General features: G+C 38.3%; 4 protein-coding genes across 4 annotated transcripts; 3 read left to right on the forward strand and 1 right to left on the reverse strand.

The window, feature by feature from the left end:
- Window positions 1-6,579: 6,579 nt before the first annotated feature.
- On the reverse strand, window positions 6,580-11,893 carry LOC122010936. Its single transcript, XM_042567399.1, has 5 exons — window positions 11,635-11,893; window positions 11,319-11,451; window positions 10,256-10,352; window positions 9,762-9,848; window positions 6,580-6,899 (listed from the first exon to the last, which is right to left on the reverse strand). The coding sequence occupies exons 1-5, from the start codon at window positions 11,891-11,893 to the stop codon at window positions 6,765-6,767; spliced, it is 711 nt and encodes a 236-aa protein (XP_042423333.1). The 3' UTR covers window positions 6,580-6,764.
- A 5,815-nt stretch (window positions 11,894-17,708) lies between these two features.
- LOC122010937 lies at window positions 17,709-19,623 on the forward strand. Its single transcript, XM_042567400.1, has 2 exons — window positions 17,709-19,413; window positions 19,610-19,623. The coding sequence occupies exons 1-2, from the start codon at window positions 17,709-17,711 to the stop codon at window positions 19,621-19,623; spliced, it is 1,719 nt and encodes a 572-aa protein (XP_042423334.1).
- A 3-nt stretch (window positions 19,624-19,626) lies between these two features.
- LOC122012587 lies at window positions 19,627-20,847 on the forward strand. The gene is made up of 2 exons (XM_042569180.1): window positions 19,627-19,775; window positions 20,055-20,847. The coding sequence occupies exons 1-2, from the start codon at window positions 19,715-19,717 to the stop codon at window positions 20,696-20,698; spliced, it is 705 nt and encodes a 234-aa protein (XP_042425114.1). The 5' UTR covers window positions 19,627-19,714; the 3' UTR covers window positions 20,699-20,847.
- A 14,026-nt stretch (window positions 20,848-34,873) lies between these two features.
- LOC122009350 (pentatricopeptide repeat-containing protein At2g01860-like) lies at window positions 34,874-36,558 on the forward strand. The gene has a single exon (XM_042565468.1). It carries the CDS (start codon window positions 34,889-34,891, stop codon window positions 36,365-36,367), a length of 1,479 nt encoding a protein of 492 aa, XP_042421402.1. The 5' UTR covers window positions 34,874-34,888; the 3' UTR covers window positions 36,368-36,558.
- Window positions 36,559-72,089: the final 35,531 nt, after the last annotated feature.

The following is a 72,089-nucleotide window of genomic DNA, read 5'->3' on the forward strand; positions in this document are numbered from 1 at the left end:
CTGCGCTCCGAACCCAACAGTGGTATCAGAGCAAGGTTCGTGGTTGGATTATATAGTATGAAGCCGATTCTTCAAAATTTATTTGAAGAATCAGTGTTTCAAGAGATTTCAAAGAAATCTTAATTTCTTTATTGCGAGTTATATACCGTAACATTTCATGATAGAAATGAATTTTGTCTAAAACCTATAAAGTAATACGTGTTATAATTTAGATATAAATTCCTTATGACATAAGTAGATTAACATGTTAATATCTTGGAGATCTATTTGTCTTAAAAGACTAAGAGGACTAATGGAGATAAATCTCGTAATGAGATTGTGCAAATGCACAAGAAGTTAATTATGGTGAGACATTTTAATAATTATAAAATCCCTAAAATATATTAAAGTCAAGATATGTTAAAAGCCCTCCACTAATAACTATGATGATAGTTAGAGTTTTTACATAAGTCGGTACAGCTCAGCTGTGGGCTTGTGTCAAAATATCTATAATTTATCATAATTATTAGTGGGTCAACTTAACTCAAATTCGTTGACTTGTTTAGTTCAGCTAAGGTTAACTGATTTGAGGAGCAAGTGTTGAGAATATAAGGCTCAACAAGAATATACCGAAAGTCGCATAGATTTGTGATTGGCAATTTTAGGCCTACTTGATGAATGTAACATGTAGGTACAACTCAGCTGTGTGCATTCTATATGATTCAGGGTTTCGACCCTATTATGAATTGTTACCAACCAATTTCCGATTCTAACAGTGAGGGTTGTTGGACTTGAATAAAATAATAGGAGTTATGAAAGACCTTTATTAAATATATTCCACAAATACTAAAACTCTGCTTTAAATTTTAGATGACAAACACAAGTACCTTATCACTACGAAGTATTCTCGAGAAAGAGAATATCCTCCTTGGTTCCAACTACTTGGATTGGTATAGGAAACTGAAAATCGTCTTAAGACACGAGAGAAAAAATTACGTACTCGAAGATGAACCACTGAAAGAGCCTACACCCAATGCTTCAAAGGAAGATCAGTCATATTATTCTCAGTATATGGAAGATGCACTAGATGTGCAATGTATCATGCGGTCTTCTATGTCTCCCGAGTTACAGTGACAACATGAGAACATGAGTGTTAGGGAGATTGATCAGCACTTGCATAAGCTCTTCCAAGAGAGTGCGAGAGTAGAGAGGTATGAAACCTCTCGAGCACTATTTTGTACCATGCTGGAGGAAGGAAACCAAGTTGGGTCTCATGCACTCAAGATGATCGGGTACATAGAGAGGCTCGAGAGCTTAGGTTCTAAGTTAGACCAGGACTTGGCTGTTGACCTAATCCTGTCATCATTACCTCCATCATTTTCTCAGTTTGTGTTGAACTTCAACATGAACAGCATGGATAAGAGTTTGACTGATCTGATGGTAATGCTGAAAACTGCTGAGAAGGATATGAAGGTGAGTCCTTCACTGCATGCAATGATGGTCAGAAAGACCAACAAGCGTCCTAGCACCGGGAAGTTCAATCGCAAGGCTAATGTAGTGAAGAATCCTAAATATCAAGCTCAGAAAAAACTTAAGAAAGGGATGCAGGTACCCCAATCTGATGAGAAAGAGGCCATGTGCTTTCATTGTGGCAAGAAAGGTCACTGGAAGAAAACTGCTATATTTTCATGAAGAAGAATGTCAGTGGAGCGGATGCTTCAGGTATCTTTATGATAGAGTGCAATCTTTCTATTTTTTCATCATGAGTCATAGATTCTGGAAGTAGTTCTCACATTTGTGCGAACATGCAGGGTCTAAGTGACCTCAGACGGTTGTCCAAGGGCGAAATGGACCTACGAGTAGCTAATGGAGCGAGAGTTGCTGTGTTAGATGTAGGAACCTATTCAATAAATTTTTCTAGTGGACTTGTTTTGAATTTAGAAAATGTTATTTTGTTTCTAGTTTCTCAAAGAATATCATTTCGGTGTCAAGTTTAGACACCAAGGGATTTGTATTTCAATTCAAGGACAAGTTATGTTCCTTTTATTTGAATAATATATTCTATGGGAATGATTCATTGAATAATGGTCTTTATATTCTTAACTTAGATGAACCGATCTATTGTATTGAAAGTAAGAAACAGAAATTACATAACTCATACTTAACATATCTCTGCACTGTAGACTTGGTCATATAACCCAGAAACGCATCGCTAGATTACTTAGTAATGGGTATTTGGACTCTTTTGAATTAGAGCCCATAGATATATGTGAAGCATGTTTACAAGGCAAAATGACCAAGAAGCCATTCACCAAGATAGGTGAACGGGCAAGGAACCACTAGAACTCATACATAGTGATGTTTGTGGGACATTGCAAGTTCAGGCTAGAGGAGCGTATACCTACTTCGTGACTTTTACTGACGATTTAAGTAGATATGAATATGTCTACTTAATGAGACATAAGTTTGAAACTCTAGACAAGTTTAAGGAGTTCAAGAATGAGGTAGAAAATCAACATGGCAAGAAGATTAAGGGCCTTCGGAGTGATCGAGGTGGCGAGTATCTAAGCCAAGAATTCATTGATTACCTAAAAGAGTGTGGGATAATTTCTCAACTTACACCTCCTAGAACGCCGGAGTGGAATGGTGTTTCAGAAAGGAGAAATCGTACACTCATGGATATGATTAAATCAATGATGAGTCACGCAAGTCTTCCAATGTTATTTTGGGGTTATGCCTTAGAAACAGCAGCACACACACTTAACCGAGTTCCAACCAAGACTGTAGATAAGACTCCTTATGAATTATGGTTTGGAAAGAAACTAAATTTGTCTTATCTTAAGATATGGGGTTGTGATGCTTATGTGAAGAATGAAAATTCTAATAAGCTTGCAGCAAGATCCATAAATATACATTTGTAGGTTATCCCAAATCTACAATGGGATATTATTTTTATCTCCCAAGTGAGCACAAAGTTATTGTTGCTTGATAGCCACTTTCTTGGAAAAGGAATTCATTTCTAAAGAAAGTAGTGGGAGTAAAGTAAATCTTGAAGAAATTATAGACTCTACAAATAGGTTGGAAGATGAACAGTTGGATAATGAGACAGTGCCACAAGTACAAGTGTCTCCTTTATCCGAAACTGCTCAAGAAACGCGAGATCAACGTAAGTCTACAAGAATACACCGAGAGCCAAACAGATATGGTTGGCTAGTAACCCAAGATGAGGAAGTGTTACTCATCGAAGATGATGAACCATCGACTTACGAAGAAGCAGTTGCTTCAAATGATTCTGAGAAATGGCTGGAAGCCATGAAATCTGAAATGGACTCCATGTACACCAACCAAGTTTGGGAGTTGGTTGATGTGTCAGTTTGGGTAAAACCCATAGGGTGCAAATGGATCTTCAAGAAAAAGATTGACATGGATGGGAACATCAGTACCTATAAAGCTAGGTTTGTGGCAAAGGGTTTCAATCAACGTCATGGAATTGACTATGATGAAACATTTTCGCCCGTTGCAATGCTTAAGTCCATTATAATTTTGCTAGCTATAGCGGCTTACAAGGATTACGAGATTTGACAAATGGATGTTAAACCTGCTTTCCTAAATGGAAGGTTAAAGGAGGAAGTATATATAGTACAACCTCCCGATTTTATAAAATCTGAGAATGCCAATAAGTTATGTAGGCTCAAGAAGTCCATTTATGGACTAAAACAAGCATCTCGGAGTTGGAATCTGCGATTTGACGAAGCCATTAAAGATTTTTCTTTTGTCAAAAATCCAGAAGAACCTTGTGTTTACAAGAAGGTTAATGGGAGCAAGATTACGTTCCTAGTGTTGTATGTTGATGATATACTTCTTATAGGCAATGACATCCCTAGCCTAGAATCTACCAAGACTTGGTTGGGAGAGTGTTTCTCAATGAAAGATCTTGGAGATGCAACCTATGTCTTAGGTATTAGAATATACCGAGATAGACAAAGTAGGTTACTAGGGTTGAGTCAAGGTGTATACATTGATAAAATACTGAATAGATTCGGTATGCAGGACTCCAAGAGAGGATATTTACCAGTGTCACATGGTGTGGATCTTTCCAAGGCTATGTGTCCAAGAACACAAGAGGAAAGAAGTAGAATGGACAAGATACCTTATGCTTCGGCTATAGGGTTCATAATGTATGTTATGAAATACACTCGACCAGATGCCTCGCATGCATTAAGCATGACGAGTAGATATCAGTCAGATCCTGGAGAGGGTCATTGGACTGCGGTAAAAACTATCCTCAAATATCTTAGAAGAACAAAGAACATGTTCTTAGTTTTTGGAGGAAACGAGGAATTAGTCGTCAGTGGATATACTGACGCAAGTTTTCAAATAGATTAGGATGATCTAAAATCGTAGCAAGGATATGTGTTTTGTCTGAATGATGCATCTATTTGCTGGAGGAGTTCCAAGCAGGAGGCAGTTGTAGATTCAACAGCTGAGTCCGAGTACATAGCATCTTCAGAGGCAGCAAAGGAAGCTGTGTGGATCAAGAACTTCATAGCGGAGCTTGAAGTGATTCCTAACATTGTTGACCCAGTTGTGCTATACTGTGATAATAATGCGACCATAGCGCAGGCAAAGGAGCCAAGATCTCACCAATAATCCAAGCATGTACTAAGGAAGTATCACCTCCTTAGAGAGATTGTTCAGAGAGGTGATGTGTTGGTTAGCATAGTAGATACCAACGAGAATATCGCAGACCCACTCACAAAGGCCTTACCTCTACAGAAACATGAGACTCATGTGAGGAGCCTAGGACTGAGAGTCCGTAGTGTTTGACAATAGTGCAAGTGGGAGATTGTTAGTGTGTGCACTTATGTGTCAAGACACTCCTTACGTATTTTGTGGATAATTATTTAATAAAGGCAAGAATTTATCATTAATTATTTACTTTTCTGTACGTATATGATTAATGATAAAGTCCCACAGATTAATCGGTATATTAATATGAAAATAGTCCTTGATCGGATAGATATCTAGAGGGGACATGGATATCTAGATCAACGCTAAGTATGACTAGGTCGAGATAGACCGGAGGGATGGATATCCAAGTTGTACTTGGGGTGCCTTGAGTTTAGAGGTACACTGGACACGACCCGCTCAAGAGGAGACCACATATTAAGCATCATTGGTTATTCCTCTTATGAACGAGTATAACTGATCTTTTGACTTGAGACCTTCATTTATTCTATCCATGGAGTTATGTGCTTTGATGTCGTTAAAAGTCGTCTTTAATCAGATTGTGATTAATACGGTAGTTGGTGTTTGACAAAGCGTAGAGAGAATAGTGTTGAGTCAATAGAGGATTCATCGCTCTCTTGGATTAGGAGTTAAAATCATGACCGCTTGATAGAGATATTAGTGACTGAAAATCCATGGTCATGGGAGGAATGATTTATCATTCAAGAGGAGTCTATTATATCTTGGAAATCAAGTAAAACAATTAATTTGGTAATGATGCATAATGTATCGAATTTATTGAGATGTAGGCTTAGATGAAGAGATTGAATTACACAGTAATCGGTTCATAGTGGTGTACAGTTTATGACTGATATTAATTTTATCGCGTTGGGTGGCTAAAAACTGTTGTTAGACGGTTACCTTAGTCTATGTATGGATTTACACTGCCTTCGTGTATAAAACCTAGAGGGTCGCACGTATAGCACGTAGACATGAACAATGGTATCAGAAGCTAGTCGAGATAAAGATCAAATAAGGATTTATTTGATACAAAGAAGAGAGAATTCGAATAACCATAATCATGATGATTAATGGAAAATTCAAAGAGTCATCATAATGATAATTAATGAAGAATTTGAATAGTTATAATAATGAAGATTATAAATGGAGAATTTATGAAGCCTATAATTCTTCATTTTCCTAATTAATGAAGATCATAAATGATGAATTTATTGAGAACTTAACTTTTCATATTCCTTGGAGGCTATAAGTAGTCATCCTCGGAAAGATGCGAGAGTAGAATTGATTCTCTCCGAGTTTCATTCGTCAACTTCTTCTTCGTTCGGAAGAGATTGTAGTGCTTCCAAGGCTTTGTCGATCCAAGAGGCTAGCACCTAACGGATCGTGTCAAGTTCGTGATTTAGTGCGCGTGAATACCACTAGAGGAGTCACACATGAGACTTTTATCTGTCTGTGATATTATTCACACCTATCGAGAACTCGAGATATGTTTTATATTATTTTATGTAAAACTATATGTACCGCAAAAGATGCATGATTCAATATATATCTTCCGCTGTGCTCCGAACCCAACAGTTCGGAACTTAATTTTGGTATTATGATTGGTCTAATTTCTATCCTTGGGCATATTCTAACAAGCATAGCATTTAACAATAACTCACTAATTTGGAGTTTTGCTTTGCTCTTTCAAAAATACATATTTCTTATACAATTAAACAAAGTAAAACATAAATACCATTTGAAGAATGAAATAAAACAAAAAATAGGTAAAAAAAAAATACAACGGCAATTTCATGAGGAATTAATATTTTCAATTTATTTTTGCAACTAATTTTTTTTTAAAAAGAAAAAGAAAAAAATAGTTGCCCCTATTTAGAGAACCATGTTTACATGCATGAACATAACACTTGAGAACACCATATCCTTCATCACTGACCAAAAAAGGGGGAAAAACGGAGAACAATTCTAATAATGCAAAACTAAATGGCATTAGGAGAAAGAGAGCAATAGCAACAGATGATCCCAAAGTTGGTGTTTTATATAGCAGCTTCAATCTCATTAGGAGACACGGTCACTCCATTTGGCTTGTCATTCCCGTGGATTTCAGAAGAAACCTGGTCGATCGCTGAGTTAAGTTCTTCAATCTTTTGCGTCAGCACCTTCCTGGTTTTCTGCGGTCACCGATTTGCTATTGTTAGTGTACCGAAACCAGGTTCAACACTAACAAAAGGCATGAAAGCATAGATGGCTTTGTAAGTCATCGCGAGTGATATGAAGTTGTTGTTTCAGTATGGAATTAGAATTAAATTGCTAGAAAAACCATCTGCTGTTTAATTAGGAGGCATCAAACTGGAAAAAGAAAAAGAACATTTAACCATGAAATTGAAGTTCCATCAGCTAAACACTAGTGAGCAAATCAAATCAGAAGAAAAATTCAAAGCAGAGCTGCAATTTTGAAGACTCCTGAGTGTGTGTCAACCATTCAATACAGAACAGATTAAAGTTTTGAAATGTGATCATTCAATTCAGCTTTTCCACCAAGGATTGAAATTTTCCAGTGGCACTGATAAGGAGAATGAAACAGGAGGAGGAGCAGAAGAAAGGCTGTGTCAACTTATCACTTGTAGAATATGCCCTAGCTTGCAGTCAATGACCTGCGGAAGAGCAAATAACAACCTCTGCCTACCTGCACTTGCAGATCGACCCACCCACCTTCACTCACAGCCTGAACTGTTGAATACTCTCCCAATTGAAGAGGCTCACAAATAGACCTGCCCACTTCCATTCCCAGCTGGAACTACAGAAGGTGCCTGCAGAAGATACTCACAACTTGCGGGTCTAAATAAGAGGTTTGTGAATTGGGTGCATTTAAGTGTTCCACGTCAGCAATCGACCAGAAGAACATTAAATTTTTAGCATGGAACTGCAGAAGGTGCTGGCAGCTCAGATAGATGCTTGCCCGAACCTGCAGAAGATGCTCACAACTTGTGGGACTAAATAAGAGGCTTGTGTATCAGGTGCATTTAAGTGTTCCACATGACAGTCGACCGGCAGGACAATAACTTTTACCCATGTCAATCGGCATGGAACTAAATCTAAAACTTTGTTTCCCACCACATCAAGGGCAGACAACTGTTTGAGGTTAGGCTGCGTGGATCAGTTTTGTGATTGTGCAAGGACTAGTTAAATCAATCATTCAATACAGAACTGACCAAACTTTTGAAATGTGATCAATCCAATTTCACCTTCCCACCTGGGTTTCGGTCTCCAGCTGTAACGAAACTGTTGTGCTGGTATGCCAACATGTGGTGTTGATGACACCGATGAGAAGGTCACCTTGTCAAATCTATCCTAGCTAAGGTTGTAAATAAACCAAATGTTTATGAACAAGCTTGGTGTTCGGTTTGATAAGAGCTTATTTCTGTTCGTTCAATATACACAAGATTAATTAAATAAACAAGCTTGAACAGCTCGTTAAACTAAACAAATAAGCTGGAACACATGTGTTTAGCTCATTAATGTTCGTGAACAACATTCGTGAACAATGTTCGTGAATAGTGTTCACGAATCATGTTCATTAATAAAACTCTTATCAATATGCTAAATAAACAAAAAAATAAAATAAAATAAACAAATAAGTGTGAATTATCAAGCGTAATAACCAATCAAATAAGTAAAAGTTTCAAACAATCAAACGAGCTTGAATTAAGAGCTCGATAAAAGCTAAACAAACCAAGCTCGAACCAATCTAAAATCAAGCTTGAATTGAGAGTTCGATAACATCTAAACGAACCAAGTTCAAGCCAAATTTCAAACAAGTTCAGGCTCATAAAAAATAATCCAAGCCAAGCTTGAATAATCATGTCAAAGGCTTGGTTCTTTTTAAGCGCAACTCGACGTAGCTCGGTTACCTTATCAAACAAGCTTGAACATTCCAAAGCTCGGCTCGCCTTGGCTCGTTTACAACCTTGCCCCTAGCTGGCGGTTGCAGCTCGTAGAAGATCCAACAACAACGACCCGCCCACCTTTGCTTGCAAATTGACAGACCACCCCACTTGTAAATCAACCCATCCATCTCTACTTGCAGCCAAAACTACGAAGAAACTCATGGTTGAGAAAGATGCCTGCCTGACACTATGGAAGACTCACAAAACAACCGGCTCACTTCAACTCACAAACAAAACTGCATAAATCATGGAACTGTGGCATTGCTTGCACATCAGGTGTATTGAAGTGTTCCCGGTGCAGGTCAGATGACAAAATGATAAATTTCTCCTACTGAGAAAGAACGAAATTCTAAAACCTTTTTCCCATCACATAATTGAACAACAACTAATTGATTTTGCTATGTTGATCAATTCTGTGATTCTTCTTTAAGTAAAATCAATTCTTATTATTATTGGCACTTTGTATGATCCAATTATATTGGTTGCAAGAATCACGTTCTGGCATTGAGTAAGCTTGGTGAATATTGGCCAATGCAAAATTCTTTTATGTGACTCGTATATTGTGAATCTGTAATCTCCTATCTGGAATGGGTTCCATAATGTTCAGGAACTGTGATTGATAGAATATTTTTTGTTTGTGTACAGTTCAGAATATAATCTAGGAATCTGATTCTAATATTTTGAAGGGGGGCCTTGGCGCAACGGTAAAGTTGTTACTTTGTGACCAAAAGGTCACGTGTTCGAATCCTAGAAACAGCCTCTTGCAAAAAGCAGGGTAAGACTGCGTACAATGGATCGTTCCTCGGGACCCGGCATAGCGGGAGCTTCGTGCACCGGGTTGCCCTTTCTTTTTTTAATCTGATTCTAATATTTTGTATATATTGTCTGATCTTTAACATAGAACAAATTGATTCCAAACATTTTCATTTAAGCTGTTGTTCTTCAATTTTTATATCGCTAGAGAAATAATGCCATTCTCTCGGCATGAGTGATCAGTGAGTCAAATAATAGGGAGACAGATAGAATTGTTTGGTTGTAACATGATTATTCTGCCATGCAAGTTAAAACTACAATGACAATGTGTACCTCCAAAGCTTTCTCCTCATCGTAGATGAACTTTGGCAACTTCCTCATTAATTCTTTTTTGTCTGTGCCAGCTAGTGCTTTGCTGATCTGGAACAACAATCATTTATCAGAAAGAATACTAAAATGACAATCATGTCTGAACTTTGTGAATGTCATCAACAAAATTTGCATCAGCTTAAAATGAAAGTTCTAACTTATTTATCATTAGTTATGACTAAATCAAAATGCATGCACAAAAGCCACAGGCATGGATTGATGCATATGCCAAGTACTCTTGCAATCATACAAGAGCAGCTGTTCAAGATTTTTTTCCTTCGCTGTACAGTTTATTGTATCAGGACTGAAGTTCTAGTTTAACTTCAACTGGAAAGTGATGCAAAAGATGCAAAAGGTGAAGCTTTAATTTGCTAATCGTGCAGAAATTGAGTCATCCACGTATAGAACATATTGAAATGACGAAGTTATCTAAATAATCATGAAAGATCACTCCATACCTTAGGTGCATAGACACAAGCAAGTGTCCCAACCATCATTCCTCCCAGCAAAAAACCACCAATGAATGTGCTTGCAGTGTTTGGCCTTCCACCCTCTCTGTGTCCATTGCACAAAGCACAAAAAATCACCACTCATCAGTTAGGAACAAAGTCGTATCAAGTCCAATCTCTTCATAGTATATTATTATAAGCCTTGGTGCATAAAATTGATATAGCAGTTCTCTTTTCTGGATTTTGTTGCAGGCTTCAAATTTAAATTTAATTCTAATTCTAGTGGAATCCAGTAGACTTAAAATAGCGGGGCCAGTAGACTTAAATAGTGGCATCAAATTTGGTATCATCTAAGAAATTAATGATAGGCTTCTTAAGTAAATGTCCATGTCTAAGAGAACATGAGATTTTCTTTTATTTGTTACATTTGGAGTAGCCCAGCAATTTCTTTCTGCATATTGTTGGATATTGTTAAGTCAAATCTGTAGCTCCTGGCAAGTTTGATTCTGCACATAGTACTTAGGATTTCCCCGTATTGAATTAGCTCACTGGAAGGTAACTTGAAACCATTTTTCATGATCCATTTAGAAAAAACCACTCTACAGCCTTTCTTGGGAAAAAATTATTATAAAACTCAGATGCATAATAGTAACTGTTGGCATATATGCTAATTGGTATAAGAGAGAGCTTATAGCGATATCTACCATTTCATCTGGCAAGCAAGGAGTTCTGAGTTTCAGATTTAAAAACAATTAAACATGTTTGCTGATTCAAGAATTTCTAGTTTAGTACAGTATTATTGTACACTTTGATAGAACTGATTAAGAAAGTCCCAACAAACTATAACAATTATGTAAATCGTTATTCAATTTGCACCTGAATCTAAGCCCTGGTTTGGTTTATCATAATACTAAATTCAACTTATTTTTAATCATAATTCTAACTGGACTGAACTCTTTCTTAATTTATCAGGATATCTTGGATAAACAACCATAACTAAATACGAGAAAATCAACAAACGGTTTCAGAACTCAAAGAAAAGTAAGAGCTTTTTAGAGAACAACTATATCACCTATAGGCAGATCGAAGGATTAATTGACGCTTGGGAGTTATAACTCTAGCCCTCATTTGGCGAAGAGGAGCAGAAGACAAGCCCAAAGGATGGCAAGTAACAAAAGATTTCTCCAATGTCTTCAACGTATTTCCTGGAATGAAAAAAAAATAGATCAAAAAAAAGATCCTGGGCGATTAGAAATCCAATAGATGCACGAAATCAGGAGGGACACACACACACAAAAACACGAAAACGAGACGCGGCAGATCTCACAATTTGTTTACCACCAACAGAAATTAACACGGGAAACCAACGCCAGTAGTAGGAAGAATACCGGGGTGCGCTTGGAAGGAAGGATCTCTGACGCAGACGAGGAAGCTCGAGATTGCAGCCATGGCGAGCGATTCGGACGAAGAGGAAGCACGGAGCTGCCGCTCATCATCAATATCTCTGAAGCCTCCCTGGTTGAACCCGGTCAAATCGGATCCGAACCAGACCGCATCAGCAGTGGTCTTTGAGATCAGATCGCGGATCAGTTTGAACCGGCTCAGGCTGGCGGTTTGAGAGAACCGGTTCAAGGGCTTCCAGCACATCACGGGCTGGGCTCAATCATCAACATGATAAATCTTGGGGGCGTTTGTTTAGGGGAATAAGAGTGAGGAATGAGAATGAGAATCATTAATTGTCATTGTTAATATTTGGATTATAGGAATAGGAATACAAATAAGGGAATGAATCCTTAAAATTGGGTAATGACTCATTCCCATGTACCTCCCCTTCGATGAGTCATTACCCTATTTTCATCAATCAAAATATTTCCTTATTCCAAAAATACCCTTGACCTAAAACTAAATTTTCTCCCTTAATATCAAATATCAAAATATACTTATTTATTTTTTCTTTCATATCACTTCTCTCTCCTTGTTCTCTCTCATCATATTTTCTCTCTCATCATTTTATCACACACATTCCTCTCCTTAATCTCTCCTATCACACTCTCCTTCCTCTTTTTTTCTCATTACACTTTCTCTCTCATCATATTTTCTCTCTCCTCAATCTTTCTGATCACACTTTTTTTTCTTTTTTTCTCATCACACTTTCGCTCTCATCACACTTTCTCTCTCCTCAATCTCTCTTGTCACACTCTCTCCTTTTTTTCCTCAACACACTTTCTCTTTCATCATACTTTCTCTCTCCTCAATCTCTCCCATCATACTCACTGTTCAATTTTTTCTCATCACACTTTCTCTCTCATCATACTTTCTCTCTCACCATACTTTCTTTCTCACCGTACTTTCTCTCTCCTCAATCTCTCTCATCATACACTCTCTTCTCTTTTTTTCTCATTACATTTTCTCTTTCTTCATCCTCTCTCATCATACTTTCTCTCACATCATATTTTCTCTCTCATCTTCTCTTATTATGCTCTCTCCTATCACACTTTCTTTTCTATTTTTCTCTCATCACACTTTCTCTCTCTTCATTCTTTCTCATCACACTTTCTCTCTCATCATACTTTCTCTCTCATCATTCTCTTTCATCATATTTTTCTCTCACATTCATCTTTCTCTCACATATAATTTTTTCTCTTATTTTCCTTTAAGGGTAAAAAAGGACATTTTGATTTATTCCGATAGAAAATATGCAACTAACCAAACATTGCTTTTAAGAGTGGTATCCATGCTCATACCCATTCCCATTCCACAATACAATGATTCTCATTCCGATTCCTATTCCTAGGAAAGAACCAAACGCCCCCTTATATAACATATAATTAATTAATTAAGTCCCTACGAGGTGACTAAAGGATGAGTCAATTTGCTGAGGATCTCTCACATTTTATAATAATTTCAGATCAATTATAAATTTATTCCATCATTTATCTTCTTTCATATAAAATAATACGAAGGTAAATCAAGAAATAGGAATTCTTTAATCCAGGATCTCTTAATCCGTCCTTATTTATTTATTAATTAGATGGATCTCTTAATCAGTCCTTATTTATTTATTAATTAGATGGACTGGATTCTACCTATTAAATAAATAGAATCCAGTCCATCCAATCAATAAATGAACAGGGCCTCTACTAGTCCAGAAAATTTTAAACCAAAAGATCTGACCTCTAAAATATGAGGAGCGTCTGAAATGAGTATAATTATCTTTTACTATAATTAATAAATCATCATGAGAAAAATTTGAGATATTGGCTACTGAGCAAAGAACTGCGTACAATAACAAAGTCAAGAAATTCATATCGGAAGGATGTGTGTTTACACCACCATTGTCCCCGCTCCCTCTCTAGATCTGTTCCTAGCTATGCAAACTTTTGAATTTACTATAGTAATTGGTGGGAGCTTTTCATAGGTCAGGTTGGTCAACTAAGTCGGTTTAAAAAATTAGATACCGACTGTCGGTCATCCTTTAATTTATCATTCTAATTAAGGGTGATAAAAAAAGGAAAAGGAGAAATCCATATAGAATGTCAAGCACATTATCAGTGCACAACACATGCCATCATCATGACTACTATACAACTAAAGATAGAAACACCCTTTAGAGTTTAGACCCACAATGTGGAAAGTCATGATCGAAGATGAGATAAGGAGAGATCAATTTGATGGTCTTTGATGATCAAACGAGACATTAGTTCAAATTGATGAAATTGACGATGTAATGCCTCCTTGGCTTAACCTTTTACAAGACTAACTTAGTGAAATTAATTCAAATATTTTTAGGGTTAGACGATCAGTATCACTGTGTTATGTTGAGAAATACTCTCATTTAGCTTGCCTATCGAATAATGTGACATGGCAGGGTCGTGAGTGTCTTCAACTAAAAGAAGCTTGATATTTTTTTTGTCGTTGTCAAGTGATACGTCGTTCGATCAAAGGAGAAGTTTTGGGCCCACATGCTCTTTGAAAATTTTGATTCCCAAAGGATGAAGATTTCTAGGGTTGCCTTTCCGACACATAAGTAATCAAGAGGTTGCTTTAGGGTGCAACCTAATCTTTACAATTGTCATGGATTATTTTGATCAACACTTTAGTTAATTAATCGACTAATTAACAATTAACACTTTAGTTAATTAATCAATTAATTAACAATTTAAAGAGAATGTCTATCTTCTTTGGACAGACAAGATTGTGCATGTTACAACTCATCTTTTAATTAGTTCCTAATTAGGAGGCCATGACATGGTCAAACTTTCATGATGTTTGGTTGTGCTTTTCATAATTATTAAAAAAATATATGATGGGGACGATTTTTAATGAAATATTTTTTTTTAAAAAAAAAATATTTCGTCTAGGACTTTTATCCTAAATAATCTCTAGATCGGTTTAAAAAAATTTAGGATGGAATATTCTTTTGATATTTTTCAACGTGCAAAACCATTTTGAAAAAAATGTACGTACCTTTGTTCTTTATATTTAAAAATAATAATAATTTAATTCAAATCAATTATAGATGCAGGGTACGATTAAATATAAATTTATTCGATAGATAAATCAGTGAACAAACTTCTTCTCGGGTAAAATTTAAATATTGAACTATAAAAATAAAAATAGATAGCCTCGGGGCATTGTATGAGTAAGCAGCAGGACTCGTTTCCATGTAGAGAGTTCGAATTTCATATTACGTTGAGTTCGAACCATCATGAAGTCCGGAATCTCTTTACGATCTATTTATATTTTCTGAATTTAATTAATAATATATTTATGAGCTGATCATTCACATTAAAAATTAAGTGGATCGTAAAACTTATATACATGTATTATAAAAAAAACAATAAACATAGATTGACAGTTAATATGCATAATTAAATTATGTTGAAAGTTATCCTGCTCCGCGAGACACCGGAATCGGCGGCACGCGTCGGTTTGGGACGGCAGATTAAACCGTTATAAAAATGGCGCCAAATGCAATGCGGGAAAAGCAACGGCCAACTAGCCTCTGTATTCTTTTCCCTGTGAGTTGTAACCTCTTTTAATTAATTAATTTCGCCGATAAAAAATATATTTAATCTTTTTTAATAAAAAAATAAAATTATTTTACTCTTTTTCAACTATCTCTTATAGTTTTAAAATTTTCATTTATCCTTATACTTTGTATCTAATTACCAACTATTTCAAAATAGCGGAGCTTGTGTGCCGTAAATTAATTTCTAAATGACAAAAATTAAAAAGATAATATTTAGTTACATTTATTATTAAAAGGTGTTTTTAAAAAATATGTATTAAAATGACACTTCTTGTATAATAAATTTGATCAAAATTATTCTAATATATTCAAAATTACTAAATAATTTGATAAAAATGTTCAATATTAATTAGAAGTGTTATAATTTAATTAGAATGAGCAGTTTTAATTAAAATTGGCCAATAGTATTAAAGTAATGTTATTAAAAAATATTAGATAAAGACATTGCTAAAATATAAAATACTTATTTTAAAAAAAATAAAATCAAGGAATTTGAGACACTTTATAACTCCAAAATCATTAAAAATCTAGGGACTAGAAATATATATAAAATAAAATACAGTGTAAAATAAAATATTCTCTATTTTCAATCAATGAAATGAAAGTAAAATTAATTTAATCCCAAAGTAAAAGCCCTACAAAATCAAATATATTTTTTTCCCTTAATTATTTGTTTAAAAAATAATTTAATTGCCACTGCAAGCTTGTTAGGAGAAACGCCGGCGACGGGGGAAACGGTTCGGGTTCGTGCTGGGGTTAAAAAGACGGCCGGCTTCAACCTCGTCGATCTCTTGTCTTCGTACTTAAAATCTCTTCTTCGATCCTCCTCATCATCATCATGCGTCTCGCCTCTTCGATCGCAGCGGAGGATGAAAACGAGGGCTGTGTGCTAAAGGTTTGGTCTTTCATCTCTGCGATTTTAATTCAAGTTGTTCGCGTTTTGGGATTAGGTTTTCCTGACGAAAACGAAAAATTTTGACTCCTTTTTCTGATTCTAGGGGTCGCAAGTTTAATGCGGCATTTGGTGCTCGTTTCGGAGCAGGTTTGTGGAGTCAGGTCAACCTTTGCATCTCGAACTTGTTTGTTCTTCGTATTGGTTAGCGGAGTAGATGATCCATTTCTTTGCTATGGGAAACTTTTTCTTCTGTAGTTTTTCTCAGCTAAAAATTAACTCCGCTTCTGTGATTGAGATTTTCCAATTGATTTTATTTTCCTTGTGATTTTGATGAGAGCTTTTTGCCTCCAATTTGGATTTTCTATCTCATTTTTTTGCTTCATGCCGTACCTGTATTATTGCTTGTTGCAATTGTTTTTATTGACATTTCAATGTTTATCATCTGGCTGTGTTCTTTATGATAAATTAAGGGAAGTTTGAATCTCAAGTCATTCAGTAGTTAATGTTGAGTTTGGTGATAATAGCTGATTAAATTGCATGAAAAAATAAAATTTTGACTCTTGCAATATTGAAATTTCTGATAGGAAAATTCAGTTTTGACGATGGATAAGCAAACTTGATTAAGCACAAGGATTGTGTACTTTGGGAGAATGCCAGGGCCTATGAGAGGAATAACACAAATTTTTGACTCCAGCAAATTGGGTAAATCCCACAAATCCATACATAAGAAGCATGAGGATGGTATGAACTGCGCTCCTTCTTAGATTACAGATTGGGATCTTTAAATTAAAAAAAAAAATTATTGCTGTTTTTCAATTTTTCGTTTTTGTAATCTCTTGCTTTATCATCATTGCTAAATCTTTCCTTTTCCTAAGAAGACTTTGTTGATTATGGTAGGTTTTGAAGCTCCTCGGAATAGCTTGGATATACCCATTAGCACATCTTACGGGTATCACTATGTCACCGAAGAGGTTTCGGTGAGCTATATGTGTCGTATTTACAAATATGTGATTGTCTGATGAGGATGCCTAGATTTTAAACATTGCACATCAGAATTAGGAGCTTCTTGTCACTATGACATCCTTTTATTCTAACATATGAATAACCTTTTGACTTAGATAAGGCTTTACTATGTAGTACTCACTTCAATGATTAAACATCAGTCTTAGACTTATTCAAATTTTTATGAACTTTTCACCCTCACCCTGTTATGCAATTTTGTTCAATTGATATGAAGAAGAAGTCATTTCTATTTTAAGAAGAGTTAAAAAAAAGCCTGCGTCTGGAATTCTGATATTAGATCCATTCCCCTTTGACATCTGAACAATTTTAAATTTTTGGAAACTTCTCTTTATTAAAAATTATTTTGAGAAAAATCTGTAGAAATGATTCGCTATACTTTTCTTTGTATTTGTTGGATTGATTATGCAATGTATTGTTAGATTAATTATACAATTTATACTATGCTATTCTTTGACCCAATTCTGCAATAATCTTCTCTACCACTGATTGCCAAAGTGTTGAGTTCATAGATGATGGAATCTTCTAAACAACATACTTCCACTACAAGTTTTTCTTTTCCGCAGCCTGGAAACATATATTTGCAGTCATGGATATTCTATCAAAGAGCCTTTGAATATCAATATTCTTTTCAGGTGAAACACCACTCATCTAAAGTGAATAACTGTCTCAATGGAACCTTTATTAAGAAGTTGAGTGATGGAGAGATTTCTAGGCAGGCAAGTGATAGTCATGCTGCACCAAGTGTTGTGGCCCGATTGATGGGAATGGACTCAATGCCAGAACCAAGTCCAAAAGTTCTCAAGGATGAACATGAAATCTACAGCTCAAGAAAATCTATGGACACAAGTAGCCTCAATCTGATTAATTCAGTTAAAGAAACTTCACATAGCTCTACGTCCTCTAGAGAATTAAAACGAAGCTTAGTTCTGAATGGTAGTGCACCAGATTCAAAAGCTGAAAATATAAGAAAACCATGTCCACGCAAACATCCACAGGAGGAGCTGCTGCAGAAGTTCAAGAAGGAATTTGAGTCATGGCAAGCATCCAAGTCGTGGGAACACTCGGGGTCACAAAAGAATCAGGTTTTGAGAGATATCAAGGATTATCAAACTGTTGCACAGGAAATTTTGAACAAAGAAAAATTGACTAAATATCTTACTGCAAAGGAAAACTTTGCTGAAGAGAAACCTACAGAGTTTGTAGATGTTGGTTCATCAGCCGAACAAACTGTAGCTAGACGAGAAGTGACCAACTTACACACACACTTGGACGGACAGTCCCAAACTTTCTCAAACACCTTCATGCATACAACACTTGATACCAAAATGAACTATTTTGAACACTTTCCAGGCATTAAGATTGATAGTAAGACGGAGAGACCTAGTTCACCTACACGAATAGTGATCCTGAAACCTACTTTTTACAAGATGGATGGCACTGTGGGAGAATTATCTGCATCATCCAATCAGTTAGGGAAGGAATGTAGCATGAAGGATTTTCTTGAGGAGGTGAAGGAAAGGCTCAAAAATGATATTCAAGGAAGGAGCAGAAACAATGTTGAATTTAGAGGAACTGATGTGAGGTCTTCATTTGGTGAAAGGTCAGTTGACACAAAGCAAATTGCTCGTGACATAGCGAAACGAATAAGAGAAAGTGTGAGTAGAGACATGGGAGCTACTCTAATGCGATCAGACTCAACTAGATCATTTAGGGGTGACACACAAATCAATGCACTCGATTCGCCTGAGTTCATTAGAAGAGAGATGAGGAAATTCCTAGCAGAGAAACCAAAGAACGCACTGAAAAATGAGTTCTTTTTTGAGAGTCCTCTAGTTAAACATGGACGACAGTCAGGTGCTTCCTTCACGACAGGGAAAGCAACACGAAAGGTGATATCTGACTTTTCAAATAAAGGTAAAAAATCAGATTACTGGAAAAACAAGAAAGCTGCACATGAATCAGTTCCAAGAAATACTCAACAGTTTCTGGCTGTTGACTCAGAATCACAGCGAAACCTAACCAGATCATTCTCTGCACCAGTGTCCGGAACAGCTTTTGGGAAGCTCCTCTTAGAGGACCAGCACATTTCTGGGGCTCGAATCTGTAGAAAACATGAATCATCTGTTAATAATTTATCAGAAGCAAGAAGACAGAGGAAAGATAGTTTCAACATAAAGGAAACACTATCCAGTTTAAAACATAATTTAAATCTTAGAGGTAAGTTGTTTGGAAACAAGAATCGGTTGATTAAGGAACCAATTCAAAGTGACTTCTATCCAGTGAAAGAGACACAAACTGTGCCCTCTATTGTTACCAATTCTGGGATTTTGCAGGCAAGGTTTTTTATTCAAACTTTGTATATATCTGGGACTACTTTTATCGTTTGTTTCTATAATAAACTGTTTGGTCTCAGGAAAACGCTACTGAGGTGCCACCAAGCCCAGCCTCTGTATCTAGTGTTTCTCCTGATGAGTTTTGCAGGCAAGATAACCCGAGTCCTATATCTCCACTTGAGGTCATGGAGTATCATATGTCATCGTGTATCTCTGGAGAGTTTAGCACTGATGCTCCAGCTAGAGGTAGATAGTTTTCGACTAGTATGCTTAACATCTACCTATGGTTTTACCATCATGAACAACATGTAGTTTTGTTTCTCTAATGATATGTGAGTGTGATTGACTCTAACTAGAATTACACAATTTAGGTTCCTAAATATTTTATCTTATGACTATGGACATGAAACAACTATCTCAGATCTGCATACTTCTATTTCCCTTTTAAAAAATAATAATTTATTATTATGTTGAACTGTTTTATAAACTAGCTTTTACACTTAATTTGATACACCTCTTTGGCAGAACCGTTTGTGCCTGAAAATATTGAGCATGGTGGACACGATAAGTCAACTGGAGAGAAGTCTCAAGAGCAAGAAATAGATGACATGGAAGAGAAGGACGCATCTTATTTGCGTGATATCCTCATCACTGCTGGGTTTTACGAGGATAATTCCACAGATCTCTCAAACTCAAGGTTGGATGAATTAACAAGGCCAATCTCACACCAGGTTTTTGAAGAAGTGGAAGAAGCATACAAATATGGCCATGTGGATACAGAGTTTTCCATCGGTTACAACAACGATGTAACCATAGGACACAAACTTCTGTTCGACTTGGTAAATGAGGCTCTGCAAAGCATGCTCAGTCCAAAAATAAGATGTCCCATGCTGAAGAGATGGGTTCTAGGTCCAGCCACACCATCAGAAGGAAAAAATTTGTTGGAGGACTTATGGAATCAGATCAAGTTGTACTTGAACCCTTTTATGCATGAGTCTGACACTCTAGATAGCATTGTTGTTCAAGATATGAAGATGACAACTTGGCCAACCATGTTGTATGAGGACATGGATGTGGTAGGGAGACAGATCGAGAGGGTCATTCTATCGAATTTGATAGATGACATTGTGAAAGATTTGTGCTTTTGGAAGCCCTATCGACAAAACTGATATTTCATCCAGAGTGCTTGAGTTCATTTGAAATCCTACCGCTGCAGAGACAGGTATGAGAGAACTGCTGATGAATTTTTTAAACATGTATTGCTTATACTGTCATCCTTCATTTTAAGATTTTTTTAAAAAAAAAATCAATTTGCAAATTAGCAAGAGAATTCTTTTGAGAGAAAAATGTTTACTATGAATTTGATCAATGGTTTCTTTCAGAAACAAAATATTAGATGAATTTGATCAATGGATTGTTTCATTGTGTGTTTAAGGACTACTGAATTCTTATAGCTGTTTGCTAATTTCTCATAAATTTCAGGCTATGTATTTCCTATGAATTTGCTAGGAACAAATGTTCTTATGATTAGTTGAACACTAACTTATAAGTTTTATATGATAGTTATTCTTTATTTATTTAATTTTAAAAATAATATATATTCTTGTTTATAATGAATGTAAGATGGGACCAATGATAATGCAGGTTGATCAAACCGGATCCTTAAGTGGTTTGGGCAAATTAGACGGGGGCTTAGATAAGGGCACGGCGGGCATCAAGTTGAGGATGCTAATAGAGTCTAATAAGTCTAATGGATTGAATAGGTTGGGCAAGTCAATTGAGAAAGTCACGTCTCGTAGGACTAGAGGCATCCATCATTCGTGTTTTCGTTTTAGCCAAGCAAAACGATCTTTTTCAATTAGGCCAAGTGGGTCAATCTAGTCGAGCGAGTTTATTGGTCAACATGGTAAAAAACAAAAGGGTAAAAATTAAAGAGAAAATTATATTTTCAGTCTTGTAATTTACATCTTTTTTTAATTTTAGTTCTGTTATGAGTTAATTTATGTTCTTAGTCCTGTAATTTGTAATATTTTTTAATTTCAGTCCTTTTTCTTTCAAAATTGAAATTTTTCAATGGAAAATATTTAATTTGTGGTTGGAATATAAAAAGCACATGGGTCATAAAACATCAAAATCCTCAAATTCAATTTACAATTCATCATTTTCTGTTAAAAAATTTTAATTTTAGAGGAAAAAAAATTGAAATTGGAAAATATTACAAGTTACAGGACTAAAAATATAAATTGACTCATAATAAAAAATATAAATTGACTCATAATAAAATTAAAATTGAAAAAAAAGTGTAAATTACAAAACTAAAAACGTAATTTTCTCAAAATTAAATGGGCATCCGTGTTTTCGTTAATGAGCATTCCAATTTTATTAATGTCAAATCTGCACTCCTTTTAAAGTGATATGTCCAAAATATCTTTACATATTTGATTATTCGGTCGTGTAGAAACTAGTAATTAGTTTTTTAACATCTAACTTATACAACATATAGAATCTACCAACTATTTTATGCAATACATTATATGATTATTCGACAATATAGAAGTTAGATGTTAACTCTTATATGGTCGAATGATCAAATAATGTAAAAATATTATGGGAATGTCACTTTACGTTCATTTGACTTTAATAAAAAATAGAGAGCTTATCTGACGAAAACACAAATAATTGATGGTCCCGAATGATTGGATAAAGAGAGGTGAATAGTTGCAATTAAGGTTAGAAAATTCTGTTGCTATTGAACTTAGCAAGGGGATAGTTAATTGTAATAAATAAAATAAATGCATAAAAAAAATAAGAGGTACACAAATTTACTTAGTTTGTAATCGGAGAGGTTGCTAATCCAAAAGAGTGGAAGCTTAACTAGAAGATTTCTTTCGTGAAGGTGGAGTATCTTCTTACAGACATTAAAGCACAAACAAAATTAAAGTATGAATTTGGAAATGAAAATATAGTGTGTTCTTCAAAATTTGAGGACCAGAGCTTTATTTATAGCCCATTGGTCGAAGTTAGCTGTTCGCTAATGTGGCAACTCCCAGGCGCCTGGACATGGTCAACTCGATCCACTTTGCAACGGATCTTCATCAACGACTTACCGGGTCTCGGGTGCCTGGACCCGGTCTGGATGCCCGGAGTCTGTTGACGTGGACTCCATACTGATCCTCACTGCAACGGCTTGAACACTGACTTGGTTGGGACTGGTCTGGGCACTTGGACTAGGTCTATGCGCCTGGATAGAGTCAACTCAGTATTAATTTGTTCAGTCGCTTGAATGATCCTCTGGCCATCCAAAGTTGAGCTCACCCAAACCCAACTCCGACCTTCTCCTCGAGTAGTTTTCCTCCCCGGATTCTCATCCCTCGGAAGAGTCGCACGCGTCCTTCTCGTCCGCTAATATACTCTTCCGTAGCTCCTCGCCCCACGGATGCACCGAGTCCATCGACTCACTTCCCGTGTCAACCTTCTTCCTCACTGTATCTTCCGCTCGATTTCTTGCGTTCCTAAGTCCCTACACACTTAGACACACGACATTAAAAACGCAGAGTGTAACTTAACTCGGTTGATCGCATCAAACCAACCCGTGGTACTTATAATCTCCCCTTTTTTGATATATATCAACCCAAGTTAAATTAGGGTTATAACAAGATAATAAAACAATATAAATTTGCAATTATTAAAAAAAATACAATCAATTCAAGAACATTGTTTGGGAAAATAATATCAAATAATATACCCCTCTCTTAACTTAATATTTATTTTTTCTTTTCCTTTGATCATATGAAAAACATGTTGGAAAAAATTGAAAAATAATTAGAAAAATAATAAAAAATTTTATAGAGGTTTAAAACAGAATTTTTAGCTATATATATTTTTTACCAAAATTATTTTTCAAAGATAATGATTTTTTATCAATTAATTCTCTATTTTGATAAAAAAATAAAAATTATTTTTAATTATTGAAAATTACTAAAAAAAAATTTCTCATGTTCGAATAGAAAATGTCTAATCAGGAAAAAAATTTCACAAAAATATATTTTTATTTTGATCAAAATAAATATTTTAAACAGAAATAATTATTTTTAAATTTAAATACTTAAAAATAGAATTTGTTATCTAAAAATCTTACTGATTATTCACAACGTTCAAAATATAAGGGTCTTTGGCCGAAAAATAATGGTTTTCAAAATTTATCTCTGAATTAAAAAATCCTATTTTTAAAAAAATATAAATAATTATATAGCTGTAAAAAAATCTCAAAAAATTTAATTTAATATAAAACATACTTCATTATACATAAAAAATAAGTTTTTCAGAAATTAATTTTTGAAATAATTTTAATCATTAAAATTAATTTTTTGAAAGAAAAACATATAAACAAATAATATAATGGTCAAAAATTTTCAAAAATATTTATGTTAGTAGATAATATTATCATTTACCACAAAAAAAAATTCAACAAAAAACATGAATATTAGGTATACAAAAAATTAATTTTATAAATAATATTAAAAATTAAAGTAAATTAAAATTAAAGCATGTATAAGAATTAATTTTAGTTAGACTAAATATGATTTCAGAATTCAAAATAAGTTCTTAACCACTAGATTTATTATAAATTTTCATGGAATATAATTCCTATGAATTTTTATCATTTGGCTCATATGATTCTTAATATATTAATTTAGCCCTCTATTATTTCTAAAATTTGAAATTGGTAAAAAATTTGAGTATGCATCATTCTTTTTCAATAAATCTATTTGTTTTGTCAATTTTGCATTTTTTGTTTGTATTTTATCAAAATGTTCCAATGGTATGCTTTGGCTAAGTTTATTTTTAAATCACTATTATTTTTTTTCAAATGCATATATTTAGTTTGCAATTTACATAATGTTCTAGAAAACATTTTAATTGCCTCATAAAGCTAATCAGGAGATAAGAATTGTACCTCACTTATCGTGTCGAACTCGTAATTTAAAGCTCCTCCTTCATCGATACTTTCGGTGCTCATCTCAGACGAAGTTTTGTCTTCTCCTTCTTCTTGGTAACTTATTGTTAATGTTGGTCCGGTGTATTGCTTCATCTCATATTCGGATAACATTTTGTCCAAGGACGGATCCAGAAATTAAACGTGGACTAAGCAGGACTTTAGATGTAATTTTATTCAGTTAGTTTGATTTATCTCCTGAACATAAGGTAAAGCTCTGGATACTTACAATCAAAGACGAGTAAAGAGGCATCGATAAAGTAAGAAGTGGAGCTTTTGTCACACTCTTAAATTGTTCACAAAGAAAGAGTAGAAATTATAGGGCCCTATCAGTTGACTTCTTCCCCTCTTTCATAAAGAAATGTCATGTTTCATCATTAACCCAATCTAACTAAACCTATAGATTAGTTATTGTGTTTTCACGGTTAAATATATCAATGCAGACACTACTGTTTCGACCAAACCAATCAAAACAAACCTATGATTTCTTGAGCATTAGCATATCAAAGATCCACAGATTTTCAAGTGAAACTAGTAGAGGTGAATGACTGAGTTGTGGATCGACTACTTGAAACACCTCAACGCATCCGAGACTGATCCTATGTCAATTTCTCATTATCGAGATTGAAAGAGTTAAGTTTCATCAGACTATGAATCACTAACTTAAACCTGAGCTCTTCTGTTCTAGTTAGTTTTATTAAGATATGTAGCAGAACAATGAAACTGACAAGTTCTATAACAAATAATAAATTGAGTTTTATTTTAACAACAAAATAGAAAACGGAAACTGTTCTTGACATAAGTAAGAAGAACAAATGAACTCTTCTTCCTTTTAGAACAATTACATAGCTTGTTCATCAAGAGTTAGAAGGCAACAAACAAAAAAACAAAGCAATCTTTACTCAAAAATAAAATGCAAATCTCATCCCGATCTCGGTGTACCACAGCCGCCGATCTATTGAAGAATTCATACAGAGCACACTAAAAAGGAACAAATTTTATCCAAAATAATCTCATCTTGGATCTCAATCACAGTGCACCACAGTCGTCGGATTCTGGAAGGCTCGCGGCCTCACCGCGCGGCGACCACAACAGCCACGGTAGCGGGAGGCGATTGCGAACAACAGATAAGACAAGAAAATATTAGGGTTACTTGTCCCTATAATCCAGTCCTGTCCTCGGAGAGATACGCCGTGAGGGCCGGTGCCTACGTTGTGGAAGTGGAATGTTTGAGGTTGGATGTGTTGTATTCTATAAGCAATAATACAGTAATGTATTTGCACAAAAACAGCTAGCATGCAATAAACAGATAAATAAAATAGTAGGGTTAGAAAATAGTTATTCGGGATTGAAGCGTCGGCGTGCCGACTGTCTTTAGAGAATTTATCGCCGCCTCACGGTGCAAAGACTCTCCGGTAAAATCCTCCCAAGATCCGACAACCACTCGTGACGATCGTAGGTTCACTCCAAGACAATCGTCACACTCGAACCCAATCTCAGATCGCACAGACCAAGCCTTAGGACTGTAAAACTCGAGAATCAGAAAAAGACCTCAGATCGCAGAGAAGAGAGGAGAAGAAAGCAGGAATAGCTTGAGTGAATAAAAGAGGCACAACGCCTCCCCTTTTATTCACTATGAAGAGACTCGAAGCACTGCTTCGCCAGCGAACAAACACATCGTTGTTTCGCCTCTTGCGTCCTTTCCTCACGCGGGAGTGTCGCTTTGCCTTCTGAGTCCGGAGGCTAGCAAAAAACGAACAGAACTGGAGAATCAAACCAACTGGTTTGGTTCAGATCGAACCATACCAGAGACTGGCAAAAACGTACCAGGCCGCCTGCAAGTGCGAGGCCCACGAGCCGGGGATTTGCACTCCCCCTGCGCGCGATAATCGCGTGCATCGCGCCCGGTTTATGGATTTCCGGCTCGAACCCACTTGATTTGGGCTTGACCCGCGCATGCGTGTAGGTCCACCCAACTTTGCTAAGCAAGGATGGAATGACTTCATATATAAGGCCATTCCAACCTTCTTTGCTTAGCAATGTGGAACTAAATGTATACACATATGCATTACAAAAAACAAAGAAATAATTTGAATTTTCAAAAGAAAACAATTTTTTAAAACAAAATTCAACAATCCCCTACAAATTCAAATCATTTCGGTAGAAAATAAAAATATGTCCTGAAGCTTGGTTGCAATGAGCTTTTAGTGAAAATACCTTCCGGTTTGAATTTTCACCTAAGTACACCAATCTTATGCACATAGGTTTGAAGTGAACTAAATCTTGAACTTAAACCTTTTATATGTGAAAGTCAATTGGTAACAACTCATTACGGGCGACGGTTGAATTCTTCTGGGTTGGTGCATTACGGCCATGCCACCGAATCTTGTTTCATAAGTGCTAAGGAGAGTTGCCTAGACCCCCCACACTGCGGCTACACAGTTACACTTACATAGGTGAGTTCTCTAAGGATGTACTGCGAGCATCCTGTCATTAAGACCTTGAACTCATTAAGAACTTTTAAGCTCATCCTTACTAGCAGTCAAGCATCTATCCAGGGAAGAGACTATGAGATTACATATCAATCAATTTGATGCTTACATTTCACCCTTATAACTTGTTTATACTACATTGAACCTACTTCTTGGGATCTCCAATCAGATAGGTTGGGTTGCCGTTATAGATGAAACCAGGACAGGCCTCAGTCCCATTCCCTTACTGGATCTCTTGATTTTCTCAGAATCAAGTGCTTTAGTGAGTGGATCAGTAATATTGTCTTTTGAACTTACAAAGTCCAATGACACCACTCCAAGAGACACTAGCTCACGAATAGACTTTAATCTTATTCGTACATGCCTCTTCTGTTTCTGGTTATACTTGGAGCTTCTAATCTGAGCTATTGTTGTTTGATTATTACAGTGTACTAAAATAAAAGGTATTGACTTCACCATCAAGGGAATTTCAGAAAGAAGACCCTTAAGCCAATCAGCTTCAGTTACTGTGGTATCCAAAGCACATAATTCTGCCTCAGATATAGAACAGGTTATAATTATCTGTTTAACAGACCTCCAAGCAACTGCACCGCCTCCAAGTGTAAAGACATAACCAGTAACGCCTTTACACTCAGCAATGTCAGCTATCCAACTAGCATCACTATATCCCTCCAGGACTGCAGGGAATCTCCCATACCACAAGCCCAAGGATATAGTGTCTTTTAGATATTTGAGTACTCTGTCTAATGCATCCCAATGCGTTTTGTCCGGACAGCTGGTAAACCTGCTCAATTTCGATATAGCAAAAGAAATATCAGGTCTAGAACAATTTGCTAAATACATTAAACTACCTATTATTTGTGAGTATCTTAATTGAGATACTGCCACACCACTCTTATTCTTGTGGAGAGTTTTTGAAGGATCATAGGGTGTGACTACAGATTTAACTTGGCTATAGCCATATTTCTCTAATACTCTCTCAACATAGAGTGACTGAGAAATTGCTATTCTATCAGTTGAGCGAGTCAACTTTAGCCCTAAAATCATGTCAGCACAACCCATATCCTTCATATCAAACTTACCACTTAAGAGGACCTTAGTCTCATTAATAATAGAAAGGTTAGAACCAAAAAGTAGAATATCGTCTACATATAAGCATAAGATTATACAATTATCATTTTTCATTTTAGCATACACACATTTATCAGAGTCATTCATTTTAAAGCCAAACGATAGCATAACTCTATCAAATTTTTCATGCCACTACTTTGGGGCTTGCTTCAAACCATAAAGAGATTTGACTAACCTACAGACTTTATTCTCATTTCCAGAAACTACATGTCCCTCAGGTTGATCCATATATATCTCTTCTTCAAGATCTCCATTAAGGAATACCGTTTTGACATCCATTCGATGGACCTCAAGATGGTATATGGAGTCCAATGCTATTAACACTCGGATTGTAGTAATTCTGGTAACAGGAGAATAAGTGTCAAAATAGTCAATCCCTTCATTCTGTTTGAATCCCTTAGCAACTAGGCGGGCTTTGAATTTATCTACTGACCCATCAGGTTTTAGTTTTCTCTTAAACACCCATTTACATCCTATGATGTTACACTCAGGAGGTAAATCTACCAACTCCCAAGTGACATTAGAGATAATAGAGTTCATTTCACTTTTAATGGCCTCTTTCCAGTGTTTAGCTTCAGGAGAAGCTATAGCATCTTTATATGTCACAGGGTCACCTTCTATATTATAGGTGATAAAGTCCTGGCCTAAATCCGTAGACACACGTTGCCTCTTGCTCTTTCTCAGTTCTGTATGCTTACTAGATTCATCTAGTCTAGAGTGACTTGAGCACGGTGTACCTTCTACGGATAATGGGGCCTCTACGGAAGTAGGTATATCTCTAGTTGGATTACCAGATATAGACTGAGGTGTTCTCGTCTTTATAGGAAATATATCCTCAAAAAATGTAGCATCACGAAGTTCTACAATAGTATTTGCATCTATTCCAGAAATTTCAGTTTTAATAATCAGAAACCTATATGCAATACTATTTTGAGCATAACCTAAGAAGATACCATCTACGGTCTTTGGACCAAGTTTTTTTTTCTTCTATGTTCAGGTACTAGTACCTTTGCAAGGCACCCCCACATTTTAAGGTATTTCAAACTTGTCATTCGGCCTTTCCAAAGCTCATATGGGGTTTTATCCTTTGACTTCACGGGGACTCTATTTAACACATGACATGCAGTATATAGAGCCTCCCCCCACATGAAGTTGGGTAACCCAGAACTGCCTAACATGGAATTAATCATATCTTCAAGGGTTCGATTTTTTCGTTCTGCTATACCATTAGATTGAGGACTATATGGAGCAGTTACTTTGTGAATTATACCTGTATCTTGACAAAATTTTTGAAACAGGTTCGAGCTAAACTCTCCACCCCTATCAGACCTTAACCTCTTAATAGTTTTATTTGTTTGATTCTCAGCTTCAGATTTAAAAATCATAAATTTATCTAAAACTTCATCCTTAGTTTTCAGTAAATAAACATAACAATAATGAGAGTAATCATCAATGAAGGTAATGAAATACCTTTTATGATCTCTCGTTATTACACCGTTAAACTCACAACAATCAGTATGGATAAATTCTAAAATATCAGAATTTCTATCAACTGATTTGAAGGGTTTTCGGGTTTGTTTATATTGCACACAAACTTCACATTCTTTTTTATCATTTATAGCATACTTAGGAATCATGTCAAGATTTATCATCCTTTTCACGGTATTAAAATTGACATGTCCTAATCTGTCATGCCATATATCATAAGACTCAATGTTATATGAACAACCAATATCAGTAGATTTATTTAAGATAGCATTTTCTACATTGAGTTTAAATAAACCTTCAGTAAGGTAATATTTTCCAAAAAGGTTCCTAAATATAATATTACAACTTTATTACATTTAAAGTTCAGCTCATAACCAGCACGGACTAACTTTGACCCGCCAATCAAATTCCGACGGACCGCTGGAACATGATGCACCTCATGCAGTGACAGGACTTTTCCAGAGGTGAACCTCAGATCAACTTGTCCTATCCCAAACACCCTGGCTGCAGAATGGTTCCCCATGGTCACGGAAGTGCTTTTAATTACCTGATAAGTAAGGAAGGCAGAGCGATCAGCACAACAATGCACATTAGCACCTGTATCAACTAACCATTCATTAGGTTGATAGATCAAGTTTAGTTCAGGTTTGAAGGTAACAAACCTATTACTGGTATCGTCACTAGCAGTCACGACATTTGCTTGTGCCTTGGTGTTGAACGTATTGCTTTGGTTTTTCTTCTTAGGGCAGAATTTGACATAATGTCCAATTTGCCCACATGGCTAGCACGGCTTGGTTCCATTTTTCTTTTGAACCTTTGGCTTGGGTTTTATCTTGTTCTTCATTTTCTGATTTTTGAATTTCTTCTTGTCAGATGAGACTACTACATTTGCCTTTGGAATAAAGTCCATAGGCATTCTTGTATCATCATTTTTATGTTGCTTCCGATGTTCTTCTTCGATATCAATCATCAAATCTTCTAGAGAGATTTTACCTCTCCGATGTTTAAGAGTCATGCCAAAATCTCCCAACTCGGAGGTAATTTTTCGATGATAGACAAGACCTGAAATTTTTCGGGTAATAGCATATCTCCTTCAGCAAAACTATGAATTTGAACTTGGAATTCATGTGTTTGCTCGACCACTGATTTGCCTTTAACCATTTTGAAGTTTAGGAATTTTGCCACAGTGTACTTTTCTAATCCAGAATCTTCGGAGTTATATTTTTTATCCAAAGATTTCCACAACTCTTTAGCCGAAGATGTTGAGCAGTATACATCAAATAGTGCGTCTGAGAGGGCAGACAGGATTCTCCCATGACAGAGATAATTCCTTTGCTTAAACTTCTCTAAGGCAACACTACGGGCAGGTTCCTCTTCATTAGGTGAAGGAGGGTCTGTTTCTATAACGAAGAATAGCCCTAGCGTAGTAAGCCAAAATTTCATCCGTTGTTGCCAACGTATGATGTTTTGCTCGAAAAATCTCTCGGGTCTGGCACTAGCCTCATCAGGTCCTGTCACCCTATCATTCATCATGTCTATCAATGCTAGGCGATAAATTCTCTAGAAATGTTGTATTCTATAAGCAATAATACAGTAATGTATTTGCACAAAAACAGCTAGTATGCAATAAATAGATAAATAAAAGAGCAGGGTTAGAAAATAGTTATCCGGGGTTGAAGCGTCAGCATGCCGACTGTCTTTAGAGAATTTATCGTCGCCTCACGGTGCAAAGGCTCTCCGGCAAAATCCTCCCAAGATCCGACAACCACTCGTGATGATTGTAGGTGCACTCCAAGACGATCATCACACTCGAACCCAACCTCAGATCGCACAGACCAAGCCTCAGGACTGTAAAACTCGGGAATCAGAAAAAGACCTCAGATCGCAGAGAAGAGAGGAGAAGAAAACAGGAATAGCTTGAGTGAATAAGAGAGGCACATCGCCTCCCCTTTTATTCACTATGAAGAGACTCGAAGCACTGCTTCGCCAGCGAACAAATGCGTCGCTATTTCGCCTCCTGCGTCCTTTCCTCACGTGGGAGTGTCGCTTCGCCTTCTGAGTCCGGAGGCTAGCAAAAAACGAACAGACCAACTGGTTTGGTTCAGACCGAACCATACTAGAGACTGGCAAAAATGGACCGGGCCACCTGCAAGTGCGAGGCCCATGAGCTGGGGATTTGAACCTCCCCTGCGCGCGATAATCGCGTGCATCACGCCCGGTTTATGAATTTCCGGCTTGAACCCCCCGAACCCACTTGATTTGGGCTTGACCCGCGCATGCGTGTAGGTCCACCCAACTTTGCTAAGCAAGGATGGAGTGACTCCATATATAAGGCCATTCCAACCTTCTTTGCTTAGCAATGTGGGACTAAATGCATACACATATGCATTACAAAAAACAAAAAAATAATTTGAATTTTCAAAAGAAAATAATTTTTTAAAACAAAATTCAACAGGATGTCGGGCGGTGCACCTTCGCCGGTGTCGTCAGATGGCAAGCATGAGATCAAGAACGACAGTGCTGGTCCTTTTCTCGAAGAGATAGGTAAAACAATGGAGAAGAGATGCATAAGAATTAGATCTTTCTCTATTTTTTAACTGGATTATAGGGCTGGGCTATAGCCCACTATAGGCATAATATAGATCCGTCTTTGGTTTTGTCCCAAGTTGTCTTGAGGTTCATTTGCTTTGATCGTCTTGATCCCTTTTCTTTTTCCTAGCTTTTGAGTTTAAGGCAGTTGTCCTTGATGTGTGTGACCTTCTTTTTGGCAGTTATAGCATATGACTTTCCTTTTTGCCCGGAGAATCTTATTAGTTTGTTTCTTGTCAAAGTTATTAGATTTAAAAAACTTTGAAAGCTTCCTTAACGTAAAAGCTACTTCGTCTTCGTCAAGTGATGTGTCGGAATCCGATTCGTCTTTCTAATTAACTTTCAGTGTTAGATTTTGACTTGACTATTTTTCCTTTTTTAGACCTGCACATCTAGACTAATGTAATTCAAAGGTGGAAAATAAACTTTTTAAATTACTTACGTCAAGGTCCTTGGAAATATAGTAGGAGTCTACTATAGATATCCATTCTGGTATTCTTTGGAATGAATTTAATGCATACCTTAGCGAGTCCTGATTCGTTACTATTTCTCCGATGTTCGTGAGTCTGATGATCATCTCCTTGATCTTCGCTTGTAGTTGGGCTATCGTTTATCCTTTTTCCATCGAGAGGTTTGTCAACTAATTTCTAAGCAAGTCTCGTTTCACTAGCTTGACTTCTGAGGTCCCTTCGTAAAGCTCTAAAATTTCTCCCAGAGTTCTTTGACCGAGTTGTAGCTTCTGATATGGTTAACTGCTTGATGTGGTAGTACGGTCAGTAGATGAAATTCTGCTTTTCTGTTGGCCACTAAATCAGTCTGCTCCTTTTTGTTCCAGAGATGTTCTTCCTTTTCATCTCTGTTATGATCTTTGGGTGCTACAAAGTCGCATTTTATAGTTAGAAAAATTTCAAAATCAATTTTAAAGAGTACCTCCATTTTCTTTTTTCAACTAGCGAAATTTCTCTCGAACTTCGGTAGGTGAATATTCAATCCGATCATCTTCTTGTTGCTTGAGTTGACGGTTAGTTCTTTTGAAGCGATTGGGCTCTGATACCAACTGAAGTTTTCGAGTGATCGAGGTAGAGGGGGTGAATAGCCTACAATTAAGGTTAGAAAATTCTCTTACTATTAAACTTAGGAAGAACACACTATTAATTATAATAAATAAAATAAATACATAAATAAATAAGAGGCACACAAATTTACTTGATTTGTAACTAGGGAGGTTGCTAATCCAAGGCAATGGAAGCTCAACTAGAAGATCTCCTTTGTGAAGGTGGAGTTGCCTCTTACATTCATTAAGGCATAAACAAAATTAAAGCACGAATTCAGAAATGAAAATACAGTGTGTTCTTCAAACTTCGAGGATCAGGGCTCTAGTTACAGTCCACTGGTCGAAGTTAGCCGTTGGCTGACGTGATAGCTCCCTGGCACTTGAACTCGGTCGGGGCACCTGAATGTGGTTTACTCGATCCACTCCGTAATGGCTCTTCGTCAACAACTTATTGGTTCTGCTTGGACTCGGTCTAGGCGACTGGAGTCTGCTAACGTGGACTCTATACTGATTCTCACTGTAACGGTTTGAATGCTGACTTGGCTGGGACTCTTTGGGTGACTGGAGTATGCTAACGTGGACTCTATACTAATCCTCACTATAATGGCTTGAACGCTGATTTGGTTGGGACTGCTCTGGGCGCTTGGACAGAGTCAAATCGGTGTTGACTTGTCCAATCGCTTGAGTGATCCTCTGTCATCCAGAGTTGAGCTCACCCAAACCTAACTTTAACCTTGTTCTCGAGCAGTCTTCCTCCACGACTTCTCGTCCCTCAGAAGCGTCATGCACGTCTTTCTCGTCCCCCGATGTACTCTTCTACAGCTTCTCATACCTCGGATGCACCGAGCCCGTTGACTCGCTTCCCGTGTTATCCTTCTCGCTCATTACATCTTTCTATAGATTTCTTATGTTTCTAAGTCTTTGCATACTTAAACACAAGATATAAAAAAAATATAGAGTTTAACTTAATTCAGTTGATTACATTAAAATCAACCTAAGAATACTTATAATAATAGACGCTCATTCGTAAAATCTTTAGATAAGCGATTGGATAAAAAAAAAGTAAATCAAGATGAGATCGAGCTGGACCAATCAAGTTAGCTAAGCCAAATGATAAGAAATGACTAGAGGGTCTAATCAAACAGATTGATCCAAGCAAAGGAAATAAACTAATCGAGTTGATGGAACAATCAAGCTAATGGAGCCTACCGTGCCAAGGGGGCTCTAGAACTTGCTATTTCTAAACCCTATTTTGGGTTCCATTTAGAGTCGACCAACTCCATCACTCTACTTCTAAATTCACTTCTTTAAGGTATGATCTCCTTTGACTATGTTACCTTGAAGGTCAACTTCAACCTATTAAGGTCAATTTGACCAGCTTGAACCAGGTTAAGCCACGTCACCAAACTACATCACTGATTTTATAACTCGACCACATCAAACACTTCATAGGTAAATTGTCCTATAAAGGCCGGCCCGGAAGTTGCCCATCACTGATTTAGTATCACGTGGAATTCACGTGACCGCTAAGGGGACTCGTCGATGACTCGATAAAGACGCTCGCAAGCCGTCTGTAGAAATCCATCCTGTTCGGTCCGGCGCTTGCTTGATGGAATGCCGCCACCTGCTCACGAGCTCCTCTTCTCTCCCTCCGGTTGCGCGGGCGATCTATAGAACTAGATGTTGCTCGAGCCATGGCCGGATCGCTGCTTCCGCCCTCCGTGCATGGTCCCGGCGGAAGCCGCCGGAAATCCTCCTCCACCCTCGCCGCCCCAAGCAGCCGCCTGACATGGGAATACCACGAATGCCCTTGGATATGGTGGGGGGATACCGCCAACTTCTTGACGAGGAGAAGCCCGCGGCTGACGGCGACGACGGTTCGGAGTGGAGTGCCCTAGAATTGGAGGCAATTTCCGCCCTCTTTGACCGGCCGATGGCACAGAAGCCGGTTAAGAGCGTTGTAAAGCGGCCCCTGCCACTCCCGACGCCCCACAAGGGGCGTCCCCCGGGGTTTCCTTCCCCGAAGCGCCACGTTCGCTCCGCCTCAGGTTCCTCACTTGCGCCGCGGTGTTCCTTCGCCGACCGGGTTCGCAAGAACCCGGAAGCCCTAATCGGCATCGCGCGCGAGATCGCGGCGCTTCCCGCCGACAGCGACGCCTGCGAGGTGCTCGACCGGTGGCGGAGGTTCCTCCGCAAAGGGTCCCTGTCGATGACGGTCCGAGAGCTGGGTCACATGGGCCTCCCCGATCGAGCGCTGCAGACTTTGTGCTGGGTTCAGAAGGAGCCCTCGCTGTTCCCCGACGACCGCACTCTCGCCTCGGCGGTGGAAGTGTTGGCCAGGTGCGGTCAGCTCAGGATCGAAGCGGACTTGTCCAGATACTTGAACTCCGCCAGCCGACCCGTCATCGAAGCCATGGCCAGGGGGTTCCTCAAAGCAGGGCGCCTGAGCCGAGCCCGCAAGATTCTGCTTTTCGCCAAGGACAACCACCGAACTCTCGATCCCGGTATCTACGCGAAGCTCATTTCCGAGGCCGGCAAGACTCCTGATGGCTACAGGCTGGCAGCAGCCGTGCTGGACGAGCTTGGTGAGAGGGAGGACTTCGACCTGGAGCCGCAGGATTGCACGGCTGTGATGAAGGTCTGCATTAAGCTCGAGAGGTTTGAAGCCCTGGAGAACCTGTTCCACTGGTACAAGCTCAGCAGAAGACACCCCACTGTGGTGATGTACACTACGGTCATCCACAGCAAGTACTGCGAGAAGAAGTTCCGCGAAGCACTAGCTTTGGTGTGGGAGATGGAGAGTTCCGGGTGCCCCTTTGATCTCCCGGCTTATCGTGTCGTGATTAGGCTAGTGGTTGCTCTAAATGATCTAGGGAGAGCGACTCGGTACTTCTCCAAGTTGAAGGACGCTGGATTCTCTCCAACGTGCGACATCTACCATGATATGATCACTGTTAATGCAGCTTCGGGTAGATTGGCAAAGTGCAGGCAGTTGCGTAAAGAAGCAGAGATGGCTGGACTGAGGTTGGATGGAAAGACATTGTCCATGCTTTCTGAGCTAGAGTCAAAAGCTTTTTCAAAAGGTTAGAAAACTTCTTCCTGCTTGTGTTGTTGTATTGTTCTCTCTGTTTCAACATTCCTTTGTAGTTGTTCATAAATAAAGAAAAGTTCTTTCACATTACAAGAATATTTCACATTAGATGGCATGCAAAACTTGTTCCTGCTACTGCACAAACTGTCTAAAGTCCACAAATTGATTATAATTCATTGTTTATCTACTCAATTCAAGAACTGTTCTATTGGAATTTTCCAATGTACTTATTGGAGTTGCCTTAAAGTGTATTGTGATCCATCTGCTGGTTAGAAGCAGCAGTTCCTTAGTTCTGATATAATTCTCTTAGCTTTTCTACTAAGAATCACAAATCTATTTTTCCCTATATATACATATTTATATTGATTTCTCAGTTCATGACCAAAGCTACTTCATGATTGCTAAGCTGTGTAATACTATAAGGCTCGTCATATTATAGGAATTCTTTAAATTCTGGTGTTATGTAAAACTAGCATAATAGTGTTCATATACAATATCCTGCAAAAGTTAAATACCCCTCAATAATGATCTTTGATTACCTTCCTATTTCATTCAACTTATTCTAGTTTTCTATGGTAGAACAGTTGAATATAAACAACTAGAAATGGCTGTCACAGGAAAGGCCTTTTCTTTCATATCTGCTTGTTTTATGATGTGTTTTTCTTTCTCAGAATCTGTATGCATTTGTTTGTGTTATGACCGTGTATCTATTTTTCTGCTCCAATTAACTATTGATTAATCTAAGCAATGTCAACCACCAACTGTTAATCAAACTAATCATGTACATCATGGATCTCTGGCCTACCACATCAGCATATGTACTCAAAGACTCACCATTTAAATCCCCCAAGTTTGAGAAACAACCATCATCTTCTCGATTAAACATACACTAAACCTATCTCACAACTAGAACAACAGCCCATTGAGAAATCCAAAATTCAATGGTTTAGTGAACAAAGATCAATAGTGATGATGTGGCAGAAAAAAAGATTAAGGCACAAACCTTAAATCCAAGATCTTCAAAGATCCTAATCCTTATCTCAATATTCTTACTCTGGAGTTGAAGCACTAAAAAACTGCTAATAAGTCGCTACAAAATCCAATTTCACAACAATAATTAAAAAGTGAGTAATTACATGGAAAGGGTAATATATTACCTCCCAAAAAAAAATGAAGCCAAATCGATCTCTAAGCACTGAGCCTAAATAAAATTTTTTAGGACAATTTATTCCCCATTCAAATCCTAATTAAGGTAGAGTGCCTTGATACAATTTTAGGCTCTTTATAAGTTCAATAAAATAGCCACAGTGTGTATACCGTTCTTAGTTTAAGCAATTGGTTAAAGGATTTAGGGGACTTAAAACATTCTTATAGTTTCTTGAGATTATCTTTCCTGTTCTCATTGCTCACCAGATGTTGTATGAACTTATTGGAATTTGTTGTTATTTGTTAGATATAAGCAGCTTTGAATTTTACAGTAATCATATCATCTGAGCAAACTATTTATTAGTCATTTTCAACAGCCGTATTGTCTTACATTCGACTCCAATTCATGTAGAGTACATATTTTCTATAGTTACTGTGGAGCAACCAAAAGATGACCCGGAAACTACTACTCTTTGAGGCCGGTGTTTAAAACTTAGTCAATCAAAGTACAGTAAACCAACTACAGTTATGAAAATCAGACTAGACCATAAAACCAAACCGGTTAAAAACTAGTCGAACCGGTAGATTTTTATAGAACTAATAGATTCGGTCGGTTTCGTAAAACTTGGATAGGTTTTATTATAATATTGGATGAATAAAGGTATCTCTATATTATTTCGGTTTAGAGTGGAAATGATAAGGTTAAACTCATCTCTAATTCGATTAGTAAAATAGTGAAGCTCTTTTTTTTATAGTAAAATTGGTATTGTAGTAAAAGGTGAGTATGCGCATCTCATAATCCATCTTTAGATTATGTGAACAGATTAAATCACAGGGTTAACTTATAGTCGATAGAACTAGGAGAAAATATAAAAGATAGAACTATGACTTCCTATCTCGCTAGTTATCTAGTGATTAGATTTTTTTTTTTTTTTTTCAAATATAAAATTTGTTTGGATCAATCCTTAGACTAAGTTAGATTATCCGTTTATTAGATTTTTCTCTCTCAAAATCATGTTAGGATCAATTCTCAAACTAAGTTAGATTGTTTGATGCTCCTGCATCAACATTCTTTGGCCATCTCAGCATGTTCCACCTCGAGTGTTTTAAAATAATACAAAAAATAATAATAATCCATGAATCAAAATTAATTAATAGATATATTAATTAATTGATTAATACAAAATTAATTAATTCATAGGTAGCTACAATATTAATTAATCGTTTCATGTCTGCCATATTAATTGAATAATTAATTAATATATGATAGTAAAATAAATTAATTATTAAGTTAATGATAATTTAAAAGACATTCCATTATGTTCTTTTACTCTCAAAAGAAATCTTTGACCATTTAGGAGTAATTCTGAATCTCACTCAAATCATTCAACTCTAACTCAAACTCAAGTTGTGAATTTTTTCCTCCCATTCTTCCTTTCCTCCCCTCTTAAGAGTTTCCAAGTTTTGAAGGTTAAGAGAGTTCCAAGCTTTGAAAGTTTATCTGGACTTAAAATTTAAGAGCTTTACTGATAAATTGTAAGTACTTGACTGAGACAATATTGTCCAAGGAAAGAAGACCTTAATACTCTTAATCATTCATATATATAAATTTACTCGAAAGGGCATATTGATATCAAAGAGATAATTCAAAAATTGATGAAATTAAATTGGTAACGATAATATTAAAAAGGATGTGTCTATTACCCAAAGGGGGTATATGGATATCAAAGGAGACAACTTGACAGTCGACAAAATTAAGTTGGTAACGGTAATATCAAAAAAGGTATATCTATTATATGAAGGGATATATTAATTTCTGAAAGGGTACGTCAAAAGTATAATCCAAATATATCAAACTCATTGTAGAACTGACTAACCAAACTCAGCTATTCAATCAACACTGTCAATTTATCCAACAACAAAAGAAAAGAAAGAACGAAAAACCTCTAACTTATGACAAATGCTTTGATCATGTTAAAACTGAAAACAGTTTTTAAAAGCATACAATTTGTTTATATAGTTTAATAATAATAATTACTCAAAAACATTGTTCTTACTTTCCACTGCCATTTGCTCAGCTTTCTTGTTTCTCTGCGTGTGACAGTACAAGAAGAGTCCGTTCAATAGCTGCTATGGCTTCACTCCTTTGCCAAAATTAGTTTTTATCAAGGAAAAAAAAAAAAATTAACGAATATGATTTCCAGTTGTTCTTAGCTAACTAGAGGTTCCTCTAACTAACGTTGGAAGCTGCAAAACGACTGAACAACGCCAGCGAATACCGTCGGAATCATCACGTGCCACAACTTCCCCTGCTCCAAAATGCTCGTTGTGATTCGATTCATAATGATAGAGTTCTATAAAGTCGGACAGTCAGAAGTCAAGAGAACGTGACAGTAAAAAGTCAAGAAAACATGACAGTCGACGGTCCAAAAAAAGAGAAGTAGTACCGTAAGGATTACGTCAGCAACATGGTTCTCGGTCGGATTTTCGCAGACCAAGGCTCCAGATCAGATACTCTGGTTTAAAATATGGGGGGTAGTTGGAGTGATATCTAATTGGGATTTGACTGATCGAGTTCCCATAGATCGGTTATGTCCTGGCCTAGTTCTCTCAGCAAGTTGACTCTCGATCAACCAACTCCCGATCGATTCTTGGACGATCTCATCACAACTCCCGGTCCCTCAAGGTTTAGGCTAGGTATTATACCCAACAAAGCAGCCTGAGCTGTCCTATTCATACCCGGTCGGGACAAAAGACGCTACGCGACAACAAGATCACGGAATTGTAATTGTCTGTCAGGGAATAACTGCGAAATGTCAGGGAATATTCCAACGGTCTGCAGTCACCTGCGAATGAAACCTTTCTCCAGTCTACAGGAGGATGCCATGTGCCCCCCATCACTCGACAAGTCCTGACACGCGACATTCTCTGACATCAGTCAGGTTTCAGAAGGTACGCACTGTCATATAAAAAGGGAGATCCTCTCTCTTACGCAGGTATGCTCTCTCGCACATTCGCACTTGTCTTCTACTTTCTTTCTCCTTCGTACACTGTTCTTCTGGAGAAAAAGTACCAGACTTGAGCATCGGAGGATCTGCTCCGGGAGATTTTTCCTTGGTTTCTGACCTCTAACGCCCGGGTTCCTGTCTGAGTGTGTGCAGAGTCTAAGTACTGCCGACTCAATCATCGTCGTTTGTTAGCACCACGTGGGAGTCCATTTCTGGAAGCGCATACGAGAAAGGTGTCTCAGTCGTTCCTCCGTCAACACCAACAACAGCTCACCCGACCTTCATCCGGCTTAGATTTCGGACAGGATCAATTTAGCGCCGTTTGTGGGAACTTTCTTCATCTGTTCTGGAACATGAAGATGGAGGACACCGGACGGATCAACGTGACCATGACGACAAGAGAATACGAGTTGTTTAAGGAGGCCAAGAGGCGAGCGACTTCCGAAAAACAGATCACTACTTCGCAACCATACAAGATGCCTGCAGTCTCCAAAGACCCGACTCATGTTTCGAATAGAGGGTCTAAGAGGAAACAACTTGAGAAGTCCCCCCCAGCTTTCTATCAGGAACCTGGGCCAGACTATTATCACAAGGGCCCAGACTGTTATAACAAGAAAGAGTAACCACAGGTCTCTATGGCGGAAAGCTCCCCGCCCAAGGACTCAAAGAAGGGGAAGGCTATAGTCCTCCGGGAGGAGCCCCGGGGGGAACCTGATGAGAAAGTGTCCTTCTCTTTAAGGGTACTAGAGGAGAAACTGCCGAAGGGGTACAAGCCCCCTGCCATTGGAGAGTACGATGGCAGTAAAGATCCAGAAGATCATCTCCGCAAGTTCCGGAACACGGCGTTGTTGCATCAATACAACGACGCTATTAAGTGCCGAGTGTTTCTGAATACTCTATCTGGCTCAACATAGAAATGATTTGATGTATTGCCGAACGGGTCCATCACTTGTTTCCATGATTTTAAAATCGTCTTCCCGCGACACTTCGCCAGCAGCAGGAAGTACCGGAAAACAGATCACTGTCTCTTCGCCCTCAAGCAAGGGTCGACCGAGCCCTTGAGGAGCTATATTAAACACTTCAACCAGGTGTCCCAGGACGTCCGATCAACCACCTCTGAAATACTGATGAGCACCTTCTCTCATGAACTAGTAGAAGGGGAGTTCTTTCGAGATATCATCTGAGAGCCTGTGAAAAACTTCGATGAAATGCTCAGAAAGCCGCTAGCTATATCAACGTAGAAGAGGCTCAAGCAACTCAGGGGAAAGCGGACAAAGTGCCTACTCCCGCCAACAAGTTAGAGAAGAGGTCACCCCAACCACCAGCTCAGCCTCTTCCACATGCTCGGAATGCCCGACCGCCCTTCCTTCCCGGTCAGGATCCTAAGCCGGCTCCACGTGTGGCAGCTGTCTAAGCCGCGAGGCCTGGACCATAGGGGTCGCGTTATTGTACTTGCCATCGGTCCCACACCCATGCCACAAGTAATTGCTTCCAGTTCGCCCAAGACTCTCGACGTGCAGCTGAGTTGGGCCTGCCTCCACCGGAGATCGCGCCCAAGACTCAACAGAGAATGCTGGCCAGCCAACAACCCGCGCCAGGTTAGTCTGGTAGACCCCTACCCTACAGGACAAGGAAATCAACAGCCCGGTCGCAACCAGAAGCCCGGGGAAGCCCGGGAAGAGGAGAACAGGGGAAACACGGTCATTCGTGGGATGAGCATGATCTCAGGGGGGCCTATAGATGGAGACTCCACTAGGGCTCGGAAGTCTCATGAGCGGCGCTTGGAAATACACGTTGTAGGATGTAGCCGAGAGCAAACTGCAAAGTCCATCACCAGCTTTAGGCCATAAGACCTGGAGGGATTGGAGCTCCCTCATGACGATGCCCTAATAATCAAGGCCGCCATCACCAACAGTCGCGTGACCAGAGTTTTCGTGGATACCGGAAGCTCTGTCAACGTGCTGTTCAAGAGTGCGTTCGAGAGCATGTAGATCGACGCTAGTGAACTCCAACCCGTGGCTACTTCATAGTATGACTTCACTGGTAATGAAGTACGACCCATGGGCCAGATTAAGCTAACCATATCTTTGGATAGCGAGCCCTTAGTGAGGGCATGGAGGAGCACCTTCATAGTAGTGGATTCGCCGTTCTTATATAACATCATCTTAGGGAGACCGACCTTGCACAAGTTCCGAGCGGCAACCTCCACATTTCATCAGAAGATCAAATTCCCTTTGGGAGACCAGGTCGGAGAAGTTAGAGGTGAGCAATTGGTCTCTCGCAGGTGTTACATTGATATGGTGAAGGTGGAGGCTCGCTCAATGAACCCAGGATGATAGGATCCACGCCATTCAAGAGGAGCCTTTGCCTATAGCAGAGGAGCCTATCCCTTGGGAGGAGGTCCAGCTATATCCTGAACACCTAGAGAGTGTGACCCGTATATCAAGCGACCTGCCTATTGAAGTCAAGATAGACTTGGTCCAATACTTGACTCGCAATAGGGACGTCTTCACTTGGTCCCCTGAAGAGCTACCTGAGATCAAGCCCGAGGTGGCTGAGCATCGATTACACCTTCTACATGATTCTCGACCGGTCAAGCAGAAGAAGAGGAACTTCTCGGTCGAGCAAAATAAGATCATCCGAGCTGAGATAGATCAGCTCAGGAAAGCAGGTCACATCAGAGAGGTACAATTCCCATCCTGGCTCTTCAATGCTGTCCTGGTAGCTAAACCCAATAATAAGTGGAGGGTCTGCATCGACTTTCGAGATCTCAACCGCGCCAGCCCCAAGGACTGCTACCCGCTGCCAGGATTGATCAGATGGTGGACTCAACCTCAGGTTGCGAAAGGATTTGCATGCTTGATGGCTATCAAAGATACCACCAGATACCTTTGGCACAGGAAGATTAGGAGAATGTTAGCTTCATTACGGTAGCTGATACCTTCTGTTATACTGTCATGTCTTTTGGATTGAGGAATGCCGGGGGCTACTTATCAAACGATGATGGATAAGATCTTCTGGGAGCAAATAGGGTGAAATGTGGAAGTCTATGTAGATGACATCCTCATCAAATCCACTCTGGCCATAAATTTAATTACTAACATAGAAGAAATCTGTGGCACACTGCGGCAGTATGGGCTGACGTTGAATCCCTTAAAATGCTTGTTTGGAGCTCGAGGGAGAAAATTCTTGGGATACCTCGTTATTGAGCGAGGGATTGAAGTTAACCCAGAGAAGGTTCGGACACTTCGAGATATGAAGGCGCCTCAGAATTTGATAGAAGCTCAGAAGTTGGTGGGCCGAATAACTACACTGTCTTGGTTTATATCCCAGTCCGCGGATAAAGCCTTGCAACAAACCGAATTGTTATGAGAGATTGGTGAGGGTTCCCAGAGTATGAGTACGCAATCATCAAAAGTTAGAAGTGTAGGAGAAAATTCAATTGGTTGTTCTGGTAGTGGTAAATCAAAAGGTAAAGGTACTCTTCATGGGTTTGTTAGTTTGGAACCTAGACAAACAACCCTAAATTCGACATACAAAAAAGATTTGCTTGTTGATGTGAAGTGTAGAGTTGGTCATTTTATTTACTTTGTCGCACTTTTGTTTAATGTTGTGAATGATCCTTATTGGTTGCCTATGGTTGAGGGTATTGCGGAATATGGAAGAGGGTTCAAGCCTCCTTCAATGCATAAGTTAAGAACTTGGATACTTAAGGCTAAGGTTGATGACATCAATCTAATGTATGAGGAGCATAAAAATGCATGGAAAAAATATGGATACACTATATTATGTCCGATGGTTGGACGGATGGGAAGAATAGAAGTTTGATCAATTTTTTGGTGTATAGTCCCATCGACACTATCTTTTTGAAATCTATCGATGCATCAGCTTCTATTAAAAATAGGGAATTGATTTTTAAATATCTTATTGATGTTGTTGATGAGGTGGGAGAGGAAAATGCTATTCAAATTATCACGGATAATGCTTCGAATTGCATTAAAGCGGGGGAAAAAATTATGAAGACTAGATACAAAATTTGGAGGACACCTTATGCGATGCATTGCATTGAGTTAATGTTGGAGGATATTGCAAAGTTGAAGATTTTTTTTTGACACAATTGAGCATACTAAGATGGTTGTGTAGTTCTTTTATGGTTATGAGACTATACTTTATTTGATGAGAAAGTATACAAATGGTAAAGAAATTCTCCGTCCTACTATTACTTGCTCTGCTACTCCATTTCTCACTCTTCAGAGCATGTATGAGGTTAAAGACCACTTGAACAAATGTTTGCTTTCGAAGATTGGGTTAATTCACCACTATCTCAAACAACTCAAGGGAAAATCATGAAGAGAATTGTTGTTAATGATCCCAACTTTTGGCCACATGATGCATTTTATGTTAAGAGTGTTGTTCCTCTTATAAGTGTGTTAAGGGAAGTTGATTCAGAGGAGAGATTGTCCATAGGATATATTTATGAACTTATAGATAAGACAAAAGGAACAATAAAATTTAATTGTGGAGAACTTGACAGAAAATACAAGTCAATTTGGAAAAAAATTGATTCACGATGGACTTCTCAACTTCATCATCCTCTACACGCGGTTGGGTACTATTTGAACCCACAATTGTGTTATGAAGAAAGATTTTCTGATTGTGATAAGGTTAGAGATGGATTGTATGCTTGCATGGATAAAATGTTGTCTTCTGACGATTATTTTAAAGTGAACATCTAATTGGACTTGTATAACAAAGCTGAAGGAGAATTTAGAACTCCAATAGCAAAACGAACAAGAATGTTACAGACTCCAGGTAAGATTTACTTTTGTAACTGTTCTTGTAAAATTATACTAGCATTCGTATTTTTAAATTATATATACATTCTTGTAATTTTCTTTATGTTATTAGCCTCATGGCGGGAACGGTTTGGAAGTAAGACACCCGAGCTTACTATGTTTGCAATTCGAGTGCTTGGTCTCACTTGTAGTTCTTCAGGATGTGAAAGAAATTGGAGAACTTTTGAATCAGTGAATATTCTAAGTTTCTAACTCTACTTGAATTTTAATTGTTTTATAATTTTCATATAATTGTTTAATTTTTTATATATATTTTCTTTGTATATATTAGATTCATACAAAAAAGAGAAATAAACTTGAACATACGAAGTAGAATGCGTTGGTGTTTGTGAAATATAACTTCAAGCTTAGGGAGAGAAGCATTAGAAAGAGAGACAAGATTGATCCCATTGTAGTTGATGAAATTGATTCGAATGATGAATGGATAACTGAGAAAGAAGCTCTCATCCTCCCCGTAACTACTAAATGGCTTGAAGATGATGAATTATTTGAAAGTGATCCTATTATAAGTGTGCCATCGGCTATCTTTGAAAGTCTTTTCAACTCAGACAAGTGAGTCAAAGATGTTGAGGATATAGTTGAAGTTCCTCCTACAAATTCAAATAGAGTTGTTAAAATTTCAAGTAAGCATATGAAAATTATTTACTTATATCTATTTCACCTATAATTGATTCTTAAATATCATATCTCTTATATAATAGGTGGAAGCAAAGATAAACAAACAAGGTTGAGTCTTATTGATGGGGAAGATGTTGGTGTAGGTTACACTAATAATCTGGTTTTGATATATGACAAATAGGTTAAAGTTAGATGTGTTATTTGTCTAACATTTCTACCAAGTGTGCAGGAGTTGACTAGTCTGAAGGACCTGACACCAGGCTAAAATCCAGCTAGGTCCGCGGGGCCCGATAGTTGGTCCGAAGTCCAGATAGGTCTGTGGGACATGATATCTGGCAAGAAGTCTGGTTGGGTACGCGAGACCTAACAACTGGCCAAAATTCAGTTGGATCTGCGGACCTGACAACTGGCAGGAAGACCTGGTAGGTCAGAGGCAAGTCAAATAACTTTAAGTGGTAAGTGAAGGTAAACAACTAGAGGAGAGATCTAGTGAGGACACGTTCCCTGTTGAGGGAACTGTAGACGTCAGTCTAGCTTAGGTCCATTTAAAAAATCTAAGCTGAGATCTTGACTAGGTCCTGATCTCGTGGAAATAGGATTTAATTATTACTCATATTTTATTATGTTGTGCTAACTCCATTTTGCAGGGTAAATATATTTTTCTATTGCATGGACTAACCTTTTCTTGTAGGAGGGCGCTGCTGAAGAAAAGGAGTCTGGGCACCCGGAAGAGATCTAGGCGCCCGAGCTGGTCCAGGTGCCTAGAACAGTTGCATCCAGGCGAGTGCCATGAGCACTCGAGAGGTCCGGACGCCCAGAGTCGGTCCAAGCGCCCGGACCTGAAAACTCATCCATAAGTTGATGTGGAGCACGTCGATTGGCCGAACTACGTGGTCCATGCGCCCGGAGAGGTTCCAGGTGCTTGGAATGAACCTATTTAAAGGCCTTCGACTAGGAGCTTCAAAACAACAATGACTATGACTTTCACTCTTGCTCGGTGCTCCGAAAAAGATCCTGCGATGCTGTGTTGCTCCTCTGACGAACGCTATTCATCCCCCTTCTCCTCTAGCGTCTTTCCAATCCTACAAATGGTATCAGAGCAGGTACCACTCTAAATTGGGGCAACTACCAATCAGGTAAGGGGTGAATTTTTTATTTCTTTCCTTTCTCTTTCGGGGTTTTTTTTTGCTTTTTTCGATATAATCCAAACTGGTACAATTACCTTTTTGGATACTTTTTTTTGTTCCAAACTACTCTGAATTGGTGCAACACCAATCCAATCTAAATATTTTTTCTACTCCCACACTACTAATCCAAGACCTAGTCTTGGGACTTCTTTTCCTTTCTTCTTTGTGTGCAAGGTTCACGACCCAAAACGAGGGATACAACACCGTTTATCCTCCCCTCTTCAACAGTGACGATTTCCCTTATTAGAAGAAATGGATGGAGGTGTACCTGAAGATCGACTTTGACCAATGGTTTAGTGTCACCAAAGGATATAAGGCTCTAGTAGACCATAACACCGGAATTCTAATGGACCCAAAAAATTAGAATCCAGAGATGAAGAAAAAGGTGCAGATTGACTTCAAGGCCCTCAATACAATCTAGTGCGGGCTAACGAAGGAAGAACCGAATCATGTTGGTCCACATGAAAACGCAAAGGAGCTGTGGGATAAACTCATAGAACTACACGAGGGAACCAACGACGTAAAAGTAACAAAAAGGGGCATATATTTAAATAAATTATTTAACATAAAAATGCAGGAAGGAGAATCTGCCAGTCAATTACATGTGAGGATAAAGTGTTGGTTAAACCTAGGAAAACGTACTATGTTGTTATAGCATTTTATTAAGGGGGAGCATTTTACAAAATTTATGCTTGTGCAAAATTTATTCTTATGCTTACTCTGTTGTTATAGCATTCCATTATTCTATCTTTTAACTTAACTTTGAATTTCAGTTGCCATAATTAAAAAGGGGGAGATTGTTGGTGCGGAAAGCATTCGTCGATCGAACCTTAGTTTTGATAATGACAAAGGGATTCAAAGTTAAGATTATTTGTTATCTCATGTGTCTGATTGAGATTGCAGGAAAGACCTAAGTGTTCTTAGGTAAAAGTCCTAGTTGCGGTTAGGCAAGGTGAAAACCCTAGGGGGTGGTAACCCTAGGTCCTAGGGGGTGGTAACCCTAGGTGGAGGAAAATCCTAAGGGGTGACAACCTTAGGTCCTAGGGGGTGGTAATCCTAGGCGGAGGAAAACCCTAAGGGGCGGCAACCTTAGGTCCTAGGGAGTGGTAACCCTAGGTGGAGGAAAATCCTAAGGGGGGTAACCTTAGGTCCTAGGGGGTGGTAACCCTAGGTGGAGAAAAATCCTAGGGGGCGATAACCCTAGGTCCTAGGGAGTGCTAACCCTAGGCAGAAAGTCCAGTCGGTCTGTAGGATCGGACTGACATAAGGTAATCTCTCCTGAGGGGAGTAGGTGAGGACGCATTCCCCGCAGAGGGAACAGTAGACGTCGGGTATACCTAGGGTTTCCGATCGGAAATCTAAAGTCAGGCCCGGGCAGTCTGACGACTGTCGCTCACTTGATTTATCTTGTTTATATCTGTTCTAACTTTGTCTTGTAGGGTATGTTGTTGTTTTGGGACTAACGTGTCTTGCAGGTACAAAAGGAACAAGCTAAGCCTCGGATGAACAGTGTCTGAGGTGCCTCCATGGAGCTTGGAGGCGCCACGGGTGCAGAATGTGAGCTGGTCGCGAAGTAGTGCTGGAGGCGCCTCGGATGGAGCTGGAGGCGCCTTGGACCAGAGATTGGAGGCACCTTGGATTGGCTTGGAGGCGCCTTCAAGTGGATGAGTTGCGACCAGGTCCGTTCTGATCCACGCGGTTGACTCAGCTTGTTGGATGCGCCTTGGATGGTGTTGGAGGCGCCTCCAGCAGTGCATAAAAGGGGTGTTCGAGCAGCAGTGTAGATCATCAATTCTAAAGTGCTTCTACTACAACGTGCTGCTTCAAAAGATGCCCTGAAGTGCTGCTACAAGTCCCCGATGACTCGGAGCTCTGAGATTTTGATTTTGTCGTCGGTAGAATTTTTATTATTATTGCACTTATTGTAATACATATTTGTACTATCTTTGCGTGATATAGTTGTTGCCCACAGAAAGCGATCAACGATCGCGGGCCTTAGAGTAGGAGTCTCCCTAGGCTCCGAACCAAGTAAAACCTTGGTGTTCTCTTGTGTGTTTGTTGTCTTTCTTTTATTTCCGCCGTGTGTAATTCTTGATCGTTTTACGAATCCGATGAGTGAAAGCCACGAGCGCTATTCACCCCCCCTATAGCGCTTCTCGATCCAACAATTAGTCTGCTTTGTTTATTCGCATTTTATTAGTTTCATATTTCTATTTGCATCTCGTTTGCACTTCCTTACTTAAAAAAAATATATAAAAAATAGTTTTGAGGCATATTTGAGAACATGAAACCTTCTACTTTTTCTGCTACTTGTCTGATAGCAAAATGACTAGCATTTTCTTAGTTCATGTGTTGTCAAGATACTGTTAGTATGTTTGGTATATCTCCTTTCTCTATCTTTAGTAGCATGAAATAAGCTAAGTATTGTAGGGAGTTTGGTATAAGTCTTGGCCTAACCTTAAGGATCTTATTTTCACTACACTTAAGTACTTAAGCTTAAATAGTAAAAATATTTTTGAAATAGTTATGATTTATCCAAATTATTTAGTACTTTTGTTCCCATGGTGATTTCTTATTTACATTTTGGTTACCGGATGACCTCGAATCATGGAAGCTCATTTGGAAAAATCTAAATCCCAACATATGTCTCGCATTTGTGATTAGTGCTACACTATAGCACCAAAAAAAAAGAGAGAAAAAAATATATTTGAATAAGGGATAAAAAAAATAGTTGTCATGAGTGGAAACTAACAATTCACCCCTTTGAGACCGAGTTAGGTTACTAGGGAAATGAATGTTATGTTTCTCTTGATTTCTAGTAGTATCCTTTGAGACCTTGTGTAATTTAAGGAAAACGAACCAAGTGTGTGGCAGTTGAGTGCCTATCACTGAGAACATTAGGAACTCAATTGTATGATGACTTAACTAGGACAGAGAATTGAAACTTGAAGAGTTTGAGTTACTTATTACACCGAGCACAAAGAACTTATGATTAGGTCATATTTAGGTTACTCCACAATCGTGCTTATCAATGAAACTAGTTGATAGAGTTAGGCGAATGCACTAGGGATTATGAAACACTGCCAAGAGCTCATGAACATAGTTTGCAGCGTTTTGCTTAAGGACAAGCAAATGTTCAAGTCTGAGAGTGTGATGTGCGTAAATATTATGATCGTTTATGCATGTTTTAATGCACATTCACTTGCTTTACATGTATATATTCTTTGCATGATCGTCTCTTTTATCATATATACTCTTTTGTTCAGATATCTGCTCTTTGTTTGATTTTGTGTTGACAGGGATAATTTTCGGAGCAAAAACAGCGATTGTCGACGCACCGGAACGAGGCAGAGAACACGGTTGTGCAACCTCGCACGACCGTGTGGCCAAACGACAGAAGAGAGGTGCATGGTCGTGCAACTCTTGCACGGCCATGCGGCCAACCAGAGACAGATCTTTGCATGACCATGCAATCCTGCACGGCCGTGCCCCCCACGATCTCAACCAAGCAGTGCACGGCCGTGCAATTCCTGCACAGCCGTGTCCCAGGAGTCGAGTCCCAGATTCACACGGCCGTGCCAATTGGCACGACCGTGCAACACGACCAGAGACAAAAGAAGACACGGTCGTGCCATATTGGCACGACCGTGCAACGCAGTGTCGTGCCCTAGCCTATAAGAAGGGTTTTAACCCTTCTCCTTGGGGGGGGGGGCGAGCCGTCAAAGGGAGAATCGCCTTGATGCTGTTCCACACTGTCCGGGACCTCCGTCCAGCGATCGTTCATCACAACATCGACTCCAGAAACAAAGGATTTGATCCGAAAATCACTCGTCATCGCGGGATAAGCATCCTTTCTTTTTCTCTCTTCGTGTTTCGAGAATTATATGCTTAATTACATTATGTCTTTGGGTTTTTCTCCGGCGTCTATGGAGTAGATTCCTTGTTCTAGGATGAGGGAGTAGTTGTAGATTGGTTTTGATGTAAGACTCACATTCATGCCTCTATTCATTGGATGATTTCACTTGCTTTGTTTCAACTATTATGCATCTTGTTGCGTATTAATTCATCTTGTAGAAATTGCTAACCTCGTAGAAAGAGTATCTTAGATCGTACACCTGAGGGGCCCTAGTGACAGGGGTAACCCATTCACGGACATCTAGCGTACTTCCTTGAAAGGAGAGACAACTTCTCCATAAGGAAGCAAGAGACCAAACTAAGCTCCTTATTTCTATCCTTAATGATACCAATTAGAGTTGCGTTCTTGTGATCTACCGAGGCACCCTAGTGACAGGGGTTAACCGTAACAGGATTTCATAAGGATCTTCTCTATTTGGTACTTAAGGATAGTTGCTTTAGCTTCTGACGAATGCATGCTGATAGACAATGAGTAAAGGATAGAATGTGATACATGTTAGTTAGAGCCCTAGAGCCAATCATTTGATGATTGTATGGACTCATGTATATCATATTCATGTATATATATTAAGGCATTTGGTTTTTGGTTATTATGCTTATTTGTATTAGTGCCAGATAAAATAAGTATAGTAACGTCCTAGAGTAGAAGGTTCTTACCTATATCAATCGATTGGTTGAATCGATAGTGAGATGATATAGGGAACACTACTCTAAATTATTCATAGTCGAGTATTAACATTCAGGGACAATGTTAATACAATAAGACTAGCATGTAGGTCAGCTCGATGACTTGATCTCACAAGTCATGGATATAGAGATATCAAGCTGACACATGGGTATGCATTAGAGAATGTATACTGAATGACCCGCCATGAGAAAGTATCATGGATCGTTATATGAGTGTCATATACTTTCTCATGTGGCTATTAGTATGACTATTAGTCCTTTGACCTGAAGTCACCATGGATCCCTACATAAGGAGTTATGTACTTTGGTTTCGTCAAACGTCACCCGTAACTGGGTGGACTATAAAGGCGATTACTGGGTATATAACGAATTATGTAGAGGGATGTGAGTGATGTAGATGGGATCTATCCCTCCCATATGACGGGAGCGACATCGGTATTCTTGATAGAGTGAGACCACTAAGTGCATGACCATGCCCAAATGAGTCAACATGAGATGTTGAGCTCATTTGATCGAGTGAGTCTACTTGGAGTTCAAGATTTAGATTGATTAGAGGATGACACGGTCTATGCCTCATATTGATCAATCAATATGTCTAGGATAGAAGGACAATGTCACATATTTTGTGAGGAGTCACAATTGGTAGTCACAAGGTGATGTCGGATCTCGACATTCTTGTAACTTGGGTAGTAATGATGTGTTGCTAGATACCGCTCATTACTTATGCTCCTAAATGAGTTTAGGGCATTGCCAACGTTACAAGAACCTATAGGGTCACACACTAAGGACAATTAGATGGAGATTTGGTTCATATGATGAACCAAGAGGATTAGATTCATTTGATGAATCATATTGGATTAAGAGTAATCCAAATTGGGCTAATTGAGTTGGACTCAAGTTGTTTCATGTATTCAATGAGTCTAATTTAGATTATGACTCATTAAATCAACTTAATTTAATGAATTAGATTCATTATATTAAGTTGGCTTGAATCATATGGTTGGATTAGATCAACCATGAGAGAGATTTGATCAAGTTTGACTTGATTTGAGAGGAAGAGAAAAAGTCATGTTTGACTTGACTTTTTGCCACATCACTAGTGAGTTGGCAAGATGTGGACCAATAGGATTACTCCACATCATCAATGTGTGCCACCTCATGGAGGTTACAAGCCTCCATAGCATTTAATGTGGCCGACCCACATTAAATGAGGAGGTTACACTTGTTGCCATGTCATTTAGTGAGGTGGCAAGATGTGGACCAATAGTGTTGATCCACATCATCCTAGAGTGCCACCTCATGGGGGTTACAACTCTTAATGGTCTCCACATTAATTGGAATTAATGTGGGGGTTATACCTCCTAGAGTGGCCGACCACTTGATGGCTAAGGGGTTGTTTTTGAATTTCCTCTCATTGATTTCATTCACTCTTCTTCTCCCTTGGGTGCTGCTCTCTCTTCTCCTTCTCCCATTCCTTGGCCGAACACTCCATTGGTGCTAGCACACCTTGTGTTTTGGTCATCTCCTTCTAATTGTGTCCGTGTGGATACATATAGAGGTTGTCTACTTTGACAACTAGAGATCCGGCGACATCTTGGACAAGCGGGAACGCGAAGGGCTTCGTTACAAGGGTAATGATCTTAACTTTAGTGTAGATCTAAAGTTTTTACAAACTCGTACAAGAAAAGGTTTTTCGATAATTTTGTTTACGAATCTTTGCACGAGATCCATGGCTTTGGGTGACTCGGGGTTTCCGCAACGCGTTGGCCCGAAGAACCCAACAAAGGTATCGAGCCACGTGCAAAGACTTGTATGAGTTCGTTTGTATTTTTATGAAAATATACCTTTTGTGATTTTCTGTAAAATTGAGTTTTAGGGTTTTTATGAGTAATTTTTAGTAGAAGCGAAGCACAAGTGTCTCAACACTTGTGCTTCGCTCTACGGAAAGTTTTCTTTAAACGGCTTCGTTTTGCCCCAAATCCGTTTGGGACAGCGGGTCGGGTGCCATTAGATTGCAAAGGAGCAACTCACGATGGTTAGATCGTGGGTAGGGGCATTGCCCCTAACCCCGCAAGGGAATTTGCTTCGCGATTGCACCCGAAATCGCTAAAACGAACCCGCCGGGAAGATTTTTCCGAAACGGCAATGTCTCGGCCCAAATCGTTTTGGGACAGCGGGTTTAGGCACTGTTGGATCGCAAAGGAACCCTCGCGATGGTTAGATCGCGGGTAGGGGCGCTGCCCCTGGCCCCGGAAGGGGATCCGAAACCGCTAACCGAGACCGCCGAGAAATTTTACTCATAAAAATTGTAAAAATTATTTTAAAATTACAAAAAAATTATGAAAAATATATAATTTTGAATTATATATTAATTTGTGATAGTCATGGCCCAAAATACCCAATAAGATTGGATTTGTGTTGTAATTCATAATACGGCCTGCGTGCCGTCATATGATTGTGTGTGCTGTATTTTTATTTTTTTTCCCACGGCCTGTGCGTCGTGCCTTTCTCTTATTCTGGTTGTAAATTAGATTTAGACTCGAATGTAACTCGAGTTTCAAATTGTAATGTACAAATTGGAGCGGTGGAGGGTCCACACGAGACGGAGTTCCGAGGCGGGCACGAGCAACACAAGGTGGTCAAAGGGAGGAGCTTGGAGAAGCTGTTGACCCTAGGTTGACCATTCGATCTTCTCATTGGCTTGAGAAGATCGTAGTAGGGCCATGACTAAATCACAAATAGATTAATTAATTAATTGTTATGTATCTGATGCATGTTTAATAATTAATTAATTAATTAGTGCCTTAACGATTAGATTAGATCTAAGTCGTGCACATGATGCACCCTTGCGATTAGATTAGATCTAAGTCGTGCACAAGATGCATCATTCTCGATTAGATTAGATCTAGATCGAACCAACTCTAAATGCCTAACCGTGCCGTGATACCTATCACTACCTCGATCACATGTATTGTTGAATCTGCCAAAGCAGAGCAATACATATTATCTTGGTAGGGTACGGAGGGACAATCTTGGTCCCGCCTATCAACACATGGGTGAATACAAACTCAATTAGATTGAGTATTCCTAGTTACTCGGTTGGATCGAGTGAACTATAGGCATTCTTCCAATAGTTGGAAAGGTAGGACAAAATCACGTTTATATTAACTCGGGCGTATTAGTCAAAGCTAACTCGAGTTTTAATATAAATGCGGATATTGATTCTATAAACAAGAGTTGCATAGAGATGTAATTGGTAATCGTTACCTACCGATCATACTAAGCCTTGGGCGTATTAGCCAAAGCTAACTCAAGGGTTAGTATGATGTGGATCTTGTCCCTCAAGAATTATAGAATTCAGTGGGAGCATCATTTAATTAAAGGCCTAATTAAATGATTTTTAAAGAATATGATATTTATTTATGCAAATTTTCTGTTGTAGATAACCATGACGTCGAATACGAATTTTTTCTCCCTGCGTTATGTCCTTAAGAAGGACAAGCTCAACGGAGCAAATTTCCTGGACTGGTACAGGAACCTGAGAATAGTTCTCACTCAGGAACGTAAATTGTACGTTCTGGAGCAGCCCATTCCGGAGGCTCCTCCTTCCACTGCCACGCGAGCTGACCGGGATGCTTACAAGAAGCATCAAGATGACGCATTAGATGTGTCCTATCTTATGCTCGCGACCATGAACTCTGAGCTTCAGAAGCAACATGAGTTGATGGGTGCTTACGACATGGTTGCACATCTTCGTCAACTATATCAAGGACAAGCAGGGCACTGGAAGAGGAACTTCACAGGATACCTGGAAGATCTTAAGAAGAAGAGAAATAAGATTTCTACTTCAGGTATAAATGTTATAGAAGTCAACCTCTCTATTTCTTCGTCGTGGGTATTAGATACCGGATGTGCTTCGCACATTTGTACTAATGTACAAGCACTGAGAAATAGCAGAGCATTGACAAAGGGCGAGATAGACCTACGAGTAGGCAATGGAGCACGGGTTGCTGCTGTTGCTGTAGGGACTTATTTTCTATCTCTGCCCTCTGGGCTTATACTAGAGTTAGACGATTGTTGTTATGTACCTGCATTGACTAAGAACATTATATCAGTTTCTTGTTTGGACAAGAAAGGATTCTCGTTTATAATAAAGAACAAATGTTGTTCTGTCTATTTAAACGATATGTTCTATTGTAGTGCACCTCTGATGAACGGACTCTATATTCTAGACCTTGAGAGCTCTATCTATAACATTAGTACCAAGAGGTTCAAATCGAACGATATGAACCACACCTATCTGTGGCACTGTCGCTTAGGTCATATAAATGACAAGCGCTTATCCCAGCTCCATAAGGATGGTTTGCTGGACTCATTTGATTTTGAATCATATGAGATATGCGAGTCATGCCTACGAGGCAAGATGACCAAGACTCCCTTTAGTGGGCACAGCGAGAGAGCGACTGATTTGTTAGGACTCATACATAGTGATGTATGTGGCCCTTTCAATGTTGCTGCTAGAGGTGGTTATAGATACTTCATCACATTTACTGATGACTTAGATATGGTTATGTACTTGATGACACATAAGTCAGAATCCTTTAAAAGTTCAAAGAATTCAAGAATGAAGTCTGAACAGAAGCAAGAGTATTAAAATACTTGATCGGATCGAGGTGGTGAATACTTAAGCCATGAGTTTCGTGACTATTTAGCTGAGTGTGTGATTCTATCCCAACTCACTCCTCCCGGAACACCACAGTGGAATGGTGTGTCCGAAAGGAGGAATCGTACCTTATTAGATATGGTACGGTCTATGATGAGTCACATGGATCTTCCGTACCTGCGGGGTTATGCTCTAGACACGGACTTTCATTCTCAACGAGTTCCATCCAAGGCCATGATAAAGACACAATATAGGATATGGATGGGAGATGCCCAGGTGTCTTTCATGAGGATTTGGGGTTGTGAGGCTTACGTACGACGTCAAGTCTCAGACAAATTAGGACCCAAATCCGACAAGTGCTATTTCATCGGATATCCCAAGGAAACTAAGGGATATTACTTCTACATTCCCAGTCAGCACAAGGTTGTTGTGGCAAAGACTAAGGTCTTTCTAGAAAGGGACTTTGTTTCTAGAAAGACTAGTGGGAGCGCGTTCGATCTTGAAGAAGTTCAAGATGCGAACAATAGCACTGATGCCTCGATGGAAGTTGAACTGGAACCACAAAGTGTTGTGGATGATGTTGTTCCACAAAGAGTTGAGGAACAACAACCAGTTCAAGTAGACATACCTCTTCGCAGGTCTGATAGGGTACGTCGTCAGCCTGAGAGATACTCTTTTCTCTTGTCTGACCATGATGACATTGTGCTCATAGAGGATGAGCCTACCACCTATCAGGAAGCTGTGATGAGACCAGATTCCGAGAAATGGCTAGAAGCCATGAGATCCGAGATGGAATCCATGTACACCAACCAAGTATGGACTTTGGTTGATCCACCTGAAGGGGTAAAACCCATTGGGTGCAAGTGGGTCTTTCAGAGAAAGACTGACATGGATGGACTTATCTATAAGGGTCGCTTGGTAGCTAAAGGTTTCAAGCAGATTCATGGTATTGACTATGATGAAACCTTTTCTCCAGTAGCGATGTTTAAGTCCATTCGGATTATGCTTGCTATTGCAGCTTACCACGATTACGAGATCTGGCAGATGGACGTCAAAACCGCGTTTCTGAATGGAAACCTACTCGAGGATGTGTACATGACACAACCTGAGGGTTTTGTAGATCCAAAGCATACTAGCAGAGTATGCAAGCTGCATAGTTCCATTTATGGACTAAAGCAAGCTTCTCGGAGCTGGAATCTTCGATTCGATGATGCAATCAAACAGTTTGGTTTTATCAAGAACGAAGATGAGCCTTGTGTCTACAAGAAGGTTGTAGGGGATATAGTTGTCTTCCTCATATTGTATGTGGATGACATATTACTCATTGGGAAGGACATCCCTTTGCTTCAGTCTGTCAAGACCTGGCTAGGGAGTTGCTTCTAAATGAAGGACTTAGGTGAGGCATCCCGCATTCTAGGGATACAGATCTATAGAGATAGATCTAAGAGATTGCTTGGCCTAAGTCAGAGTACATACATTGACAAGGTACTCCGACGGTTTGCCATGCAGAACTCCAAGAAGGGATTTCTGCCGATGTCACATGGCGTGAGTCTTTCGAAGACTCAAGGTCCCTCTTCTAGAGAGGAGAGAGACCGCATGGATCAGATCCCTTATGCCTCAGCCATAGGATCGATCATGTACGCCATGCTATGTACTCGACCTGATGTCTCATATGCTTTGAGCATGACGAGCAGATACCAGTCAGATCCAGGTGAAAGTCACTGGATAGCGGTCAAGACTATTCTTAAGTACTTAAGAAGGACTAAAGAATATTTCTTGATATATGGAGGCAATGATGAGCTAACTGTAAAGGGTTACAGTGATGCCAGCTTCCAGACCGATCAGGATGATTACCGATCGTAGTCAGGGTTCGTGTTTTGCTTAAATGGTGGTTCTGTGAGCTGGAAGAGTTCGAAGCAGGACAGAGGCCGAGTATATTGCTGCATCAGAGGCAGCAAAGGAGACAGTTTGGATCCGCAAGTTCATCACTGAACTTGGGGTGGTTCCTAGTATCGCTGACCCAGTTGAGCTCTATTGTGACAACAATGGAGCTATAGCACAGGCGAAGGAACCTCGCTCATACCAGCGGACCAAGCACATACTACGGCGCTTCCATCTCATTCGAGAGATTATCGATAGAGGAGATGTGAAGATTTACAGAGTACCTACAGAGGCTAACATCGCAGATCCCTTGACCAAGGCTTTGGCACAGAGGAAGCATGATGGTCACATTAGGTCATTAGGCCTTAGAGTCTATACTGATTGACACTAGTGGTAGTGGGAGATTGTTAGTTAGAGCCCTAAAGCCAATCATTTGATGATTGTATGGACTCATGTATATCATATTCATGTATATATATTAAGGCATTTGGTTTTTGGTTATTATGCTTATTTGTATTAGTGCCAGATAAAATAAGTATAGTAACGTCCTAGAGTAGAAGGTTCTTACCTATATCAATCGATTGGTTGAATCGATAGTGAGATGATATAGGGAACACTACTCTAAATCATTCCTAGTCGAGTATTAACATTCAGGGACAATGTTAATACAATAAGACTAGCATGTAGGTCAGCTCGATGACTTGATCTCACAAGTCATGGATATAGAGATATCAAGCTGACACATGGGTATGCATTAGAGAATGTATATTGAATGACCCGCCATGAGAAAGTATCATGGATCATTATATGAGTGTCATATACTTTCTCATGTGGCTATTAGTATGACTATTAGTCCTTTGACCTGAAGTCACCATGGATCCCTACATAAGGAGTTATGTACTTTGGTTTCGTCAAACGTCACCCGTAACTGGGTGGACTATAAAGGCGATTACTGGGTATATAACGAATTATGTAGAGGGATGTGAGTGATGTAGATGGGATCTATCCCTCCCATATGACGGGAGCGACATCGGTATTCTTGATAGAGTGAGACCACTAAGTGCATGGTCATGCCCAAATGAGTCAACATGAGATGTTGAGCTCATTTGATCGAGTGAGTCTACTTGGAGTTCAAGATTTAGATTGATTAGAGGATGACACGGTCTATGCCTCATATTGATCAATCTAGATGTCTAGGATAGAAGGACAATGTCACATATTTTGTGAGGAGTCACAATTGGTAGTCACAAGGTGATGTCGGATCTCGACATTCTTGTAACTTGGGTAGTAATGATGTGTTGCTAGATACCGCTCATTACTTATGCTCCTAAATGAGTTTAGGGCATTGCCAACGTTACAAGAACCTATAGGGTCACACACTAAGGACAATTAGATGGAGATTTGGTTCATATGATGAACCAAGAGGATTAGATTCATTTGATGAATCATATTGGATTAAGAGTAATCCAAATTGGGCTAATTGAGTTGGACTCAAGTTGATTCATGTATTCAATGAGTCTAATTTAGATTATGACTCATTAAATCAACTTAATTTAATGAATTAGATTCATTATATTAAGTTGGCTTGAATCATATGGTTGGATTAGATCAACCATGAGAGAGATTTGATCAAGTTTGACTTGATTTGAGAGGAAGAGAAAAAGTCATGTTTGACTTGACTTTTTGCCACATCACTAGTGAGTTGGCAAGATGTGGACCAATAGGATTGCTCCACATCATCAGTGTGTGCCACCTCATGGAGGTTACAAGCCTCCATAGCATTTAATGTGGCCGGCCCACATTAAATGAGGAGGTTACACTTGTTGCCATGTCATTTAGTGAGGTGGCAAGATGTGGACCAATAGTGTTGATCCACATCATCCTAGAGTGCCACCTCATAGGGGTTACAACTCTTAATGGTCTCCACATTAATTGGAATTAATGTGGGGGTTACACCTCCTAGAGTGGCCGGCCACTTGATGGCTAAGGGGTTGTTTTTGAATTTCCTCTCATTGATTTCATTCACTCTTCTTCTCCCTTGGGTGCTCTCTCTTCTCCTTCTCCCATTCCTTGGCCGAACACTCCATTGGTGCTAGCACACCTTGTGTTTTGGTCATCTCCTTCTAATTGTGTCCGTGTGGATACATATAGAGGTTGTCTACTTTGACAACTAGAGATCCGGCGACATCTTGGACAAGCGGGAACGCGAAGGGCTTCGCTACAAGGGTAATGATCTTAACTTTAGTGTAGATCTAAAGTTTTTACAAACTCGTACAAGAAAAGGTTTTTCGATAATTTTGTTTACGAATCTTTGCACGAGATCCATGGCTTTGGGTGACTCGGGGTTTCCGCGACGCGAAAAAGCGGTTTTCGTGGCCCGAAGAACCCAACAGTACATCAATACCACTACAATGAAACCGAACTCCTAGAACTCTTGATAAACCAAGTTAGTTATTCTCTTTTCACTAGTTCTCGTTTCCGCTTTCCAATCTCTTTTCTTTAGATAACATACAACTATCGGTAGTTTAGCTAATCCTAAGTGAACCATTGCTAGCGCTTATAACCAGTTCTCGTGGGATCGATAATCTTTATTACTAACGACAAATTTGTGCACTTGCGGAAACGTAACATAGGCGTTGGTCCAGCCTAGGTCTATTTGGGAAACCTAAGCTGAAATCTTAACTAGGTCCTGGTATCGTGGAGATAAGATTTAATTACTACCCATATTTTATTATGTTGTGATAACTTTGTTTTGCAGGGTAAATATATTTTTCTATTGCCTGCACTAACCTTTTCTTGCAGGAGGAAGCTGCTGAAGAAAAGGAGTCCGGGTACCCGGAGTTGGTCCGGGCGCTCGGAGTAGTCGCGCCCAGGCCGGTGCCATGGGCACCCGGGCAGTCCGGGCGCCCAGACCCGAAAACTCATCCACAAGCTGATGTGAAGCGCGTCGATTGGCTGAGCCACGTGGTCCAAGCGCCCGGAGGGGTTCTAGGCGTCCGGAATAAACCTATTTAAAAGCTTTCGGAATAACAACGACTACGGCTTTCACTCTTGCTCGGTGCTCCGAAAAAGCTCCTGTGATGCTATGACGCTCCTCTGACAACCAGCGATCAAGACTTTCCTATTTTCCTTATTGTCAGTAACTTTTATTTCCAGTTCTTGTACTCAACTCTTGTAACACTTTTTGTGAAATGATAGTGATTGCCCAACAAAAGTACTCAACGAGTGTGGGACTTGGAGTAGGAGTCGTCGAAGGCTCCGAATCAAGTAAAACTTAGTTTATTAGCATTTTTTTCCATCACGTACTTGTTATTAATTCGCTCGTAATTTTTATCAATGAACGTTATTCATCCCCCCTCCTCCCCCCTCTCTAGCTTCTTTCCGATCCTACAGAAGATAATCATCTTTATGCTGAAAATTATGGTAGAGTAATTAACAACTTTTGATAGTGAAAAATTTCTAACCACAGACACTATTAATGATGATAGTGATATAAAATTAGATACTAAGCTTTAGATTTAGGCAAAGAAGTTTCCCATAGATGGTGCCAAATATGATCATGTCTGAAAATTGAAGAGATGGCGCGCTGGAAATGATGACTTGGTTGTTGATTGGCAAAAGACTTTTTACTCTTAGGAGTTTCCTTTGATCTTGCGCACACTAAGACGTGCCAACGAAACGTCAGTGCTCAGAAATCAGGTGGAGTCCCTCGCGAATGCCCTCCGCCGCTCAAGTTAGTACGAGTTCCAACTAGGCAAATGAAGAACCGTAGAGAACGTGCGTGCAAGAGTAAGCTTCAGATGTTCCGAGAATGTACCTTGTCAACGAAGACAACCCCCCCTTTATATATCACATCTTATAACCTCTATAATCATGAGGTGACAAAAAATGTCAGAGGTTGTTGGGTAATGGAAAGTGTACAACTTGTGCAATAATTGTTAGAGGAATATTCTCTTACCAACATATGTACCTCTTTTATTGTTTATTGCTTATGCCATTGTTGAGGTAGTTAAAGGAATATGCTATTATAAGTGGTCGGTTAATGAGAAACATGATTATCCTTTAAGAAGGTTTCAGAAGAATATTCTCTAAAATATGATTGTTATTATGATAGGTTGTTAGGATTTTTTGCTCTTGTTGTCGGCTGAGTATATCCTGACTGGCCTATAAGGTTGGTCATCTTTATATCTGTTCTCATATTAAGCTGCTTGATTATGTACTAAATGATATTAGTAATCCGTTCGGAAAATAATATGATGCATTGCGCGTACTAGAAATCCATTCAAGAAACCATATGATAACTATGTGCGCTAGAAGTTCGTTTATGAAACAATATGAAGCCAAGTGTTTTAGGCCTAGCTGGCCCTTCATCTGGCCAAGCCTACATAGAGAGATTTATGAGAATCAGGAAGACCAACCCTTATGTTGACTAAACCTATGGTTGGCTGATTGTAAGGTGGGTGAGACATCCCTGAAACTCAGTCAACTATTGAATGATCGGACATACTACCTTCCTAATTTAAGAGTAAAGTATCAAATCTCTTATGCTCGATCAGCTTAATTAAGGACGGGTCGGCTCTCTTCTAAATGACTTGTAATTCGATCGAGCTAGTCCTGAGAATCTCAGCTCTGGGCAAATAATAAAGTCATGTAAAAAATATTTTCTTTTTTAACTTTGATCATCATGTTATCTTAATTTTAACATCGTCTCCCGAGGTACTGTCACATCCCGTATCACATTTCATCTGAGCAAACTATTTATTAGCCATTTTCAACTGCCGTATTGTCTTACATTGAACTCAAATTCATGTGGAGTACATATTTTTCTATTGTTGATTTGGAGCAACCAAAAGATGGCCCGGAAACAACTGCTCATTAGGGTCGGTGTTCAAAACTTAGTCAACCAAAGTTACCAAACTATAGTTATGAAAATCAGACCTGACCATAAAACCAAACCGGTTAAAAACTAGTCGAACCGGCAATTTTTTTATCGAACTGATAGATTCGATCGGTTTTGTAAAACTTGGAAAGGTTTTATTATAATATTAGATGTATAAAGGTGTCTCTATATTAGTTTGGTTTAGAGCGGAAGTGATAAGACTATATACTTATCCCTATTCGATTAGTAAAATAGCGTAGCTTTTGTTTTGCTTTTTAAAGTTAAATTGGTATTGTTATTAGAGATAGAGGAGAAAGTAGATAAGATAGAACTAGGCCTTGCTGCCTCGTTAGTCATCCGGTGATTAAATTTCTCTGTTTTTAAACATCAAGTCCTTTTTTTTAATCCACCCTTAGGCAAATTTGACTAGATCATGATAATTTGTTAAACATCAAAATTTTAAAGGCTAAGCTAGATTAATTAATCATTTCATGCCTGCCATGCTAAATTTGATTAATTGAATAACTAATTAATATATGATAGCAAAATAAATTAATTATTAAGTTAATGATATTTTAAAAGACATTCTATTGCATCCTATCTTTTTTACTCTAGAAAGAAATTTTTACCATTTGGGAGTAACTCTGAATCTCACTCAAATTACTCAACACTAAAATCAAACTCAAGCTATGATTTTTTTTTCCTGGGTCATTCCACTCCTATTTTAAGAGATTCCAAACTTTGAAAGTTCATTCGGACGTAAAATTTAGTGTATTCCTATTTTGAGTCGTAAGTCATTATTTCTTTGAAGATGATTACTGATAAATCATAAGTATTTGTATTTCATAAGTATTTGTATTTCTTTGAAATAAGACATTGACTTTATCTCGATCTTAATATTCTCAATTATTTATATATATAAATTTATATGAAGGGGCATATGATATCATAAGAGACAACTCAAAAATCAACCATGGTGAGATGGTTGGGACAAAAAAAAAAATTAATAAAAGAGTCTACCAAAACAAACAAAAAAAAATACACTACATTCAACAGCCTTTAATGTAATCTTGGAAAAGAAAAATATGATACTATTACTATATTGTTGGTATCTGGTCTATTAGTAGTTGAGTGTAGAGCTCAAACAACTTCAGTCTTTAGCGATGCTTGGAGAGTCGTACTACTTACGGCAGAAAGAAACACACTCTAACTGAATTTGAATAAAAGACAATATTAGAACAGAAATAAAATCAAATCTATATTATTATATTCTCATAATATAAAGTCTGCTTAAATATCTGATAACGCGGCACAAGACCACCTATGTATGGCATCGAGAATACCTACTTTTGTATGCTCACATGCTTCACATTTATCTTCAATTATCTGAAAAAGAAAACAAATCTTCTCTAGAAATTCAACTGCTAAAAATAGACTAAAGTGAAATCACTTCGACTGTTTTTTTGCATTAGCTATATATTCTAGCAAATATTTATCATCTACAGTTGATTCATCTCCTATAAGAAGATCAATTTAATGCAAAAGAGAAGGACAAAACAAAAAGAAAAAAAAATGTACCTGTACATAGGATTCCTTGGGCTCTTCATGTTCTTCTGATGACTCTTCGCATGCCAGAAAACCATCCTGAAATGTTCAAGAACTCGGTCCCATACATTTGCAACAGAACCCAAAATTCAGCTCAATTAACAGTTCTATCTCAGAAATACGTACCAGGTAACATCAGTTTTGCTCTAGACATTTATTGATGAAATGAAAGGAAATGTCAAAAACAATATTTTACAATAAAATGGACTGCTTCATAAAGAAATATAACTAATTGGATTCAATTGTCTTATAAAAAATGGATTTGTTGCAAAATCGGTGATGAAAAAAAATAATTCGTTGCAAGTTTTGGGATAAAAAACTATTCGTTGCAAATTTTGCAACGAAATTTTGCAACGAATTCGGGATTCGTTGCAGATATTGTTTAAATAAATTTTAACATGAAATTTGCGACAAATATGAGATTCATTGTAAATTTTCAATGAATTTTTGGATTCATTGCAAATTTCCAAACGAATTCATAAATTCGTTGCAAATATACTAACTAGGTCCAAAAAAAATCACAAAAAAAAATCAACCGATAATGAAATTTATATACTAACTAGGTCCAACGAATTCTAAAAAATCACAAAAAAATATACTAACTAAAAAAATTATTTAAGGACATTTATACAATCAGGACAAATATTTGAACATACAAAAACTGATTTTATCTAATTCCGACGTCTCTAGGTCCATCAACCGATTTTGCATGTATAGAATCAAAGTTTACAACGAATTTAGAATTCGTTGCAAATCTGCAATAAGTTTCTAGATTTGTTACAAACATTTACAACGAATTTCAGAATTTGTCGCAATTTGCAACAAAAATTTAATTCATTTGAAATATGCAACGAACCCAAATTCGTTACAGATCAGATTTGCAACGAATTCAAATTCATTGTAAATCTGTAATGAATTCAGTTTTTGTTGCCGATCTACAACAAATTCAGTTTTTATTGCAGATCTGTAATAAATCTGAATTCATTGCAACTATGGAAAAACTAAAAAAAAAACCTTACAACTAAATTGTTTGGAAAACACTTGGACAGAATTAGTTAGAGAAGCCGATTCAACCGCATGTTTCACTATGAATCATCAGTTAAAGCTTTGAATTTCTCTAAAATTTCTTCTAGTGTCTTTGCTTTATCAATAGAAGGCTCCTCTTGTTTGTCAACCTGAAGCTTTTCTTGTCTTTTCTCCTAGGGTCGACATCTGCACCAGAGTCTTCCCATGCAAGGTCATCTTCATGGTCTTCAGAACTGAGCTGCCGGTGCCTTGACATCTTGATCGTTGATGGGAAGACAGGAGCGGTGTGAGCTTTGGTCGGCAACGGTATAGAGACCGGGTGGGAAGACTCTCTTTGCTTTGCTTTAGAAGGAACCTACATAATTATAACACATGAAAATTAATCTTGGTTTGATGTGATTGGCAAGGGTGTGCATGAAATTTAACATCACATTAGCTTAATTAATTATTTTTTTCTACATATTCTACATGCATGCTCTAACAAATATGATCTATTCACAAAATTAATTCCCCAAAAATTCCTCTCTCTCTATATATATATATAATAATAATAATAATAATTGGAACAATTAATTAATGTGTCATCGATCGAGATAGATAAAGTTTTTTATAGTTAGATTGGAGCATGCAATTGATTTTGATAGAATGTAAAGAACAGAAACTTAACAAAAGAGAATATCTAGCTAGCTAGTTAAGACAATGCAACTTTAATTAAGGCAAATTAACAAAATGATCAAACTTTAATTAAGGCAAATTAACAAAATGATCAAATGATGAGAACATTTCAAGTACATACGTACGTAAGTTAGACTTCAATCCATATATCCGCTGCAAAATTAAGAACAAAAGATTGGATGAATTAATGAAACTTAATTTAATTAAGGCAATATATCAAACAAAATGAATTAAATGAGAACAATATCGATGTCACCCAGTAATACAATTAATTAAAGCACCAATCGAGGTTATATCTGTTTCTTGTAAGACAAAGACATTAATTAATTAATTAATTAATCCAGATTATATTCATCTCGATCCAAAAAAACACAATTCAATTAAAAACAGAATCATTAATAATTCATGAAACCGCATTAATGCATTGCGTGCCAAGAAGCTAGATAGACATAATTTAGTCAGTTAAGATTAAGATGAAGGCAACTAATTCAATCTATCCCTGCAAGACGACGTACGAATGCAATTTTAATCCAGATTCATCACAAAGAAATAGTCATTTAGGGGCGAATATTTACGACGAATAATTTTTATCCTAAATTTGTAACACATTTTACAACAAAAATAAATATTGATGCAAATTAACAACTAATTTAGGAATGAACTAATTTGTCGCAAATCAGTAACAAAAAATATTTCGTTGCCAAATTTGGTTCCAATTTAGCTATAAAAAATAGATTTGTTGCAAAATCGGCGACGAAAAAAAATAATTTGTTGCAAGTTTTGGGACAAAAAACTATTCGTTGCAAATTTTGCAACGAAATTTTGCAACAAATCTCGAATTCGTTGCAGAATTTGCAACGAATCTCCAATTCGTTGCAGAATTTGCAACGAATTCGATATGCGTTGCATATATTGTTTAAATAAATTTTAAAATGAAATTTGCGACAAATAAGAGATTCATTGTAAATTTTCAATGAATTTTTGGATTCATTGCAAATTTCCAAACAAATTCTTAAATTCGTTGCAAATATACTAACTAGGTCCAAATCCGATAATGAAATTTATATACTAACTAGGTCTAACAAATTCTAAAAAATCACAAAAAAAAATATACTAACTTAAAAAAATATTTATGGACATTTATACAATTAGGACAAATATTCAAACATACAAAAACTAATTTTATCTAATTTCGACGTCTCTAGGTCCATCAACCGATTTCGCATGTATAGAATCAAAGTTTACAACGAATTTAGAATTCGTTGCAAATTTCCAACAAGTTTCTAGATTTGTTGCAAACATTTACAGTGAATTTCAGACTTTATTGCAAATCTGCAACGAATACTGAAATTTGTTGTAAACATTAGTAATGAAAAAAAAACTCCGAGGTCGGTTAATGGACCTAGGAAGCTCGGAATGAGATGGAACAAATTCCTATGTGTTCGTCTCATTCTCATGATTATGTAAATGTCGCCATATGATTTTTTTGACTAAATATATATATTTTTCATAGTTAATTAAAATAGATGTATTTTAATTATAGTTGAACATATTAGACTTAGAAAGGAAATTTAATTAGTGGAATTTATTAAAGTTACAAATTAATCCTAGAGAGGTTAGAACGGAACAAAATTAGTTTTTATGTGTCCATATAATTTTCCTGATTTTATGCATGTGTTCAAAAATCATTTTGACTCAATAGATTTTGGATGTGTGATTTTTAAAATCCAAAATATTTTTTTTGGACACGTAGATGATTTAAAAATCACAAAAAAAGTATACTGACTAAAAAAAATATTTAAGGACATTTATATAATTAGGACAAATATACGAATACACAGGAACTAATTTCATCGAATTCTGACGTCTCTAGATCCATTAACTAGCTTCGCATATATAGAATCAAAGTTTGCGACGAATTTAGAATTCGTTGCAAATCTGCAAGGAATTTCAGAATTCAAGAAATACAACAACAAAACTCACAAAGGGATTGGGATATAATAGCAATGTGCCGATAACAAGAATTTCTTATGCAGCAATTTCAGCAATTTAGCTCTGGTCCAAGTTATATTCCTCCTGGTACTGGTGATGATGCCGCCGAGGATGACGACAATGATATTGCATGATTGTTTGTAATTAGTATTTTTTATTTTATTTTATTGAGATTTAAAAACCTTCATTTTTATATTTTTAATTAGTACTGCTATTTTGTTTCAAAAGGGTTGATGAGGCTATGATTGGAAATCCATTTAAAAATAAGTAAGTCTTTACATATTTATTTTTGTGTTAGTTTATAGGATTTTCATTTTGTTTTAAATGATACTTTTATTTATTTATTTTTTTTATGCAGAAGAAGATTGGAATGAGAATGATCTCTTAGGTATCGGATTATCTACTATTTTATCTTTCCTTGGTTTTGAGATATTGTATGTATGAGATTGTTAGATATGTTGGGACCGAAAAGTAGCTAGAGGGGGGGGGGGGTGAATAGCTCGTTGCGCTCTTTGTTGCTCGGCGTTGCTTGTTTCTTCAAAGATGTGCAACGAAAAATACAGAAACAAACCACACAACGCTAACAAGGTTGGTTACTTGGTATCTACCTCACAAGAGGTGACTAGTCCAAGGATCCACACCTACACACACACCCTCCACTAATAAAACTCTCCTTTATGGTAACTACCAAGGGCGGAGAAGCCCTACAAGACTCAATACAAGAAGAAAGGGAAAGGTAATGAAATACAAGCTTACAATGAGAGCAAAATCCCTAACCCTAGTTTCTTCTTCTTGCTTTGATCCGCCTCTTGACTTGGAAGAACCTCCAAGAGCCTTCAAGAACTGGCGATCTCGAGCTTGAGAAGAGCTGTGGAGAAGCTGGTGAAGATCTGAAATGAATCGGTGAAGAGATGCCGAAGGAAACGAACGCCTGCGGCTTAAATCGACGCTAACGGTCGAATCCCGATAGATTGGAATGCTCCCAATCGATCGGGGAGGCTTTGGATCGATCCACGGATCGATCCAGAGCGCCTCTGTGCTCTGGAAAAACACCTGGATCGATCCACGGATCGATCCAGCGCTTATCGCGCGAAGCAGCAGCGTCCCAATCGATCCACTGATCGATTGGAACCTCTGGATCGATCCACCGATCGATCCAGAGGGGTTCTGTTCGCGGGGACTCACCGGATCGATCGGCCGATCGATCCAGATCTTCTAGATCGATCCACTGATCGATCCAGATCTACTGTGTCGATCCACGGATCGATCCAGATTTGCTGGATCAATCGGCTGATCAATTCAGATCTGCTGGATCAATCGGCTGATCAATCCAGATCTTGGTTTTTGCCCAAAACCAAGTCCAAAGCCCCCTAAACCAACATCTAGTCAACCATGACTTGTTGGTACATTAGACCTAGCATCCGGTCACCCTTGACTAGCTAGGACTCTCTCACCAAGTGTCTGGTCAATCCCTTTGACCCACTTGGACTTTTCTCTTCTTGCCAAGTATCCGGTCAATCCCTTTGACCTACTTGGACTCTCACCAGATGTCTGGTCAACCTTGACCCATCTGGATTTCTCTTGCCTGGCTTCACTCACCAGGACTTTCCCAATTGCCTAGCTTCACTCACTAGGTCTTTCACCTGGCTTCACTCACCAGGATTTTCCTCCTGCCTAGCTTCACTCACTAGGACTTCCCAATTGCCTAGCTTCACTCACTAAGTCTTTCACCTGGCTTCACTCACCAGGATTTTCTTCCTGCCTAGCTTCACTCACTAGGTCTTTCACCTGGCTTTACTCACCAGGATTTTCCTCCTGCCTAGCTTCACTCACTAGGACTTCCCAAATGCCTAGCTTCACTCACTAGGTCTTTCACCTGGCTTCACTCACCAGGATTTTCCTCCTGCCTAGCTTCACTCACTAGGTCTTTCCTTCTGCCTAACATCCTAGTTAGGACTTCCCAGTCAAGTATCCGGTCATCCTTGACCTACTTGACTCTTCTTCAATCAACCTTGCATTGTCAAACATCGAAACCCAAACCAAGACTCAAGCTTGGTCAACTAGGTCAACCTTGACCTGAGGGATGTTGCACCAACAATCTCCCCCTTTTTGATGTTTGACAATACCAACACTATCACTTACAATACCACATGTAAGTTAGGCTAATCCCATAGCCTAAACCTTCTTCATGCCACTAGGTAATGAATACATAAGTTAAGCCCTTCATTCTCCCCCTAAGAGGGCAAACTCCCTCTAGGTAATAAAAGCCTAACTTACTCCCTTTCATTCTCCCCCTATTGGCACACATCAAACCATGCCCCATTTTTGGGCACACATCAACAAATTCACTTGTTGAAAACTCTCCCCCTGAAGAGTTGCTCATCGTTGTTCACAACTTCACTCGTTGTGATCAACACGATAAGGAAGGTCCCATACCTTTCATTATCCTTAACCCTACATTCTCCCCCAATGTAGGAAAATGCCCATCCTTGAGCATTATCCACTTGAAACCACTTGAACAATGAGGATATCCACTCCCCATTAAAGTTCAAACGCTCAACCTTGAGCATGTTCTTAACGGAAGGTTAACCACCTTCCAAGGTTCATGAAAAATAATTTTTATGTCTTTAAAGAGTCCCTCCCCCTAAAGACATGGTGGTAACTTCTGTCATTGCACCAACATTGACTTGGAATCCCTAAAACTTTAGGAAACCCAATTTTAGAAGTTTTGAGGTTTAAATATTCAAAATTTGAAACAAACCTCAACCTAAACTTCAACTTAGCCTTCCTTAACCAATCCATCCTTGTTTTACACATGAAAACACCCGTTTTATGTATACAAATGTATTTTCAGGGGTTTGGAATGGTTACCTAGACTAAAATAGGTTCAAAGATGCTGAAATCAGACCTTCCCAGCCAAAATCAGCATCTTCGATCGATTGGAGTTGGGTTCCAATCGATTGACCCCTGCTGAATCGATCCACTGATCGATTCAGTCTTCTTGGATTGATCGGTTGATCGATCCAGCGAGCTTCTGCTCATGAGAAATGCCTTCTCAATCGATCGGCTGATCGATTGAGGCACTCCAATCGATCCACTGATCGATTGAAGGCCTGAAATTGCTGAAATTCAATTTCAGCCAATTTCAGAAACCCCTAGAAAATTCTACAAAATTCCAAAAATCGTAAAAATTTATGTAAACATTATTTAGGGTATAATTTATCATGGAAAAATAGTTTTCTATGAAAATACATCATATTTTCAAATATTGACACAAACTTGAGAACTTGCAAAAACTTTAGTGTTTTCTTCAAGTTCGTGTCTAACTATTGAATGATGATTACTATCAAAAGATAGCCTTCACCAAGGTTTTCCAAAATCATTTTAAAAAATATTTTCAAAACCAATATCCCACCATGTTCCTTGGGCTTAATGCACATGACTTGTACATTAGCTTTCCCAATGATGGGAAAACACATAACTATGTGTTTTGATGAACCTAAAACTCTAAAGAATGCACTAAATCAACATCTTGAGTTTTGTTCATCATCCTAACATCTCACTGTTGGAGTGTATACTGA

The sequence above is a fragment of the Zingiber officinale genome, chromosome 8A, assembly GCF_018446385.1.
Source record: "Zingiber officinale cultivar Zhangliang chromosome 8A, Zo_v1.1, whole genome shotgun sequence".
Taxonomy (NCBI): domain Eukaryota; kingdom Viridiplantae; phylum Streptophyta; class Magnoliopsida; order Zingiberales; family Zingiberaceae; genus Zingiber; species Zingiber officinale.

What these genes read in the sequence shown, in the direction of transcription:
- LOC122009350 (XM_042565468.1), top strand. Translation starts at nt 34,889, where the DNA reads ATGGAATGCCGCCACCTGCTCACGAGCTCCTCTTCTCTCCCTCCGGTT.
- LOC122010936 (XM_042567399.1), bottom strand. Translation starts at nt 11,893, where the DNA reads ATGTGCTGGAAGCCCTTGAACCGGTTCTCTCAAACCGCCAGCCTGAGC. An exon ending in TTCCTTCCAAGCGCACCCCG is followed by an intron (nt 11,452 to 11,634) that starts GTATTCTTCCTA and finishes TTTTCATTCCAG; the next exon opens with GAAATACGTTGAAGACATTG. An exon ending in ATGAGGAGAAAGCTTTGGAG is followed by an intron (nt 6,900 to 9,761) that starts GTACACATTGTC and finishes CGGTGACCGCAG; the next exon opens with AAAACCAGGAAGGTGCTGAC.
- LOC122010937 (XM_042567400.1), top strand. Translation starts at nt 17,709, where the DNA reads ATGGAATCTTCTAAACAACATACTTCCACTACAAGTTTTTCTTTTCCG.
- LOC122012587 (XM_042569180.1), top strand. Translation starts at nt 19,715, where the DNA reads ATGGAGTATCATATGTCATCGTGTATCTCTGGAGAGTTTAGCACTGAT. An exon ending in CACTGATGCTCCAGCTAGAG is followed by an intron (nt 19,776 to 20,054) that starts GTAGATAGTTTT and finishes CCTCTTTGGCAG; the next exon opens with AACCGTTTGTGCCTGAAAAT.